Source organism: Homo sapiens, chromosome 16, assembly GCF_000001405.40.
Source record: "Homo sapiens chromosome 16, GRCh38.p14 Primary Assembly".
Lineage (NCBI taxonomy): Eukaryota > Metazoa > Chordata > Mammalia > Primates > Hominidae > Homo > Homo sapiens.
Genome location: NC_000016.10, coordinates 32,913,993 through 32,986,081, shown reverse-complemented (window position 1 = coordinate 32,986,081; position 72,089 = coordinate 32,913,993). Strand labels below are relative to the sequence as shown.

Genomic DNA, 72,089 nt, shown 5'->3' with positions numbered 1-72,089 from the left:
CAGTGTGACTGTGTTTCCCTGTAGGGAAATCAGATAACCTGCAAGTCAACTCTAATGAAACAAAGTATTTGATTAATTAGACATAGGAAGAATGTGTCTTGGATTACAAGTGAAGATTTTGGTTTCATAGACAAATATAGACATTTTAAAAAACCCAAGAGTGCAGAATACTATATTGAAATAAAACATTTTATTAAGAACTTTAATATAAAAGATTTTTAGCATCAGGCAATCATAGCAGTTAGAAGCTAACAACGTTAGAAGTTAACTCTGTTAGAGGCTAACTGCTGTAAGAAAAAAATTGTTAGATGAGCTCATGAAAAATTTGAGATCCTCTCAAGCCTTCTCAAAAGAGAATAAAACTGGCAAGACGCAGTAAGAGTTAAACTTTTGGGTTAAAAAATTAAAATATCTTATAATTTCATTGAGTAAATCAATACTTTAAGACAATTTTTCATTCTAACCAATCTTTAGTATATTTATATATTTTTATATGAAAGCCAGATCTCTACAAATCTATAAGGACTATTATAAATACTTCCCTTTTAATTATAGTCAACTTCATAATATGAAGTTATTTTAATAAATTAACTTTTACAAACCTTAGTTTGACTTACAAAAAACGCTTATGGCATACTTGAACATATAGTTTTATTCTAAACATCACTCTTTCTTAAATAAAGTCATTTTTATTTTAGGATAAAAAGTTGCCATACAAGATTCTTTCTCATATAAAATTATTTTTATTTTTTTATTTTAACCTTTCATACCAAAAGTACTCCTCTATGTCTAAAAATTTCTTTTTTTTTTTTTTTTTTTGAGACAGAATCTTGCTCTTTCACCCAGGCTGGAGTGCAGTGGCATCTCTCTTATTTACTGGTTATGTTTAGGATGTTTTATAAGTAACCTCTGAATTAAATAAAATCTTTTTGTAAGAACAAATATTTTACAAAAATATTTTCTTTTAGTATACATTTTTAAAACGATTAGCAATGACCTAAACATTTAGTCAATATCTATTATTTAATTAAACTTTAGATTTTTAAATTGTAGAACAAGTTTATTTAAAAGGTTTATTTTGTTACATTAACTTAATTTATTTTTTAAATAGCTTACCTAGATCATTTATGAAAACTATAATACTCATCCTTTAAAGCTTTTTCCCTGTTATCCATATTATAACCCATGAATTTCAGGTGTTTACCTAAGTAAAATTCTTATTAAATAAATGATTGTATTTCCAATAACTATTTACCTGTTTTTTATTAAAACAATAATATTAAACATCTTATTTGTCAAATTACAAAGATCATTCTGGTTTTAACTTGGTTAATAATTTTATAATCTTCATAGAAATGTTTCACACCATATAACATCCAGTTGCAATTTTAAATATAAAATCACTTGATCAATTGATATAAACCATAAGGTATTCTGATAATTGTTAAAATATTTCTAATTTTATTTTACCAATAATTTTGAAGCCAGCTTATTTATTACATATTTATTTAAGTTACATGTACTTCAGATGCATTAGGGCTCATTGACTTAATTTAAAATAGTTATTTATTTTAAAGTCAATTTTGTACCTTGTAGCCATAACACATAACAAAAATATATATATATATGTACATAATAGATACAAGCACACATTCACACTAATACAAAGATACTAGAGCTTTTACTTTAAAACTCTAGCTATGGAATATCAATACAAACTCAACAGATGTTCAACAAAAAAGGGTTAGATGTAAACAGTGGTTGTCATCTTAAAACCAGTAGAAAGGCCCTGTAAACTGGAAAACAAAATATTTTTAAGCCAAAAACATATCCTCATCTTTCTTTATAAACTTCACCATAAATTGATTATACTCTCTTACTATTCTAATTTTTAGTAACCCTAATTCACAGTGAGAAGCCTAGGATTACTTAATTTAACATGACATCAGTTTAAGATTTTAAATTACTGAAGACAATTATGAGTCTAAATTTACCAAATTAATATTTGTAAAGCAATGTAAAATGTAAAGGTGACTCTAAAAAATAGATGTACATTTTCTTTACAAAGCATTTCACTAAACAGACTTAACTTGATTGGAGGTCTTTGAAACACAGCTTGATTACATTACTGCCCTTAGAGTGGGACCATTTAAGAAAAAGGGCCAAGAAAACATGCAGTTTTTAATTCATAAAGTACAATTGCTTATGCAAATGTGCAAAGAAATGAGTAGCCTTCTATAGTGATGACCATTTCCTGTAAACTGCCCTCAGCCACACCTAACATAGCTTTCAAAGCCACCCCTAAAATTACCGCTTTCATTCACTATTGCACACACCATGAATGAATCCTCTCAAAGTACAATGTAATTCTGGTAGCATCCAAAGCCAAAAACATGACACAATACAAGAAAGCAGAGCTTTATACTTGCTCTGCTTTATACCGAAGAATCTGCCAATGATTGAAACCACAAAGGAAGCAGAAAAACTCCCACCATGTTAGTGGCAAGATACAAGAGGAACCCTCCTCCCTGCTCCCACTCAGGGAACTGATTTGGAGCTGCCTCCTAAGGGAGCAGTGGTGTCCTCAGTGCCCCTTGGTGTCCTCACTGCTCCCTGGTTTCCTGAGCACCCCCTGGTGTCCTGAGTGCCCCCCTGGGGTTCTGAGCACCCCTGGTGGTTCTGAGCACACCCTAGTGGTTCTGAACCACCTGGTGTCCCGATCGTCCCCGGTGGTTCTGAGTGCCTCCTCATGTCCTGAGTGCTCCCTAGTGGTTCTGAGTCCCCTGGTTTCCTGAGTACCCCCTGGTGGTTCTGAGCACCCCCTGGTGTCCTGAGCGCCCCCTGGTGTCCTCAAAACCCCCTAGTGGTTCTGAGCCCCCTGGGGTCCTAAGATCCCCCTAGTGGATCTGAGCATCCCCTGGGGTCCTGAGGGCCCCCTCGTGGTTCTGAGCACACCCTAGTGGTTCTGAGACCCCTGGTGTCCTGAGCACCTCCTGGTGGTTCTGAGATCCCCCTGGTGTCTTGATTGCCCTTTGGTGTTTCTGAGCTCCCCCTAGTGTCCTGAGGGCTCCCTGGTGTCTCCAGTGTCCCCTGGTGGTTCTGAGTGACCCCCACCAAGTGTCCTGAGTGCCCCCTGGTGGTTCTGAGCACCCCTGCTATCCTGAGCTACCCCTCACCACAGTGTCTGGAGTGCCCCCTGGTGGTTCTGAGTGACCCCCCCCCCCCCAGTGTCCTGAGCGCTCCCTGGTGGTTCTGAGCACCCCTGCTATCCTGAGCTACCCCTCACCACCGTGTCTGGAGTGCCCCCTGGTGGTTCTGAGTGACCCCCACCCCAGTGTCCTGAGTGCCCCCTGGTGGTTCTGAGCACCCGCTGTTTTCCTGAGGCTCCGCACCCCCAGGTGGTTCTGAACATCCTTTCTTGTCATCAGTGCCCCATGGTGGTTCTGAGCACCCTCTGGTGGTTTTGAGTGCCCCCTTGTGTTCTGAGCGCCCCCTGGTGGTTTTGAGTAACCCATGGTGTCCTGAGCACCCCCTGGTGTCCTGAGCATCTCCTGATGGTTCTTAGCGCCCCCTGATGTCCTGAGCACCCCCTGGTGGTTCTGAGAAGCATCTACCAGGCAGTCCCCTCCTGTCCCCCTGCAGGGAGGTTGGTGTCTGAGCTCACTCAGATGTCCCCTCACTGTGTCCCTCAAAGTAATACACGGACTTTTCCTGAGCTCTCAGGTTAATCATCTTAAAAGAGAATCTCCTGAACTGAGTGTATTTGAGGATTGTTAATCATCTTTTTACTCAAGGAGAGTCCCACTGAGAACTTCCATTTGAATTATTGTTATTACCCACACCCACCCCTGTCATGAAGCCTGCTGGATCAAGCTTATGCTGTTTTCAGTGAAAGTGAATCCAGAGGCTTTGCAGAAAAGGCAGAATTCCTGGTCTGTAGTATTTCTCTGTCTGACTCCGTTAGTTAACGTCACAGGGGACTTCTGCAAACACAGAGGCAACAGACTGAGAACAGCCCCACCTTTGAGCAGCCACAGCAGGGCCTGATCCACGGGGAACCTGGATATTGAGAGTGATGACAAGAGAAGCCCAGATCAGCACAGACCCCATGGTGTGGACACTAAGGAGGGCACAGATGTGGGGTGGCTCCTCACCAGGATCTACAGGAACAGGGGATGAGCTACTTTTCATTTGCAGAGGAGGGGCTTCATTTCCATGTCTTTCTCCCTGGGGACATGAGTGCACTGCTCAGCAGGCCTCTTCCCATCTCTGTCTCTGGATTCCAGGGAGGGCAGGGTCAAAGGATTCCTGGGACTGGATGTTCAGGGTTGATCTGCCCATTACTCTTTTTTTTCTCGTATGTGGACCCCTATAGGGTATCTTTATAGTATCAATATTTATCAACAAATAGGTACAGTAAACAAATAAAAATAAACCTTGCCCAGAGGAAATGGACTCCTGCCTGTAGGCTGTGCAATTAGAGCTGTAAAGGACTGTCTTCTACAATAAAGGAAAGTCTTCAGTTAGAATTTTAAAAATGACAATTTCTACAAACTATCAGAGCTGGAGTCCATAATTACCACTATCCTAAGCTCATCTTGCCACATAACTGTTTGTTGTCAGCTATATGTGCTTGTCTGAGGAAAAAGTCAATGTGGGGACATGTGTGCTTATCTGAGGGAAGAGTTCACATGAAGACAGGGGTGCTTGTCTGAGGGAAGAGTCAACCTGAGGATGCGTTTGTCTGAGGGAAAGGTCCACGTGGGGACAGGTGTGGGCATTGTCTGATGGTAAATGCCCATTCAGAGACGGTGTGTGCCTGGACTGAGCTGAAGTTTGAGGGAAATCTTTCTCAGTCAAAGGAAGATGCGAATCATCTGGATTAATTGCTTGTCAGCAGGGAAACTTGGTTGCACATGAACCTGATAAAAGAAAAGTCTCTTGTGAATGGAAACATCTTATGTGCAAATGGGGAAAGTTACTTCATTCTTTGTTGCCTGCATCTCATGCAATTCCCTGCCCACACGGTGTAAATGTATTTGATATTTTATTTTTGTACACTCTGCATTTTATCCTGGGGTTCATGATGTGCTACATCATTTTATAAGTTGTATATATTTAGATTCATAGTTTACATCATAGAATTATGAGAATTAACAAATTGTGTCATGCGTTCACTACTGCAGATCATAAAAAAGTTTCACTGTTTGCAAACAGTACCTTTTTCTCCTAATGCATACCCTCTCTCTAAATTTCTAGAAAATCCTCATATATTTATGACATCTACAGTTTTGTCTTTTACAGAATGTCAAATAAAATGTATACAACATATTTCAAATAACCTCACTGAAGAAGGTGACACATAAAGTTTCTCACCTATATAACTTAGAAGTCAGGGTGTTCTGTAAATCTAAAGTATAAAGAAACTGCACTTAAACACTTTTTTCTAGTCAATAAACATACTTCCAACAGGGGTACAAGTTAACAATTCTAATACCACGATGCATATATTCTAAATTGTACAACAAATTGAATGAATGGCAAATGATGGGAGGGGTTCCTCACTTTGCAGTAGGTGGTTATGGACAGGCAAGGAAGGAAAGCTTGAAACATTCATGTATCATCATAGTAGATTGTAGATACCAGTGTTCTAAAGTTTGAGGCAATAAACATACAGAAGATTGGATACATAAATAGATTAGATGGGTCCATTAACATGGGTTAATATATACATACACATTTTCTAGGCCTGTTAGCTTAGAGATTCTAGAAACACTTACAGTACGTTAACAACACACACACCCAACATCATAATTTTGTGTGTTGATATAATTCTTTAATATCAAGGACCGGCAATCCTTGGAGAAATAACTGATTCTATGTGTAGAAAAGATAATAGAGATAATGAGCTTAGTATTTCTTGTAACACCAGGAAATAGGGAAGTGATCAAAAACAAAAGGATGGGGCATGCTGTAAAAATACAGAATCCAAACTAAATGAGCTCACAGAACCTAAAAAAAAGCTGTGGTGATTTGAGCGATAAAATAAATAATGTAGCACCAGATCTTCTCCATAGTAAAAAATAAACATTCATGAGCCAACACCGACATTAACAGATTATTGAATAAAGAAAATTAGAAAAAAGGCACCTTCCATTCAGAAGAATTCTAAACATCTTAATAATCTTCTCATTAAATAGGAGAAATTCAAATAATTATGCTGTGATTGTGGCCTGAGATTAGAGACAAGAGAAAAATCCTGTTAGTGGAATTCATAATTAGTTTTTAGATATCATGCCGAAAGTATGAGCTATGAAATAATTATTTTATGTAAGTTTACACATACACACACACACACTATATATATATGCACACACACACATATGTATATAAATATTTTTCTGCCACAGACACTGATATGGGAGTAAAACAACAACTACAATTTGGAGAATACACTTGTAAAACACATATTTGTTAATCAATTTTTTGTTAACTTCGTGAGTGACTTATATAATGGGTATATAAGGAAACTTACAACTGATCAAAAAGAAACAATGCAATAAAAAATAATCCACATACCATACGAGACACTTCATCACAATTATATGAAATAATTAAATACAAAATTTTAATTAGAAATATGTGCGTTTAAACAACAATGAGATATCACTACTAATCTATTAGAATAGTTAAAATACGCAATACTCATAGTGCCAAATGGCAATGAGGATGCGGAAGAACAAGATCTATCATGCATTGCTGGCATGAACACAAAATTATAATTGCACAAAATGGAAAACATTAAAACATTTTGATATTTTATATAATGGAGATAAGTGTAGAGTTAAAATGTGATCTTAGCAGCTGTGCTCCAAAACATTTACAACACCCGTTCCAAAACTTATGCTCGCACTAATATTTTCAGAGGAATTCTATTATTGGTTTTATTAATTTGATTTGTTCTCCACTCCCTGAATTTTGCTTACAGAATAAAAGTTGTATGGAAAATTTCCCACATAATTAGAGTCCATACGCATTTCTATTTTCCTTTTTTCAGCAATGACTTAAACTCGCTTTCTAAAAAAAGTCTTTAAAGCAAATAAAATCCCTGTCATCTCTCAAGCCCAGCACTGCTGCCACCTCCCTCAGGATTGCTGACTGTCTCAGGATGTGGGTTTTCACATTGTGTGTCTCGCACAGTAGTACACATCTATGTCCTCAGATCTCTGACTGCTCAGCTCCATGTAGGCTGTGCTCGTGGACATGTCCCTGGTCATGGTGACTCTGCCCTGAAACTTCTGTGCATAGCCTGTCTTACCATTGCCAGAGTAGATCCCTCCCATCCTTTCAAACCCTTATCCAGGGGCCTGTCGCACACAGTGAATATCGTAGCTGGTGAAGGTGTATCCAGAGCTTTGCGGGACACCTTCACTGAGGCCCCAAGCTTCCTCCTTCAGCCCCAGACTGCACCAGCTGCACCTGGAATTGGGCACCTGTGGAGAGAATACAGGAGTGGATGAAATTCTTTTTGACTGAAAAGAGTCCTCTCATCCTTCGGAGTAGGTGGTCCTTTACCTGTAGCTGCTGCCACCAAAAAAATGATCCTTCAGGTCCAGTCCATGGTGAGGAGCTGTGTTCTCAGCAGCTTCTCTAGAGGAGGGATGTGGTTGTTGGGTGATGCTCTCAGGGCACAAGAATAACCATATTTAATCTCAGTGGATCTCATGATATTTGCATATTCATGATTCAGAGAATTTTATAACTCAAGACCTGATTCAGGACAAGAAAGAGAGGATAAATGGCACATCAGCCATACAAAAGTGAGATGGTGATGGTCCAAGTCCTAATCCCACTTGAGGAAATGCATGCCCTGCTCCATTTCCAAACACTTTGTGGACAGAGGTCCTTTCACTGAAGAACCAGCACCCACAGGACGCGTTCCTCACAGTGAACCCATATTTGATTAGCATGGAGACAATCTGGATCATTTCTTGGACCATCACTACGACACTGAGCAGATGCCTTTGCCTCATTCTGGTCTCATCAGCCACCCGCACAGACCACTGGTGACTCTGAGAAAGAGAATGCTGGATGTCCCATGTGAGTGTCCAGCAGGGCCTATGGACAAGCTGGGTGCTCCTGAGACAGTGTCTTCAGCATCTGCCTGAGATCCTAAGATCTTTAACAGAAGACTTTTAGTTTACTGATTTGGCCTGTGATGTGTGATTGGCGCTGATTTTCTCATAAGACTGACAATAGCAATGAAGGGTTGGCATAGCAATTAGGAGTTCTTCATGAACTCCCAGCTCTCAGAATAATTTCCAAGGAATCTGTGTTTTGAATAGGCTTGGGTTTTATTTCTCACTCTATTGAAAATAATTTTGTGATGTATTTACATCAGGAAACAAGACACTCTAACAAGAGAGCTGTTTTTAGGTGAGGTGCAAAGTAGTGGAGAGATGGAGGTGTCCTTGAATTCTCAGAATTGCTGGAACTTGAATACCAAGTTCACCTCTGAAAGGCAGTAGTCTATCTGTGAGGATATCAATCAGCTCTGCCTTCAGGAATCTTTGGATGTGGAAAAGATCAGGAGTGTGATTTATTTTTATCCATCGTGGTTAGAGGGAAACTTCCGGTCCCAGGAAGTGGGTGATTTTAACAGAAGCACCTGAGACCTTTCCTTCTGAGTCGTTTTGAATCCTGAGATCTATTGGAGATCGTAGGAGAAAGCAATGGGGCAGATCTCCATTCTCCTTAATGTGTGATCCTGAGGATGTGGCCTGACCTCTGTACACTTCCGTGTTAAAAGATGTAGATTGGGGATTGCAGTGACAATTTCATATGCAAACTCTATAATAGGTCAGCACTGGAGAATAGTCTCATCACCAAGATTACTGCAATTACCTTTCCTGGGAACCAGAGAGAACCTCCGTGACCCCTCTCATCTGAGCACACAAGGAACTCTGCTTCTGCCCTGACAGATCACACCTGTGACACGGGGCAGGACAACGACAATCAAGTCTAGTGTCCTCATTCATATATTGACCAATCTAGCTCGATCCTTCTATCTCTGAAAGGCCCTCTCCTCCACTGAATTGCATGAACATACCTTTGGGTGTGGGGCATTACAGCTTTGTTATTTGATATTAGTTTAGTGAATTACATAATAAATAATCTGCCTCCATGGACGCTGGCAACAGGAGAATCATCAGAAGCTGGGTGAGTCATATAATCAGGACAAAACTGTGCTCTCTTCTTCGGACCTGGAAAGAGTGGGCTGACCTTGTGTGGGGCAACAGAGGGGAGGAGACAGACCAAACATCCAGAACCAGGTGAGCACCTCACTTACCAGGTAGTCTCTGGGCCTTTTGTTTGAACACATGCAGAAGGACCTGTGCTCACCTTCAGGGAAATGGTGAACTTGGAGAAAAGATCACAGTGACCAATAATTTTTTACTTATCGAGAAAAAAGTGTCATAGGTCTCTATGCATCAGTATGCATGTGTACAGGTTGCTACACAAAAAAGAGGAAATTATATTAGCTGGAAAGAAAACCAAAGAGCTTCTGAATGCGTAGATGTTGTTATTCTCAAATATGCTAGCTCCCATTTTAGGATGCTGCTCCCTAGGGGCCAGGACACTGGGGCCGACAGAACATGCTGCTGAGGCTCAGTTCTGGACAAGAGCTACTGAGAACCAGAGACTCACTTCTTCCACACAGCCTCACTGATGGATGAAGGCTCTGCCCTGGGTGCAGCAGCACTGAAGACGTTGGCCCCCTGGTTCCCAACCCTGCTTCTATGGAAGAAGGTCTACCCCAGCAGGAGCTGCATGCTGATAAAGTGGAAAGTTTCTCCCCAACCCTGCACTGAGCACTCAGCTCCTACCTTGAAGAAGAAAAACACTCCTAATCTCCACCTGCAGAATCTTATCTTGGAGCTCTGTCTCAGGAGCGGGGGTGAGGCTGAAATTTGGTCATAAAATAGAGTCCCGAATCTGGTCTTGAAGGACCTGACTTCATTTACAACAGAGTGTGGAGAATTACAAAGCCCAAGAGTTGCTTCAAAAACGGTGGAGGCTGTGGTAAAATGCACTTGGACGGAGATGGGTGAATGCATGGGAGATCCAGGCTAAACTGCAGGGCTGCTGGCCTGCAGGAGAGAACCAAGAAGAAAGAGAGCTGGGAAGAGTTCTCCTGGGATCAGTACAAATGTCAGGCACTGTTTGTTCAAAGGCGCCCATGTTTGTTTGGTTCCATCTGTAGAGCAACTTAGACCTCAGTGCATTGTTGAAAATATAAACTTCCAACTGCAAGTAGTGGAGCTCAACATCTGGTCCTGGTCAGGGAAGAGACAGAGAGAGCCCAGCCCAAACCAATGACATGCGAGGGTGACAGTGAAATCCACAACTGTGTCTCTGGGGATCTTTCAGGCAGGCCTTCTGTCACTCAGAAGAAAGTCTGGAGTTCACCTGTAATGCTTTATGTCAAATTTTCAAAGACATTCATGTTGTTTTTAGTTTCTAACATACACACACCACACACACACACACACACACACACACAATGTTAAACATCTGAATACATGTGTGTGAACATATGATTTTAATCCTTTGTAGGACATACTTAGGAGTGAGAGTTCTAGGTCATGGATTAAGGACATGTTTAATTGTATAGGAAACTGTAAATGATTTTCCCAGAAACTGTTTCATTTTGCATTCCCACTAGCAATATATTAGTCTCTAGGGTGACTGACTTCTTCACCGACGCTGATATTGTCAGTATTTCTTCTTTATTTTTTGTCTTTCTAGGAAGTCTATGGTAGTGTCTCCTTTTGGTCTTGATTTGCAGTTCTCTAGTGGAAAATCACATTCATATGCTGGTGTGTCATCTGTACATCTTCGAGGTTTGCCGGTTCATATTATAATTACATTGGTAGATATATGACTTGCAAATATTTTCTCCTTTGCAGCTTGTCCTTAATTTTCTTGATAGTCACTTGAGTAGAAAATGTTTTAAAATTTGAAGTTCAACTAACGTTATTTTCATTTATTGGTCACAATTTTAATTTTCAGTATTGTTGATCAACTGTTACTAATCATGTTTTAATTATATTTGTTTTTATTTTATATGTATAAATTTGTGGGGAGTGACTGCAATTTTGTTACATATATATATTGCATAGTAGTCTTGGCTTTAATGTATCCATGATCCAAATAATGTACATTGTACCCATTAAGTAATTTCTCACCATTCTCCCACCTTCTGCTCTCCCATCTTTCTGAGTCTCCAGTGTCCATCATTCCTTTCTCTATGTCCCTGTGCACATATGAGTTAGCTCTCATTTATAAGTGAGAACATGTGGTGTGTGATGTTCTGTTTCTCAATTATTATACTTAAAATAATGATGAATTCCATCCATGTAGCTGCAAAAGATATGATTGCATTCCTTCATATGGCTGGATAGTATTTAAATGTATATATATGTAACATTTTCTTTATAAAATTATCTGTTGTTAGGCATAGGTTAATTCCTAAGTTTGATGACTGGGCTATTATGAATAGTTCTGCAAGAAAACAAAAGTCGGCTTATCATTCTGATATAATGATTTATTTTTCCTTTAGGTAGTTATTTGTGGTTATCGAATCAAAGTAGTTCTACTTTTACTTCTTTGAAAAATCTCCATACTGTTTTCCATAGAGGCTGTGCTAATCTACATCCTCACCACAAGTGTCCGAGCGTTCCTTTTGCCTTCAATCCTCACCAATACCTGTTATTTTTGGCTCTTTAATAGTAGCCATTCTGACTGGTTTAAGAAATATCATTGCAGTTTTAATTTGCATCTCCCTGATAATTAGTGCTGTTTAGCATTGTTTACTTATTTATCATCCAGCATTTTCCCATGTATATCAATACATCAACTGGTGTACCTTAAATACATACAATTTTATTTGTCAACTTTAGCTCCATAAAGCTGAAAATGTAACTCAGTCTTATAATAAAAAAATGCATACTTATATTTCTATGTATTTTATCAATATGTGAGAATATAAACAGAAAAACTTGTACGAAAATAGTTATAACAGTTTGTTTATAATATTTATGTTGGAAAGAAATTTAAATTTCATCAACAGGAAAACAAATATACATATTGTCATTATTTCACATAATAAACTGATTTATTTACTTAATAAACTGTCATTTACTGATGTTATGGATTGATTCAGATATGAAATATTCATATGTGTATTAGTACGTACATATGTATATATATGATGACAAAACCTTGAGACATGAAATTACATAAATAAACCTAAAAAATAGCAAAAATAAGTTCAAAACAGAAAAAATTAACCTATAGTGACAAAAATTAGAACATTTTTCTATTTGCATTTTTCTGATGGTTAGTGATGATGAGAATCTTTTAAAATATTGCTGGCCACCTGTAAGTCTTCTTTTCAGAAGTGTCTGTTCTTGTTATTTGCCCATTTATTAATGGGGTTATTTGTCTTTGGATTCTTGATTTGTTTAAGTTTCCTATACATTCTTGATATGGTTTGATTGTGTCCCCACACAAATCTTATCATGAATTGTTGCTCCCATAATTACCATGTGTTGTGGGAGGGACCCCGTGGGAGATAATTGAATCATGGTGGGGGGGTCTTTCCCATGCTATTCTCATGATAGTGAATTAGTCTCATGAGATCTGGTGATTTGATAAAGGGGAGTTTCCCTGCATGAGTTCTCCTCTCTTGCTGATGATTTTATAAAGGGGAGTTTCCCTGCATGTCCTCTCTTCTCTTGTATGCCACCATGTGATATGTGCCTTTCACATTCTGCCATGATTTCGAGGCTTCCCCAGCAACGTGGAAGTGTGAGTCTATTAAACCTCTTTCTCTTGTAAATGCCCAGTCTCAGGTACGTCTTTATCAGCAGCATGAAAAGCAACTAATACAGTAAATTGGTATCAGTTGAGTGAAGTGCTACTGATAAGATACTCAAAAACATAAAAGCGAATTTGGAACTGGAAAACACGCTGAGGATGAAACAGTTTGGAGGGCTCAGAAGAAGACAGAAAAAAATGTGTGAAAGTTTGAAACTCTCTAGAGATTTGTTGAATGGCTTTGGCCAAAATGCTGATAATGATGTGAACAATAAAATCCAGGCTGAGGTGGCCTCAGATGGAGACGAGGAACTTGTTGGGAACTGGAGCAAAGTTGACTCTAGTTAGGCTTTAGCAAAGATACTGGTGGCATTTTGCCTCTGCCTTAGAGATTTGTGGAACTTTGAGCTTGAGAGAGATGATACCAGGTATCTGGCAGTAAAAAATTCTAAGCAACAAAGTATTCAAGGTGTGACTTGGGTGCTGTTAAACACACTCAGTTTTAAAGGAGGTAGAACATAAAAGTTCAGAAAATTTGCAGCCCGACAATGCAATAGAAAATAAAATCCCATTTTCTTAGGATAAATTCAAGCCAGCTGCGTAAATTTACATAAGTAATGAGGACCCAAATGTTGGTCACCAAGACAATGCAGAAAATGTTCCAGGGCATGTCAGAGACTTTTGTGGAAGGTTCTCCCATCGTAAGCCAGAGACCTAGGAGGAAAAAATGGTTTCATGGGCTGGGCTCAGGGTCCCTCTGCTATGTGCAGTCTAGGGACCCGGTTCCTTGCATCGGAGCTGCTCCAGCCATGATTAAAAGGGGCCAAGGTACATACAACTCAGGCTGTGGCTTCAAGGGGTGAAAGCCCCAAGCCTTAGCATCTTCCATTTGGTGTTGAGCCTGCAGGTGCACACAAGTCAAGAATTGAGGTTTAATAACCTCTGCCCAGATTTCGGAGGATGTATGTAAATGCCTGGATGTCCAGACAGAAGGTGGCTGCAGGGAGGGGCCCACATGGGAAACTCTGTTAGGGGCAGCGAGGAAAGAAAATGTGGGGTGTGTGCTTTCACACAGAGTCCCCACTGGTGCATTGCCTAGTGAAGCTATGATTAGAAGGCCACAGTTATTCAGACCCCAGAATAGTAGATCCACCAACAGCTTGCACCATGCACCTAGAAAAGCCATGGACACTCAGAGCAAGCCAGTGAAAGCAGCTGGGTGAAAGACTGTACCCTGCAAAGCCAGAGGCATATAGCTGCCCAAGACCATGGGAACCCAACACTTACATCAGCATGACCTGGATGTGAGACATGGAGTCAAAATAGATCTTTTTTGAGCTTTAAGATTTGACTGTCCCACTGGATTTTGGACTTGTACAGGGCCTTTAGCCCCTTTGCTTTGGCCAATTTCTGCCATTTGGAATTGCTCTATTTACCCAATACCTGTACTCCCATTGTGTCTAGGAAGTAACTAACTTACTTTTGATTTTACAGGCTCATAGGCAGAAGGGACTTGCCTTGTCTCAGATGAGGCCTTGGAATGTGGACATTTCAGTTAATGCTGAAATAAGTTAAGAATTTGGGACTGTTGGGAAGGCATGATCCATTTTGAAATGTGTGTACATGAGATTTAGGAGGAGCCAGGGGCAGAATGATATGATTTGACTGTGTCCCCACCCAATTCTCATCTTAATTGGAGCTTCAGTAATTTCCTAATATTGTGGAATAAACCCCCTGTGAGATAATTAAATCGTGGGGGCGGGTCTTTCCCATGCTATTCTCTTGAGAGTGAATGTCTCATAATATCTGATAGTTTTATAAAGGGGGATTTTCCTGCACAAGTTCTCTTTTCTTGTCTGCTGCCATATGGGACGTGCCTTTCACATTCCACCATGACTGTGAGGCCTCTCTAGCCTTGTGGAACTGTGGATCAAACCTCTTCTTCTTCTTTTATGATAAATTGCCTAATATCGGGTATGTCTTTATTAGCAGCATGAAAACCAACTAATACAATTCTGGATATTAGGGCATTGTTGGATGCAACATTTGTGAATAACTTCCCACAATCTGTAGGTTGTCTGCTCACTATGCTGATAGTTTTGTTTGTTTGTTTGTTTGGTTGGTTGGTTAGCTGGTTGGTTTGCTGCATAGTAACTCTTTAGCAAATTAGTCTCTCCTTATCTATTTTTGTTTTTGTTGCAATTGCTTTTGGATACTTAGCCAAAAAGTATTTGTCAAAGCTGGTGTTGAGAAGAGTATTTTCATGTTGTCTTCAAGGATTTTTATAGTTTGATGTCTTACATTTAAATCTTTTATCAATTTTGAGTTAATTTTTATATATGTTGAAAGCAGACATCCAGTTTGAATCTTTGTCATATGGCTAGCTAGTTGTCCCAGTACCATTTATGGAACAGGGAATTCCTTTCTCATTTCTTGCTTTTTTGTCAGCCTTATCAAATATCATATGGTTGTAGGTGTGCAGCCTCACACCACTCAAATTTTTATCACTAAAAAGTCAAAAACCAGTGGATACTGATGGGGCTGTGGTGAAAAGAAAACACTTACACGCTGTTAATGGGAATATAAATTAGTCCACCCACTTTGGAAAGCAGACTGGAGATTTCTCAAAGAACTTAAAACAGAGATATTATATGAACCAGCTATCCTTCTACATGGTATACACTACAAGGTAAACAAATAATTCTACCAAAGAGACACATGTGTGTGTATGTTTATTGCTGTGTTATTCACAGTGGCAAAGACAAAGATCAGCCCAGATGCACATCGATGGTAGAGTGGATATATAAAATGTGGTATATGTAAAATGTATAATACTACACAGCCATAAAAAAGAATGAAATCATGTCCTTTGCAGCAAAACAAATGGAGCTGGAGTTCTTAATCCTAAACAAATTAATTCAGGAAAAGAAAACTGAACACCACATATTCTCCTAAGTGGCACCTCAGCATTGAGCACACATGGATAAATATGGGAGCAACAGACACTGTGGACTGCTAGACAGTGGAGGGAGAGGGTGATGAAATCTGTATTCCAAACCTCAGCATCACCCAATAATCCCATGTAACAAATCCACACATGAACCCTCTGTTTCTAAATTATAAAGTTGAAATAAAAAAAATCCTTATGGGAGAACTAACTTGAAGCACTGAAGAGGACACTTTGTGGGGAGATGGACCTGTTCCTCACCCTCACTTAGCTGCTGTAGACAAGTATGTGCACATTTGCCTGGAACCCTCTAACTGTACCTGGAAAATCTGTGCATTTTGTATATGCTAATTTTATCTCACAAAAATGGAAAATAGACAATTGTAGAAAAATATTTTATATTAAAATTAAAATCTTAAAATAAATATGAAAATTCAAATACAAAATGAGAATGTGATTGTTACAATAATTATTAATGTGCATTCAGCTATATCTACTAGAATAAAATCACAGAAATAAGAAAGATAAATGTAACATCTGAAAATAAAAAAATTAATGAACACACCAAAGACACCTGGGACCCACAGGTGGGGTGACTTGACCTTCAGTCATCCTCTTGGTGATTTGAGGGTTTTCCCAGGAAACGATGAGACATAGTTTTTCAATGGGGCTCTGGTGACCCTGGTGAGATGTCTGAAGGTCCCCGAGGCCTGACCATCCAGCCAGCGCCCCTGGCCTCTGGACGCCCTGCCTGCCCTGCAGAGGCGGTTGGCAGTGCCACCTGGCTTTTGGCCGGGTCCTGGGGAGGCAGAGAGAGGCCAATTTTGGTTCTCACTCCTGGCCCCCCAGAGGGCACAGTGAGGAGCCAGTAGGGAGAGGATAGGAGAAGAGGAGGAGGAGCGGTGTCCCCGGCAGCAGGATTCCCACTTGGAGCACAAAGTGAAGCAAGCACAGGGGAGGGGGACTAGAATCAGTCCCCCACAGCAAGCACAGAAAGGAGGAGCTGCGCAGAAGGCAGAGCCCCCCAGCCCCTGGGGCCTGGCTGGGGAAGGTCCGCACTTAGGGAGAGCTGGGAGCTGTTGAAGGTTTGGGGGGAGGGGAAACGGGTTGTGTTTCTTCATTTCTTTTTTTGTTTTTGACTTTGTTGGTTCATCCTTATTTTCTAGCTTTGGATCATTTTTGTACCAAGGCGAGCAAGCCTTTTTGAAAAATAACAAAAGAGGAAAAAAAAAATCCCTCCTGGAAAAAAAAAAAAACCCTGGAAAATAGAAAAAAAAAAAGGACCTCATAAATGATGCAATTACTTTTAATTGCAGGCAACTCTTTACATTTAAGTGAAGTGTCTTAACATTTTATACGGTTTTAAAAATATATTTACATATTCTATATATAATATACGTAATATAAATATATATAAATATTTAAAAAAGAAAAAAGTAAACCACGGCACTCTTCCTGGCCACTGTTTTGGTGGGGGAGGGGGGCTGGGGGGGGCGGGCACGTCTGCCTGGCTTCTGTGGTCCCAGTGAAATGGTCTGGTTTGATTTGGCTGTACAGAGATCCCCTGACTTGGGAGGGGAGGGGGGAGTGGTGCCCCCTCCTCCCTCCACTCCATTACTCTCTGCTTGCTACTTCGCTTGCCCCCAGCTCCCACCCTCAGCCCTGTGACTGGAATGTGTGCCCCACCGTCATTGTCCTGAGTTGAATGTCCCTTTGTGGGGGAGGTGGGGGGGTAGTGTCCATCCACGAAGGAGCAGAAGGAGGGAGCCACGGGCCCTGCCCCAACCGCTCGGGGGAAGCCCAGTGGGATTTGCATCTTTCTTTCCCTTTGGTTCCTGCACATTTATGGGCTGGGAGGCATCCGTGTGGAATTGCGTGCAGCCTGTGTGTGTGCTGGCACAAGCCCATGCACTGTGTGTGCAGACGCATGGCGCCTGCACCCACAGGCATGGCCGAGCACATGTGTGGGGGAAGGTGTGGGCACATAGGTGCATGTAACCTGTTTGCGCATTGGCACGTGCCTACCTGCATGTGAGCGTGAGAGGAGCTTTGTGTGTGAGAACATGTGTAATGTGTGTGCAGACATGCCGAGCGCCAGAGACTTGTGTGTGGGCCACGTACATGTGGACAGAGACGCATACATGGAGGTGCATGTAATCTGTGTCTCCGTGTGTGTGCACGTATGTGTGCTGGTGCAGACCCAGGTGTGTGGGTGTGCCTCTGTGTGCGTGTGTTCCATCATCCCTGCACCACTGGCTCCAGATCTCTTCCTGAGCCCCCGTCCCCACTGGCCCTCTCACAGCCTGCAACACATCAGTGCCCCCAGCTGCATGCGCCTCGCTGCTCTGTCCATCAGTGTGTGCTTGACCAAGAGAAAACTAAGACGTCTCGGGGGGCCCCTGTACCTGGTCCTCTCAGCCCCCGCCCACTGTGCTGTGTTACTTGCATGGGGGATTTCCTGCCCCTTCCACAATATGCTGTTTCCCCCAGGAGCCTCAGGCCTGAGGCTCGGAGTGGGGTCCCCAGAGGGCCCCCTGGGGTGAGCCCCGGCTCCACACCCTGCCCCATCCACCCTGTAGGGCCCATGTTGGTGTAGCGGTGATGGCTTCTGTGGATATTCTATGACCTCTGTCGGTGTAACTTGACAATTTCTAAATGGAAAAGGGTTGCTGCGTTTTCTCTGTCTCTTTTTTTAATGTCCTTTTTTCTTCTCCCCACCTCCCTGCTCTCTTTCCTTTTCAGTTTTTCTAGCCAAGTGTTTGGGGCTTTAATAAAACTTGTTTCTTTTTCCTCTCCTGGATCTCCTTCCTATAGGCTGATGTCTCATTATTTCTCTGCTTCACTCTGGAGGATCTGGAAGGTGCTGGGATGGGTGGGGTGGCAGGTGGGGAATCCCTGGCAGCCACTGGCCTTCAGCTGGCAGAGCATGAAGGGAAGGACAGAACAGGGCCCCTGGGATTAGCCAGGTGGGCTGGTGTAACACCAGTAATCCCAGCTACTCGGGTGGCTGAGGCATGAGAATCGCTTGAACCCAGGAGGTGGAGGTTGCAGTGAGCCGAGATTGCACCACTGAGCTCCAGCCTGGGTGACAGAGCGAGACCCTGTCTCAAAAAACAAAAACAAACAAACAAACAAAAAACAGTTCTCAGCTTGGCATTCCAGGAGGTGTCCTACCTAACCCTCACAACCATCGGTGAGGTAGCTACCGGTACTACCTACTCAGGCAAGTGACAAAGCTCAGAGATGTTGGGCATCTTACCCAGAGTCATACAATTGGTAGGTTGTAGACAAACCAGTAAGTTTGAATCCAGCTCTGCCTGACACCAAAGCCCATGGTTACCCTAAAACCAAGCAGGGCTGATGACCTCCAGCAGTCCCCTGAATTGGGTCTCAGCCTCCTGCCCTTTGAGTGAGATGACCCTTGGTGGGGGTCCACCAATCTTTTCTTTCTTTTCTTTTTTTTCTTTTTTTTAGACGGGGTCTCCCTCTGTCACCCAGGCTGGAGTGCATGAGTACAGCTCACTATAGCCTCAACTTCCCTGGGCTCAGGTAATCGTCCCATCTCAGCCTCCCAAGTAGCTGGGACTACAGGTGCCTGCCACCACACCTGGCTACATTTTTTTGTATTTTTTGTAGAGACGAGGTTTCGCCATGTTACCCAGGCTGGTCTCGAACTCCTGAGCTCAAGTGATCTGCCCACCTCGGCCTTCCAAAGTGCTGGGATTACAGGCGTGAACCACCGAGCCCGGCCACACCCATCTTTTCTAGATGCAGCAGCTTTCAAACCCGTAAAGTGGTAACAATACAAAATGCATTTGACACCTCTGTGCTTTAGGTATGTACAGACATGTGCACAAACAGCCACAGCAAAGCAGCACCTGCTACACAGAGCACCATGGTGTATGCCACGGGTCCTGATTGGGTTTTACAGGCTTTCCCGGAATTCTGAAGGCTGTGCCACTGTTCCAGCCTGTTCTAAGAGTCCCCGAGTCTGCCTTCCAGCTGTTCTGCATGACTGAGGGCTGGCATGTTACCGAATCTCTTCTCCCCCCTCAGCATCACTTCACTTCCATCCCTGAAGGTAGTGACCGTGTCCTGGAGCCACAATCTTCCAGTCATCACAGGGGCCCCAGTTGCAGTTTCTTCTCCTAAAGACCTCTTTGGAGACAGAGGGCAGCAACCTGCCTACTGTCTGCAGGGAATGCCCCTCCATGAGTCACCCACCCACCAAAGCCCAGCAACCCTTGAGACTCACAGAAAGCCAGTCCCCAGCCTGCCCGTAGCCCATCCCTATGTCCTTTTTAGAATGTCAGCAGATCTTGCCTTCTCTCTGCCATCCTATTCCCCAAAAACTGGGAGAGGAGCCAAAAAAAACCCTCTCCCAGAATCACTGCACTCATGACAGTTCAAGATCAAGTAACAAACGGAACCATCCGCTGCACACCTGGAAGGAGGCCAGCACTCATTCAGCCGCCAGATGCCTATCCAGGATGCACTCCCTGTGAGGCACTGCTCATCCACTCCTTGGGGCTGGGGCTCTGTCTGGCAGGGGAGCTGCCAGGACAGCCAGCAGACAGAACACAGACACCCGAGCTCAACCAAGGCAGGTGCTGGGAGCACACAGGGAAAAGGCCAGTGACAGGTGTGGTGGGGAGTAGCAGGGTTGGTCACATTTGAGAGGAGACCTTGTGGGTGGGTGAGGAGTGGGCTTTGGGGGTGCTGGTGGCTGAGGGTCCCAGGCACAAGGCCCTGGGTGGGACGTAACCAGTGGGTTCTGGAAAATGAAGGAAATCCAAGAAGAGTGAGGAGGGGAAAGTGCAGTGTGGTGGGCAGAAGACACCTCATGTGAGGCCTTATGGGCTGTGGTAAGGAAGGTGCCATGGAAAACAATAGGAGGGTTTAAAGTAAGAAAGTGTCATGAACTGACATGTTGTTTCAGAAGTTGTCTCAGAGTGGGCTGGGCGTGGTGGCTCACGCCTGTAATCCCAGCACTTAGGGAGGCCGAGGTGGGCAGATCACAAGGTCAGGAGTTCGAGACCAGCCTGGCCAACATGGTGAAACCCGGTCTCTACTAAAAATACAAAGATTAGCTGGGCGTGGTGGCAGGCACCTGTAATCCCAGCTACTGGGGAGGCTGAGGCAGGAGAATCACTTGAACCTGGGAGGCAGAGGTTGCAGTGAGCCAAGATCATGGCATTTCACTCCAGCCTGGGTGACAAGAATGAGACTCCGTCTCAAAAAAAAAAAAAAAAGAAGTTAATCAGAGTGGCATGCACCTGCAGTTCCAGCTACTGGGGAGGCTGAGGTGGGAGGATTGCTTGAGGCCAGGAGTTCGAAGTTTCAGTGAGCTATGATGGCATCACTGCACTCCAGTGTGGGTGACCGAGGGACACCCTGTCTCAAATACAATACTGCCTACTGTCTGCAGGGAAGGCCCCTCCATGAGTCACCCACCCACCAAAGCCTAGCAAACCTTGAGACTTTCAGAAAGCCAGTCCCCAGCCCTGTCTCAAAAATGAAAAATAGGCCTGGCGCGGTGGCTCACACCTGTAATCCCAGCACTTTGGGAGGCAGAGGCGGGCGGATCACGAGGTCAGGAGATCGAGACCATCCTGGCTATCACAGTGAAACCCCGTCTCTACTGAAAATACAAAAAAAATTATCTGGGCATGGTGGCGGGCGCCTGTAGTCCCAGCTACTCGGGAGGCTGAGGCAGGAGAATGGCGTGAACCCGGGAGGCGGAGCTTGCAGTGAGCCGAGATCGCGCCACTGCACTCCAGCCTGGGTGACAGAGTGAGACTCCGTCTCAAAAAAAAAAAAAAAAGAAAAAAAGAAAAACCGGAACTTATCCCTCCCAATAGCCATGCTTTATTAATGTTTTATGATACTAATTGCTACAATTTATGAAGAGTCCGTTAATCTTCTAACAACCCAGACAATAGATATTATTACCTCTGTGCTATCAGTGGGGAAGGCTGACTCTGGCCAAGATTTGAGTGCGATCTGACTGCCTTCAGAGCTCAGGTTCCTGATGGAGAGGAGGCAGGCGCTACTTGACGTGTAGTGGTCGGGGAAGCCCTCAGCTTCTCTCCTTCACTGTATGCACATCCTCTCTGGGCCCCCCTGGGCATTTTCAGACTGTTTGATCATTGAGTGGCTTAAGTGGTCCCTGAGCTCAGAGTGACAGAGCACCATCCACAGGATGGGGACCTGGGGCTAGTGGCATCTGTGCCCCTTAACTGAGAACAGGCTTCCTCGAAGCTCACTGGTGCTGACTGGCTGATACCACTCATAATGGCACACCTGGCAGGGGGATCCCTCCATCCCCTCCCCTTTGTCATTGTTCCAGAAATCTTCACTCAAAATCTCAGCCTCTGCTTTAGTTCAGGGTGACAATCATGCTGCCTCTCTGTGTCCATACTAGAAGGGCAGGAAAAAATCTCTATTCCTTTCACCTAAGCCCTCATAGATTTGGAGTTTTCCCAAAGAAATGTTTCCTGCCGGGCGTGGTGGCTCACGCCTGTAATCCCAGCACTTTGGGAGGCCGAGGCAGGTGGATCACGAGGTCAGGGGTTCGAGACCAGCCTGACCAACATGGTGAAACCCCGTCTCTACTAATAATACAAAAATTAGCCGGGCGTGGTGGCAGTCATCTGTAATCCCAGCTACTCAGGAGGCTGAGGCAGGAGAATTGCTTGAACCCGGGAGGCGGTGGTTGCAGTGAGCCGAGATTGCACCACTGCACTCCAGCCTGGGTGACAGAGCAAGACTCTGTCTAAAAAAAAGAAATGTTTCCTATGAAATATATCAAACCCCACTGGAGGCCGGGCGCAGTGCCTCATGCCTGTAATCCCAGCACTTTGGGAGGCCAAGGCGGGTGGATCACGAGGTCAAGAGATCGAGACTATCCTGGCCGACATGGTGAAACCCTGTCTCTACTACAAATACAAAAAATTAGCTGGGTGTGGTGGCAAATGCCTGTAGTACCAGCTACTCGGGAGGCTGAGGCAGGAGAATCGCTTGAAACTGGAAGGCGGAGGTTGCAGTGAGCTGAGATCGCGCAACTGCACTCCAATCTGGGCAACAAAAGTGAAACTCCATCTCAAAAAAAAAAAAAACCCACTGGATAGGCAGAGCAAGTTTTACTGTATTTTATTTACCCTATTTTATTTGTTTGAGACAAGGTCTTGCTTTGTCACCCACACTGGAGTGCAGTGGCGCCATCATAACTCACTGCAACCTCAAACTCCTGGGCACAAGCGATCCTCTGGCCTCAGCCTTTTGAGTAGCTGGGACTACAGCTGCAAGTCACAACCCCTGGCTAATTTTTCAATTTTTGCAGAGACAGAGTTACCAAGGCTTATTTTGAACTCCTAGACTCAAGTGATCCTCCTGCCTTGGTCTCCCAGAGTGTTGGGATTACAGGCGTGAGCCAGCAAGCCTGGCCTAGAGCAAGTTTTAGAGTACAGTTTGTTATTGTTTGTATGGCTGCTTTTTTTTTCTTTCTTTCTTTCTTTTTTTTTTTTTTTTCACAGAGTCTCACTCTGTTGCCCAGGCTGGAGTGCAATGGCACAATCTCAGCTCACTGCAACCTCCACCTCCTGGATTCAAGCAATTTTCCCACCTTAGACTCCTGAGTAGCTGGCACTAGAGGCACGTACCACCATGCCCAGCTAATTTTTGTATTTTTAGTAGAGACGAGGTTTCACTATGTCGGCCAGGCTGGTCTTGAACTCCTGACCTCAAGTGATCTGCCCACCTCAGCCTCCCAAAGTGCTGGGATTACAGGCATGAGCTACCACGACCGACCTGTTATGGCTTTTTTAAATTATTTATTTATTTATTTATTTATTTATTTATTTTATTTTATTTTATTTTTTCAAGACAGGGTCTTGTTCTGTCACCACGGTTAGAATGCAGTGGTACTATCTTGGCTCACTGCAGCCTCGACCTCCTGGATTCAAGCAGACTTCCCACTTCAGCCTCCAGAGTAGCTAGGACTACAGGTATGTGCAACCATGCCTGGTCAATTTTAGTTTTTTGTACAGCCAAGGTCTCAGTATATTGCCCAGGCTGGTCTCAAACTACTGGGCTCAAGTGATCCTTCCACTTCCACCTTCCAAAGTGCTGGGATTACAGACGTGAGTCACCATGCTTGGCCTGTTACGACTTTATTGAGATTTATTTCACGTACCACAAAATGCACCCTTTTAAAGGCTACAGTTCAGTGATTTTTAGCATATTCACAGATATGTGTGACCATCACCACAATCTAACTTTAGATTATTTCAACTCCCTGAACCCTGACCACTTGACAGTCATTCCCCATTCCTGCACCCTCCTCCCTGCCACCTACCTCCTCACCCCGACCCACAGCCCTAGGGAATTAGTAATTTACTTTCTATCTGTATGGATTTCCCATTGCAGACACTTCCCACAAATGGAATTATGCAACATGTCATCTTTTGTGATAATCTTCTTTCTACATGTTTCCAAAATTCATCTATGTTGTAGCATGTATCAGTACTGATGCAGGGCAGGCAAGCCCCCAAATTGGGGTTTAGCAGAGGAGGATTCTTGGTTTTGTCTGGGAAATAATTCAAGGGTGAGCCGGTGGTGTTAGACAGCAGCTTTTATTGAAGCGACAGTGCACAGCAGCAGAGGTGCTGTTCCTTGTGGAGCGGGGCTACCCCGCAGGCCGTGTGCTCAGAGTAGCAGCTCAGAGGTGGGTCTGCACTCATAGTTACACCCACTTTTAATTGTATGCAAATTAAGGGGTAGATTATGCAGAAATTTGTAGGAAAATTTTGGTAACTTTTGGGTCATTGGGTCGTTGCCATGGAAAGGGGTGGTAATTTCTGGCTATTGCCGTGGCAATGGTAAACTGAAATGCTGCACTGGTAGGCATGTCTTATGGAGAACTGCTTCCACTCCATCTTTGTTTTAGCTAGTTCTCAATTTGGTCCAGTGTCCAAGAGCTGACTCTGGAGTCAAGTCCCACCTCCTACCTCAGTATTTCATTCTTTTTTTTTTCTTTTTTTATTTATTTATTTATTTATTTTTTTGAGACAAGAGTCTCTCTCTGTTGCCTAGGCTGGAGTGCAATGGCGTGATCTCGGCTCACTGCAACCTCTGCCTCCCAGGCTCAAGCGAGTCTCCTATCTCACCCTCCCGAGTAGCTGGGACTACAAGTGTGTGCCAGCATGCCCGGCTAAGTTTTGTATTTTTAGTGGAGAAGGGGTTTCACCATGTTGGTCAGGCTGGTCTTGAACTTTTGACCTCAAGTGATCCACCCACTTTGGCCTTCCAAAGTGCTGGGATTACAGACATGAGTCACTGCGCCCAGACTGAATAATTTTTTCTTGTACGGATATATCATATTTTACTTATCCATTCATCGGTTGATGGATATTTAGGTTGTCAGTACATGAACATTTGTGTACAAGTTTTTTTTGTGTGTTGACATATGTTTCAGCTCTCTTGAGTATATCCTAAGGAATAGAATTGCTGGATTTTACAATAACTCTAGGTTTAACATTTTGAGGAACTGCCAAACTGTTTTCCAAAGTGGCTGCCCCACCAGCCATGTAATAAGCATTCTAATTTCTCCACATTCTTGTCAACACTTGTTATTGTCTGTCTTTTTACTGCAGCCACCCTAATATGTATGAAGACGTAGCTCATGGTTTTGATTTGTATTCCCCTGATGACTACTGATGTTGAAAATCTTGGCCAGGAGCGGTGGCTTATGTCTGTAATCCTAGCACTTTGGGAGGCTGAGGCGGGCGGATCACAAGGTCAGGAGATCGAGACCATCCTGGCTAATGGTGAAACCCCATTTCTACCAAAAATACAAAAAAATTAGCCGGGCATGTTGGTGGGCACCTGTAGTCCCAGCTACTCGGGAGGCTGAGGCAGGAGAATGGCATGAACCCGGGAGGCAGAGCTTGCAGTGAACCGAGATCGCACCACTGCACTCCAGCCTGGGTGACAGAGCGAGACTCCATCTCAAAAAAAAAAAAAAAAAAGAAAATATTTTCATGTATATAATAGCTATTGGCATATCTTCTTTGGATAAATGTCTTCAGATCCTTTGCTTATTTTTATTTAAATTGGGTTGTCTTTTTATTGTTGAAGTTTTATTGTTCTTTATATATTCTAGATATGAGTCCCTTGTCAAATATGTGATTTGAAAATGTTTTTTCCCGCCAGGTGTGGTGGTGCATGCCTATAATCCCAGCTCAGGAGGATCACTTGAGCCCAGGAGGTCAAGGTTACAGTGAGCCATGATCATATCACTGCATTCCAACTGGAGCCACAGAGTGAGTCCCTGTCTCAGAAAAAAAAAAAACCACACACACACACACACACACACACACACACACAAGCACACACACACTTTTTCTTCCATCCAATGATTGGTTGTCTTTTCACTTTCCTAATAGTATCCTTTGACACACACAGTTTTTAATTTTTATGAAGTCCAATCTATCAATTTTTTTTCTTTTATAGGTTGTGCTTTTGGTGTCGCAGCTAGAAGATCCTCACACCTCAGCCTCCCAAGTAGCTGGGACTACAGGCATACACCACCATACCTCACTAATTAAAATTTTTTTTTTGCCTGTGCATGGTGGCTCATGCCTATAATCCTAGCACTTTGGGAGGCTGAGGTGGGCAGACCACTTGAGGTCAGGAGTTTGAGACCAGCCTGGCCAACATGGTGAAACCCCGTCTCTACTAAAAATACAAAAATTAGCAAGGCGTGGTGGTGGGAGCCTGTAATTCCAGCTACTCGGGAGGCTGGGGCAGGAGAATCACTCTAGCCCAAGAGGTGAAGGTTTCAAGGAACTGAGATTGTGCCACTGCACTCCAGCCTAGGCAACAGGGTGAGACTCCATCTCAAAAAAGAAAAAAAAAAAAGAGGAAAAAAATTTTTTTGGTAGAGAGGGGGTCCTGCTATATTGCCCAGGGTGGTCTTGAACTCGGTGTCCAAAAGTGCTGGGATTACAGGACCTGCCACCACACCAGGCTAATTTTTGTATTTTTAGTAGAGATGGGGTTTCACCACGTTGGCCAGGCTGGTCTCGAACCCCCCGGGCTCAAGGGATCCGCCTAACTCAGCCTCCCAAAGTGCTGGGATTACAGGCGTGAGCCACCGGCCTGGCCTCTTCTCACATTCTTGATGATGTCTCATGACGTACAGAAGTTTTAAATTTTTCTGTTTTTTCTTCCATTGTTCAAGCTTTTGGTGCCAAATCTAAGAATCCATTGTCATATTCAAGGACATGAAGATTTACCTTATGTTTTTTTTCTAAGAGTTTTAGATTTTATTTTAGAGTCTATGATCTATTTTGAGTTAATTTTTGTAGACAGAGTGAAATAGTGGTCCAATTTCATTCCTGTGCATGTGGTTATCCAGTTGTCCCAGCACCATTTTTTTTTTTTTTGAGATGGAGTCTTGCTCTATCGCCCAGGCTGGAGTGCAGTGGTGCAATCTCGGCTCACTAACCTCCGTCTCCCGGGTTCACACCATTCTCCTGCCTCAGCCTCCCGAGTATCTGGGACTACAGGCACCCGCCACCACGCCCGGCTAAGTTTTTATATTTTTAGTAGAGACGGGGTTTCACCATGTTAGCCAGGATGGTCTCGATCTCCTGACCTTGTGATCCGCCCACCTCGGCCTCCCAGCGTGTTGGGATTACAGGTGTGAGCCACTGCACCCGGCCTCCAGCACCATTGTTTTAGAAAAGATTATCATTTGCCCCATCGAATGGTCTTGGTAACATTGTCAAATATCAAATTGACATCCAGTGTGTATCATGGATGTAAAAAATATATGTATCAGTTGACCATAAATATTTGGGTTTATTTCTGGATTCTTAATTCTTTTCCATAGGTCTATTTATCTAGCCTTATGCCAGTACCACACTGTTTAGACTACTGCAGCTTTGTAGTAAGTTTTGATATTGGGAAATGTAAGTACTGCTACTTTGTTTTAAATTTTGTTTTCACTATTTGAGGCCCCTTGGAGTTTCCTATTTAGTGGATTCCTTAGAATTTTCTACATACAATCTCATGTCATCTGCAAATAGAGACAGTTTTACATCTCTATTTGTGGATGGCTTTTATTTCTTTTTCTTGCCTAATTGCCTGGGCTAAAACTCCCAGTAGAATGTTGACTAGAAGTGGTAAGAGTGGACATCTTTTCTGTTTCCTGATCTTAGAGGGAAAGCTCTCAGTCTATTAATTTAATAGCATGAAATACGATATTAGCTGTAGTTTTTTTTTTTTTTTTTTTTAAGACAGTGTCTCCCTCTGTCACCCTGGCTGGAGTGCAGTAGCTCAATCATGGCTCACTGCAGCCTCGATCTCCTGTGCTCAAGCAATCCTCCTACTTCAGCCTCCCAAGTAGCTGGGACTACAGGTATGAACCACCATGCCTGGCTAGTTTTTGTATTTTTTGTAGAGACGGGCTTTCACCATGTTGCCCAGGCTGGTCTTAAACTCCTGGGCTCAAGCAAGCCACACACTTCAACCTCCCAAAGTGCCAGGATTATAGGCATGAGCCACCCTGCCTGGCCTAGCTACAGATTTTTCATAGGTATGTTTATCAGGTTGAAGAAGGTTCCTTCTATTCCTAGTTTATTGAATTTTATAATCATAAAAGAGTGTTGAATTTTGTCTTGCTTTTTCAGCATCTATTGAGATGATCATGTAATTTTTATTCTTTATTCTCTCAATTTTGTGCGTTTCATTGATTGATTTTCAAATATTAAACCAACCTTGTATTCCTGGGTAAATCCCACTTGGTCATGGTGTATAATCCTTTGTATACGTTTCTTGATTTGTTTTGCTGGTGTCTTTTTGTTGTTGTTGTTTTGAGACAGAGTCTCGCTCTCTCTTCCATGCTGGAGTGCAGTGGCGTGATCTCAGCTCACTGCAACCTCCACCTCCTGGGTTCAGGCAATTCTTGTGCCTTAGCCACCAGAGTAGCTGGGATTACAGGTGTGTGCCACCACACCCAGCTAATTTTTGTATTTTTATTAATAGTAGAGATAGGGTTTTGCTATGTTGGCCAGGCTGGTCTCCAACTCCTGGCCACAAGTGATCCGCCTGCCTCGGCCTCCCAAAGTGCTGGGATTACAGGTGTGAGTCATCACACCCAACCGGTTTGCTTGTAGCTTGTGGAGGACTTTTGTTTCTATAGTCACAAGGGATATTAGTCTGAAGTTTTCTTGTGATATCTTTTTCTAGCTTTGGTATCAGGGTAATACTGGCCTCACGGTTCCTTCCTCTTCTTTTTTTGAAAGAGTTTGTGAGGGATTTGTATTAATTTTTCTTTAAATATTCGATAGAAATCACCAGTGAAGCCATCTGGGTCTGGAATTTTCTTTGTTGAAAGTTTTTAAATGACTAATTAAATCTTTTTCCATGTTGTAAGTCTGTTCAGATTATTTATGGGTTCTCCTTCTTATGTCAGTTTTGGTAATTTATGTCTTTCTAGGAATTTTTTCATTTCTTCTATTTATCTAACTTGCTGGCATGCAGTTGTTCACAGTGTTCCCTTATTATCCCTTTACTTTTGTGTGTGTGTGTGTGTGTGTGTGTGTGTGTGGAGATGGACTCTTGTTCTGTCTTCTAGGCAGAGTGCAGTTACACGATCCCAGCTCACTGCAACCCCTGCCTCCCAAGTTCAAGTGATTCTCCTGCCTCAGCCTCCTGAGTAGGTGAGATTACAGGCGCCCGCCACCACACCTGGCTAATTTTTGTATTTTTAGTAGAGACAGGGTTTCACATGTTGGCCAGGCTGGTCTTGAACTCTTGACCTCAAATGATCCACCTGCCTCGGCCTCCCACAGTGCTGGAATTACAGGCGAGAACCACTGCACCCAGCCCCCCTTTACTTTTTATAAGTATTGATAGCTCCCTTTTCATGCCTGAGGTATTAATCTGAGTCTTCTCTTTTTTTTTTTTTTTTTTTCTTGGTCAGTCTAGCTAAACAGTTGTCATTTTGTTGCTCTTTTCTAAGAAAAAACTTTTGGTTTTACTGACTTTCTCTATTTTTTCTATTTTCTATTTCATTTATTTTTACTCATACCTTTATTATTTCCTTCCTTTGGCTTTCTTTTGGTTGAGTTTGCTCTTCTTTTTCTAGTTTCTTAAGGCAGAAGTTTAGGTTATTAATTAGAAATCTTTCTTCTTTTCTAATACTCACATAGTTACAAATGTCTCTCTAAGCACTGCTTTAGCTGCATCCAGTAAGTTATGTTATGTTGTGTGTTAGTTTCCATTCATCTCAAGATATTTTCTAATTTCCCTGTGATTTCATCTTTCACTCATTGATTATTTAGGAGTGTTTTAAAATTTCTACATATTTCTAGCCGGGCATGGTGCCTCACGCCTGTAATCCCAGCACTTTAGGAGGCCAAGGCAGGCAGATCACTGGAGGTCAGGAGTTCGAGACCAGCCTGGCCAACATGGTGAAACCCCGTCTCTATTAAAAATACACAAATTAGCCGGGTGTGGTGATACACTCCTGTGGTCCCAACTACTTGAGAGGCTGAGGCAGGAGAATCACTTGAACCCAGGAGGCGGAGGCTGCAGTGAGCCGAGATAGCGCCACTGCACTCCAGCCTGGAGGACAGAGCAAGACCCACCTCGAAAAAAAAATAAATTCTACATATTTGTTAATTTCCTCGGTTGTCATTTTCTAATTTAATTCCATTGCAGCTGGGGAACAGACTTTATATAATTTCAATCATTTTCCATTTATTGAGGCTTCTTTTAAGGCCTAGTATAAGTCTATCCTGAAGAGTGTGTCATGCGTAGCTGAGAACAATGTGTGTTCTGCTGCTGTGTGGAGTGTTTCGATGTCTTTCAGGTCTTGGCTTACAGTGTTGTTCAAGGCTTCTATTCCTTGTTGATCTTCAGCCTTGTTGTTTTATCCGTTATTGAAAGTGGGGGCCGGGAGCAGTGGCTCACGCTTGTAGTCCCAGCAGTTTGGGAGGACGAGGTGGGTGGATCACCAGGTCAGGAGATCGAGACCATCCTGGCTAACACGGTGAAACCTCGTCTCTACTAAAAATACAAAAAATTAACCGGGCATGGTGGCGGGCACCTGTAGTCCCAGCTACTCGGGAGGCTGAGGCAGCAGAATGGCGTGAACCCGGGAGGCGGAGCTTGCAGTGAGCAGAGATCGTGCCACTGCACTCCAGACTGGGCAACAGAGTGAGACTCTGCCTCAAAAAAAAAAAAAAAAAAAAGGAAAAGAAAGCGGGGTATTGAAGTCTCCAACTACTATATTGAATGGTCTAATTCAGTTCAGTTCCCTCCAGTTTTATTAGTTTTTGCTTCATGTATTTTGGGCTCTGTTGTTAGGAGTATATATGTTTACAATCATTTTATCTTCCTCATAAACTGCCTCTTTTATCATTATAAAAGATATTGTATCTTTAGTAACAATTTTTTTTTTTTTTGGAGACAGAGTCTTGTTCTGTCGCCTAGGCTGGAGTGCAGTGGTGCTATCTCGGCTCACTGCAACCTCCGCCTCCCAGGTTCAAGCAATTAGGATCTCCTGTCTCAGCCTCCGGAGTAGCTGGGACTATAGTGCATGCCACCACGCCCAGCTAATTTTTGTAGTTTTAGTAGAGATGGGGGTTTCACCATGTTGGTCAGGCTAGTCTTGAACTCCTGACGTCAGGTGATCCACACATCTTAGCCTCCCAAAGTGCTGGGATTACAGGCGTGAGCCACCTCGCCCAGGCTTCAGTAAGAATTTTTGTCTTAAAGTCTAATTTGTCTCATGCTTATGTAGCCACCCTCTCTTTTAATAACTCCTCACATGGTTTCTTTTTGCATCTTTCTACTTTCAACTCTTGTGTCTTTGACTCTAAAGTAAATCTCTCACAGATCATTTTATTTTATTTTATCCATTCTGGGCTGGGCCCGGTGGCTCACACCTGTAATCCCAGCCCTTTGGGAGGCCCAGGTGGGAGCATCACTTGAGCCCAGGAGGTTGAGACCAACCTGGTTAAGATAGCATGACCTCGTCTCTACAAAAATTTTGTTTTTAAAATTAGCCAAGCGTGGTGGCATGGCCCTGTAGTCCCAGCTATTTGGGAGGCTGAGGTGGGAGGATTGCTTGAGCCCAGGATGTCAAGGCTGCAGTGATCTAGGATCACACCCCTGCATTCCAGCCTGGGCAATTGAGCAAGTCCCAGTCTTATAAAAAGAAAAAAATAATAATCCATTCTGCCAATTTCTGCCTTTTGATTGGGGTGTTAAATTCATTTACATTCAATGTATCACTAATAAGCTAGGATTTATGTCTGCCATTTTGCTAATTGTTTTCATATGTCTTGCCTTTTTTGTTCCTCTACTCCTTGATTCTGCCTTCTTTCTTTCCTCCTTCCTTCCTTCCTTCCTTCCTTCCTTCCTTCCTTCCTTCCTCCCTCCCTCCCTCCCTCCCTCTCTCCCTCTCTCTCTCTTTCTTTCTTTTTTTTTTGGAGACACAGTTTCACTCTGTTGCCCAGGCTGGAGTGCAGTGGTGCCATCTTGGCTCACTGCAACCTCCGCCTCCCCAGTTCAAGCAATTCTCCTGCCTCAGCCACCCGAGTAGCTGGGATTACAGGCATGCACCACCACCCCCAGCTAATTTTGTATATTTAGTAGAGACGGGGTTTCACCATATTGGCCAGGCTGGTCTCAAATTCCTGGCCTCAAGTGATCTCCCCACCCTGGCCTCCCAAAGTGCTGGGATTACAGGCATGAGCCACCATGCTTGGCCTTCTCTGATTCTTGAAGGGGCCTGAAGTAGATAGGGAAACCCTGCATTCCAATATCTGTTGTCAATGCAAAAATTTTCACGGCCAGTTCTCTGTCAGGGTCAGGGTCATGGGGAGGTTTCTTATGGGGCAAGGGTTGGGGTCAAGGAATTTGAGGAACTTGAATAGGGCAGGGCCGAGGAAATCAGAGCCTGGTCAGGAGCTAGACTTCTCCCTGTACCAGTGGGGGTGCTCGGGGATTATTGCAGGCCGTAAAGAAAGCTAAGCATTAGGCGAGGGACCACCAGAGAAGACAAAAGTGGTCCCCTTCCTCAAGAACTTAGAATTAAGATGATAAGGAGAGTGGGTGCCGTGGCTCATGCCTGTAATCTCAGCACTTTGGGAGGCTGAGGCAGCAGGATCCATTGAAGCCAGGAGTTCAAGAACATCCTGCACAAAGAAGCAAGACCCCATTTCTACAAAAAGATACAAAAACATTAGGCAGGAGTGGTGGTGTGTGCCTGTAGTCCAGCTAACTCAGGAGGCTGAAGCAGGAGGATCACTTGAGCACAGCAGTTAGAGGCTGCAGTGAGCTGTGTTCAGGCCACTGCACTCCAGCTTGGGTGACAGAGCGAGACCTGTCTCAAAAAAAAAAAAAAAAAGATGATAAGGGAGGCTTCTGAGCAAAGAACAGCTCTACTCCACCTGCCGTGGAGCTGAGAGACCGCCATGTGTGCCTGCCCACACTCCTACCCAGGACAGCCTAAACCATCCACACAGGGAGGCAGGATCAGAATGTGGCTGTAACTTGGGGCACCGACGCCGCCTGGGTGTCCTGGACACAGCCTGGAGAAAGTCTAGAGACAGGGCTGTCACATCTAGAACAATGGTTTCTGATGAGCTTGGGAGCACCCTGTCCAAATTGAATCCTCCCGAGAAACCCAGCAATGTGAGACAGAACCAAGAGTGGCTCAGATGGAGGCCGTGGGAGCTTGGATGCCTGCACACTTGGTCCTCTCATATACCTGTTGGTGGTCACAACCCCATGGTGGCTCCAGGGAACACAGTTTGACCATCACGGACCTGGGTTTTAGAGTCAGGCAAGAGAGACAGAGGCTGGCAGTCGTGAGTGTCCGGCACTTGCAGGATTTGTGCCCACCCTCAGCACTCACAGCCTGGTGGGAGGCCAGGCCCTGGTGCCCAAGGCAGCCCCTTCCCTACAGCTGGGACAGGAGGCCACAGGTTCTCAGACACCTGGTGCCTCCTGCTTCCCTGACTCTGATTCCTGGTCTCCCCAGTAGATGAGACTGAGACCACTGCGGCAAACACAACTCAACGTCCCTGTCCCTGCAACAGTTATTCCTATCGCTGTACTTAATAGACTGGCAGTCTCATCCATGCCTCCGTTTCTTAGAGGCTTGGCCAGCTGGTTTCAGCTCAGGCTCAGGACAGAGCCAGTCCGTGTGCCAGAAAATCAAGAAACACTCAGAGCCTGAGAACAGAGGATCAGAACTCAGATACCAGAGCACCACCAAGGAAGGAGGCCACCTAACCAGCTCCCCTGCCTGAGGCCCAAGAATATGCCCAACCTTCTAGTTACTTAAGTTCTCTGAGCCTTGGTTCCCCCATCTGTAAAATGGGGATGGTACAAAATTCAAGGTTTTCCGTAAAAATGAAATGAAACCGATGTTTGTGAAAAGTTATCTGCATACTGGCTGGCACCTAGTAGGTGCTCAGTAAATGTGCATTCCCTCCTCTTTCATCTCATGCTAGTGATTGTGATGAACTCACTGGGTCACAGTGAGGTCTCTGAGTCAGTTTACAGTAAAGACGTACTCTCTGAAAAGCACGTTCTATTGTTCAAGCCCCTATAATTGAGAAGGCCTCCTGCAGGAGTCAGGCAGGCCCAGACTGGGAAGCGGTAACTGCTAGGGTCTCAGGAGGAAGGAATTTCAAGCCAGGAGGCTTCAGGGAGGCAGTGGCCTGTGAGCTCTGGGGAGGTCAGTTTTGAGTCCACTGGAGACACGGTGGGGTCACAGGAAGCAAATGAGGACATCTTCTGGCCAGAAGGGACTCAGAAGGGGCTCTCCGGGGAGTGTGGAGAAGCCAGGCCCAAAGGGGCAGGGCACGGCTGCTGGGCAAAGTGCTGGCTCTCGAGAAGGGGCCGCAGCCTTCAGAGGCCTCAGCCTGCCCATGATGCTCCTCGGCCCCTTCAGGAAATCTGCCTTGCTTTATGGGACCTATTTCAGACTTCCTTCACTCTGCTCAGACGTTCCCTGCCACCTTCATGCCCAGCAGAGGTCCTCACCTTCCACTTCGCTGAGGAAAGAGCCATCAGCTGGGAGCAACCCCAATGACCTGCTGCCAACACTGCCTGCTAGTGTGCCCCTGCCACCTCCCTCTCTTCCTACTACACCTGGGGATGCATCTGCTAGGAGCACAGGCTACTGCTGCTTCATGGGCTCTGGGCCCAGCTCTTCCTCTCTCTCTGTCTCTCACCTGGATCATTCCCATTGGCAAGTAAATATGTGCTTTCATCTTTTTTTGTTTGTTTGTTTGTTTTTGAGACAGGGTCTTGCTCTGTTGCCCAGGCTGGACTGCAGTGGCATGATCATGGCTCATCACTGCAGCCTCAACCTCCCAGGCTCAAATGATCTTCCTGCCTCAGCCTCCCAAGTAGCTGGGACTACAGGCATGCCCCACCATGCCTGGTTATTTTTGCATTTTTTGTAGAGTTGAGGTCTCACTATGTTGTCCAGGCTGGTCTCGGACTCCTGGGCTCAAGGGATCCTCCTGCCTCGGCCTCCAAATGTGTTGGGATTACAGGCATGAGCCACCATGCCTGGCTGCTTTCATCTTTTAATGAAAGTTTCCCTCAAGCCACATATTTTCCCATTTTTGTTCTGTAAATATCTCTTCACAATCGGACTTCTCACAAGAGTGGTCTATGTATGCGCTCTTCCCTCCCTCACTTTATTAGCTCATTCCATCTGGTTTCTGCCTCCACTGTGCCTCCAAACCTGCCAGACAGATAGTCTATTTCTTCATTAGCTTAGTGTCTGTCTCTCAGTAGAAGATAAGCTTTGTGAGGGCAGGAACCTATCTGTTTGGCTCATTATTTATATTTTCAGTACCCAGCACAGTACTGATATAAAGTAGACATTCAACAAGTATTTGTGGTATTATCATATGAATTAGCCCTATCTTTTTCAAAAGCATTGTTAGGTTTTGGTATCAGGGTAATGCTGGCCTCATAAATGAGTTGGAAAGTGTTTCTTCCTCTTCTATTTTCCTTTCTTTCTTTTGAGATGGAGTCTCGCTCTGTTGCCCAGGCTGGAGTACAGTGGCACGACCTCAGCTCACTGCAACCTCCTCTTCCCAGGCTCAAGCAATTATCCTGCCTCAGCCTCCTGAGTAGCTGGGATTACAGGTGCATGCCACCACACCCAGCTAATTTTTTTGTATTTTTAGTAGAGATGGGGTTTCACCACGTTGGCCAGGCTGGTCTTTAACTCTTGATCTCAAGATCCGACCTCAGCCTCCCAAAGTGCTAGGATTACAGGTGTGAGCCATGGTGCCCAGCCATCCTCTTTTATCTTCCAAAAGAGATAGTGGAGAATTGGTATTATTTCTTAAATAACTATTTAAATAACATTTAAATAATTCAAATATTTAAATAACTATTTAAATATATCAATATTTAAAATTATACTATTTTCTATTTAGAATATTTTAAAATTATTAAAGTAAATTGTTTAAACATTTAAAAAATTCCTTAAATATTTGGTAGAATTTAACAGTGAAACCATCTGATCCTGAAGTTTTCATTGTTGGGGGGTTTTAAATTACATATTCAATTTCTTTAGGAGGTATAGGACTATTCAGGTTATCTATTTTTTCTTAAGTGAGTTTTGGCAGTCTGAATCTTTCAAAGAATTGGTCTATTTCATCTAAGTTATTGAATTTATGGGCAACTTTATGCCCATAAATTCAATAACTTAGGGGTCTATAGCCAGGCGTGGTGACTCACGCCTGTAATCCCAGCACTTTGGGAGGCCAAGAGGGGCGGATCACGAGGTCAGGAGATCAAGACCATCCTGGCTAACCTGGTGAAACCCCGTCTCCACTAAAAATACAAAAAATTAGCTGGACGTGATGGTGGGCACCTGTAGTCCCAGCTACTCGGGAGGCTGAGGCAGGAGAATGGTGTGAACCCAGGAGGCGGAGCTTGCAGTGAGCCGAGATGGTGCCACTGCACTCCAGCCTGGGTGACACAGCAAGACTCCGTCTCAAAAAAATAAATAAATAAAAAATAAAAAATAACTTAGGGGTCTGTAGTGATGTCCCTCTTTCATCCCTGATACTGATAATCTGTGCCATCTTTCTTTTTATTCTGTTAGTCTGGCTAGAGGTTTATCAATTTCATTGATTTTTTTTCAAAGAACCAGCTTTTGGTTTCATTGCTTTTCTTCAACTGTTTTCAATTTCATGGATTTCTGCTCCTCTCTTTATTTCCTTCTGCTTGCTTTAGGCTCTCCAAAGACCTTAAAGGATATCTGTTTTATTTATTATAGCACCCCACAGATTTACTGATATTCCCATTTTATAGATGAGGAAGCTAAGGATCAGAAAGTGGTTAAGTAACTTGCCCAATATCCCAAACTACTAAATGGTGGAGCCAGAACTCAAACCCAGGACTGTCTGACTCCAGAGTCTGTGCTTCTAACTACTGAGTGACATTGCCTCCTAGCCACATAACTCCCAGGCCAGGTCCTTCTACTACAGCAGATGCCTCACCAAACACTGCCAAGGTAAGCAACTTCTCAGCTTACCTTGGGCACTCGGTACCTCCTGACTTCCCTCCCAGGGACCATCAACTTTCCCCACAGTCCAATTGCCATTCCCTCAATTCTCTTGAACAAAAACCAAAGTGGGCTGGCTTGTACAGGGATCAAGCCTTCAGAATTGCCTTCATACGTACCTTGGACTTGACTGAACTACAGGTGGTAGAATCTGTTGGTGAAAGACAGAAAAAAAAATGAAAGTTGCATCAGGGAAAAAGAAAGTTGAGTCTTATGCACACAATTCCTCTCCTCAAAGGCTTCAGAAACCAGGGAATTCTGAAACATGAGATCTCCCCAGGCCCTAGGAGTATGATGGACCTCTGATGTCCATCTATGGGAAAGGGATGGAGCAGAAAATGATGTTAATTGCCACTTCCTCTAGAGGCAGGAAGTGACATCAGGCTGCCAGCCACTGGCCCCTCATTTACCGATGGCTAAGGGCAAGGGGGCATTGTCTTTGAGCCTAGTTCCTCTCCCCTTCCCCGCCTGTCCCTGTTACTCTGAAGCACTGGAGAGAAAATGCCAAATATCAGGTGCAGTCCATGGAAACCACCACAGTGAAACACAGCAAATCACAGATGCTCTGGAGAAATGGAGACCACACAGTGCACAGAGAGGTGGGTGCCCTACATCCACCCCCGAGCACACAACAAAGAAGAGGGACCACATGAATAATGGATAAAAGGGAGAAATGAAATGGGTGGGATGCAGGAGGTGGAGTGGGCTGGTGATTAGAGCCTTGATAGGTTCCACCTCCAGACCTGGGGTCACCCTGCCTCATGGGCAGTGTCCCCAGTTATCACCCAGTTGTGAAGGAGACTAAAAGCATGATTTCTATGGGACTTGGGTCCCACTCCCTTAATATCACTGGGGTGGAGAAGGAACCAGAAACACGTCCTGGTGGGTCCTCTCCAAGGCTAGAGAGGGAGCAGGTTGGTCCAAGGGCCTCCTGGGGTCCCACAGGGTAGTGGGCAGGTGTGGTTAATCCACACTCTCTGGCAGGCAAGTTAGATGCCCCCCTCTCCGGACCCCTCCCCCTGCACAAGGTGAGAAAAGCAAGATGGGCGATCACACATGACACACGGGGCGTGGGGGGCGGCAGGTGATTAGAAGAGACATGGGGTCACTCTCTGCCGTCCCACCCCCATGTCTTCTGGCCCCTCCTGAGCCTGCCTCTGGTGACTAGGGAGCTCCTGTGTGCCTCTGTCAGAGACAAACAGAAATGCTAAAACTAAAGGGAGGGACAACAATGGCGGGGGGAGGAGTCAGTGGCTGCAGCCACAAAGGGAGTGGCCCTCATCTGTCTCTGAGCATGTAAATCATCTGTCCTCTGCCATGAGAGGGCCACAGGCCCTGCAAACAGGACTTAGGGCCCAGGTTTCTTAAGCAGGAGGAGGCGGCCCATTGGGGTGACTGAGGCAGGAGTTAGAGATAAAGAGAAGCTTCTGGGCGTGGCATCGCTGGTCTCCAGAGAGTGTCAGTCCCCAGCCCGGATGACTAGCAGTGGTGAGACTCGGCAAAGAGAGGCCACAAGGTCTGTGGCACTGCAGAAGGGCAGCAATTCGATGCCCCGGTGTCCAGGCAACGGGGAGGGCCCTGGGCCCAGTGAGTGCCTCCTTCCTCCTGAGAAGGGGCTCTAGGATGGGAGGGGCATGGACTGCTGGGGTAAGTGGATAACAAGCAGGGGTAACTGGCATGTCAGTGTGGGGTCCTCACAGTCCGGGACATTCTGCCTGCCTCTGTGCCCACCCAGCCTTCTTATAATCACCCGCCACTGTTAGTGACCGAGGCCACGACACTGCACTGTACCCTTTAAATCTCCAACAGGTCCGCTGGAGGAGGGGAGGGGGAGGAGAAGAGAAAGGGGTGGGAGGAGAGCACGGGGAGAGGAGGAGGGAGAGGTGGGGGTGCAAGGAGAAAAGGAAGAAAAATTAAAAAGAGGAACATGCCCAGAGGGACACAGCCACCCCATGAGAAATTAAAGGCTGAGGAAAGAAACCAGTGAGAGAGGGGGAACAAAGCTCCAACCCTGCCTGGGGCGGGGCAGCTGCACAGACAGGAGGTGGGCACAGGGCAAGCTGGACTTCCCCAGGGAGGGAGAAGGCCCCCAACAGCCCCATCTCCATGGTGGCTGGCAGGGGAGGGCCCCGCTGGGGTGGCACAGGGAAGCTGGGCATCTGGCCAGGTATCTGGGACCATCAGGAATGCAGTGTCCACTCTCCTGCCTCCCCACTCCCAGGCCCCTGTGCTCACCTGACCCCGGGTCACCAGGGGGCACTGTCCTGCCAATGTTGGGCAGGAGGTACTCAATGTTGGGCACTGCCTGAGGCTCCTTGCTGCCCACAGGGGCCTGCGAACAGGAGGAGGGGTCAGCTGGCATGCCCTCGGATGCTGGGCTGCCGACCCCCCAGAGGGGGGTGCCCTGATGACAGAGCCGGTGTCTCCTCCATCAGACCGGGCTCACTGGGGCAGGGACCGTCTCCCTCATCAGCCAGGTGCTCTTGAGGATGATTCCTACATGTCCCCTGTTAGACAGCTTTGTGCCTTCCTCAACATCTCAGAACCACGAAGGCCAGAGCGGCCCCTTCAGCTAGGGGCAGGAGCTGTGTCTCCCGCACTAGACTGGAACTCCTCCAACCTAAGTCCTTCTCAGTAGCCTGGAGGGCAGGAGCTGCCTTTACTTCTGAATTGGGTTCCCTCTGAGCAAGGCCTGTATCTCCCCCATTTAGACTGGGGATTCCTGAAGGCAAGCTTTGTGCTTCTCTATCAGACTAGGGGCTCCTGAGGAGAGGGTCTGTGTTTCCTCCATCAGACTTGAGGGAAGCCTCAAGGACAGACACCTTCCCCAGCTTAAGTCTCGCTGCCTGCCCCACCCCCAAGGACTGGGGCTCACCCCAGACCAGCCCCCATGCCAGCCCAGCCCACGGCATCACTTACTCTCTCTCTCCCTTGTCCTCTTCGTCACTGAAGAACCAGTCTGACTGCAGAGAAGACAAAAGGAAGGGATGAAATCAGCATGGGAAAGAAGAGTCTCTTCCACCTGCTCATTCCAGAGGACCCACTCAGGCGGCAAGGGGTGCCTCTCTCTCAACAAACCCCAGGCTGGCGGGGCTGCAAAAGAGGGCTCAGAGGGAGCTTGATGGACGCTAAAACCTGACTCCACAGACTATGAAAAACCCTGGGGGAGAGAAAAGGTGGGACCCCAGTGTGGGAGGAGACAGGGCAGTGAGTGGGAGCGGCCACCTCAGACGGGAGATAGGCTTAGGGAGAGCTTCGCTTTTACTTGCTTTTCTCTAAACACTGTCCTGGGCACACCCCTATGGTATACTCCCCACAGCGAGCCGGGGGGCAGGGAGGCACCAGTGCCGTTAGTGTTGGCCAGGTCCATGGCTGTGACAGCCGAGCATGCCCCAGGCCACCTGCCACCCATGGGTGCCACACTGACAACAGGGGTGTCACATACTCAGCCCAGAAAAGGAAAATGACAGGAGAAAGGTGTTGGAGGTTTCCTGATGGGCAGGAGGCGAGAGCTTTCTCATAAAGGCCAAACAAGAGACAAAATAAAGACCCCCACAGTTTAATATATTTTGTAAAATTTGAGAATCTTGAAGATAAAATTCTAAGTTTTCTGAAAAAAAAATCCAGATTGCTTATAAATGAACACGTATCACAGGTACTTGGAACTTTCAGCAGCAAGACACAAGAAGACAAGACAAGAAAGTAAGTTTTGATGTGTTGAAGGAACCTAGAATTTTATACCCTGCTAAACTCTCATTTAAAAAAATGAGAATGTAAAATAAAGCTATTCTTTTTTTTTTTTTTTTTCCAACAGAATCTCACTCTGTCACCCAGGCTGGAGTGCAGTGGTGCAATCTTGGCTCACTGCAACCTCTGCCTCTTGTGTGCAAGTGATTCTCTGGCTTCAGCCTCCCAAGTAGCTGGGATTACAGGTGCATGCCCTCACGCCTGGAAAATTTTTGTATTTTTAGTAGAGATGGGGTTTCATCATGTTGGCCAGACTGGTCTCAACTCCTGACCTCAAGTGATCCACCCACCTCCACCTCCCAAAGTGCTGGGATTACAGGCATACCACAGATTGTTTTAATCACCCCTTAAGTGAACCTCCTGCTCTCTGGAGCCACCACACCTGGCCTTGAAATAAAGCTATCCTGAGACAGCAGAAAATTTATTACACAAAGACTCTCTTAATTGAATACTTGAGCAAGTAAAGAGATGGACTTCGGCAAGCTCCAAGAAATAACTAAGGCACTTTTGGCTTTTATTGTATTTATTAATTTATTTTTGAGATAGGGTCTCTTGCTGTTATCCAGGTTGGAATGCTGTGGCATGATCCTAGCTCACTGTACCCTTGAACTCCTGGGCTCAAGAGATTATCCCACCTCAGCCTCCTGAATAGCTGGGACTACAGGCATGTGCCACCTTGCACAGCTAATTAAAAAAAAAATTGTAGATTTTGGGATTACAAGCATGAGCCACCGCACCCACCACTTTTGGCTTTTAGATGTGGTGGAAGGAAGACACAGAAACTGATAAGCATTAGAAATTGACAGTGACAGGCTGGGTTCAGTGACTCACACCTGTAATCCCAGCACTTTGGGAGGCTGAGTTGGGTGGATCACCTGAGGTCAGGAGTTTGAGACCAACCTGGCCAACATGGTGAAACACGATCTCTACTAAAAATATAGAAATTAGCTGGGCATGGTTGTGCACACCTGTAATCCCAGCTACTCGGGAGGGTGAGGTGGGGGAATCACTTGAACCCGGGAGGCAGAGGTTGCAGTGAGCTGAGGTCGCACCACTGTACTCCAGCCTGGACAACAAGAGTGAAACTCCATTTCAAAAAAAAATAAATGAATAAAAATTAAGGCAATTACCCTTTACCCCCCTCAACACCTATGAAAGAACAGGAACAGGCAATTTATAATCTCATTATGTAGACTTAAAACACACAAAGAATATTATATATATTTAAGGATAGCCATGCATTTACAATAAGTGGAAGGTGTCCTGGAAGGACACATATTAGCCTATTAAGAGTGGGCACCTAGGGGAATGAAGAGGGGAAACAAGGGGACTTGCCTGAGCATGCGCCATGAGCCTCAGTTATTATTGCTCATGATCTGACATGTGATTAAATCAAACAGCACAGGAAGGCCAGAAGGGAAACAAGAAAGGGATAGAAGAGAAGAGAGCAAAGGAAGATAAGAAAAATGCAAGCTCTGGCTGGGCACAGTGGCTCACACCTGTAGTCCCAGCACTTTGGGAGGCTGAGGCAGGTGCATCAGCTGAGGTCAGGAGTTCAATACCAGCCTGGCCAACAGGGTGAAACCCCAGCTCTACTAAAAATACAAAAATTAGCCCGGCATGGTGGCGTGCGCCCATAATCCCAGCTACTTGGGGGTGCTGAGGTGGATCACGTGAACCCAGGAGCTGGAGGCTGCAGTGAGTGGAGACTGCGCCATTGCACTCCAGCCTGGGCGACAGAGTGAGACTCTGTCTCAAAAAAAAAAAAAAAAAGAAAAGAAAAAGAAAAATGGAAGCTCTGGAGTCAGTTATCTTGGTTCGAGTTCACCTTAGCCAAGTTACTTTCCCTCTGTAAGTCTATTTACTTATCTCTAAAACGGGCATGATGTGAGTACCTCCTTCTAGGCCTGAGGAGGATTGAGATGAAATACTGTATGGAAAACGTTTAGTGAAGCACGTTGTTAATGTATAATAGATGTCAGCTACCGTTATTCAAAAGTGCGGCTTCCAGAGACAGGCTGACCAGGGGGAGCCTGAGGATCGGCCCAAAGAAGCCAGCTGTTAACTCGGGTTGGAAGGTGCCCAGAAGTACTCTGCAAGCCACAGCGTCTACAGGAAGTGCCCGGGTGGCCACGGCTCTCAAGAGGAATCCACACTAGTTCCTGCCACCCTGTTTCTGCACATGCTGTTCTTTCCGCCTGGGATGCCCTTTCTCCCTGCTCTGCCTGGCTAAGTTCTCATCATGGTCCTCTAAGGCAGTTCAAGAACTCCATGACTACGACCCTAGCCCTGCACCCAGGGCCAGGGTGGGTCCTTCTGTGGGGCTTCCTTGGACATAGCCCAGAGCAAAAAGAGATGCAGCTCTTACTCTGATAAACATTATTAAATGAATAAATGAATGAGAAACATCACTTTATGGATTTTTTTTTTGTGTGTGGCAGGGTCTCACTCTGTCACCCAGGCTGGAGTGCAGTGTCACAATCTCGGCTCACTGCAGCCTCCCACCTCAGCCCCCCCAAGTAGTTGAGACCACAGACACGCACCACCACACCCGCTGGCAATATTCCTTCTGAGCAGGCTCCCATGCACCTCCGTGTTCCCAGCATGGGGATCTGTCTCTGGCGTGGAATAATGACCATGAGGAAGAGGTTGACAGTCAGTTCTCACACAACACTTAGGACCTGCCAGGCACCGCCGTGAGTGCTTTAGCAGACATTCACAACAATGTGAGGTAAACAGTATTGTCATCTCTACTTTATAGGTGTGGATACTGAGGCACAGCAGGTAAGGAACTTGTCCAAGGCCACATAGCACATAGGAGCAGGCTGGCCCTAGAGCCACTGCCATCAATCTCCCACCCCAGGGGGCACTTGGCAATGTCTGGAGACATTTTTGATTGTGACAACTAGAGTGATATTCCCAGCATCCAGCAGGTAGAAGCCAGCGATTCTGCTAAATGTCCTATAACACACAGAACAGCCTCCCACAATAAAGACTTATCTGGACCTCAGTGGTCACTAGTGCTGAAGCTGAGAAACATTAGGTATCACTGCCTTTGCTGAGTGAGTCCCTGAGCAAATGCCCTGGGTGATCTTTGTTTGGGTTCCACTTGACTTCGTAAACATAGGTAGAGGCTCCTGGCAACTTGCCCGCTGCAAGATCAGACATCCAGGTTTGCTCTCCTCTCTGCTATGCCATTATCTTGCTGCGTGGCCCTGGGCAAGTCGCTGTTCCTCTTTACCCCTCAGTTGCCACCCTCTTTCCAACCTGAAGACTGGTCTGGGTGCCCCAAGTGACAGCAGCACTGCCCTGGCTATGGAGTCTCTGGGCTAGACAGAGCTGGCACGCTTGGGTGGGCAGGCTTTCAGGGCTTGCAGAGTGGGTGGCTCATTCCCTTGACAATCATCCAGGGCTGGTTACGTTCAAATGCCAAGGAGGCAGAGAAGGGAAGGACACTAGCTCAGTTAGCCAGTTAGCTCTCGGGAATGAATCTCTGAGTAGAAAAGCCCAGCCTGGCCGGGCGTGATGGCTCAAACCTGTAATCCCAGCACTTTGGAAGGCCGAGATGGGAGGATCGCTTGAGTCCAGGAGTTCAAGACTAGCCCTGGCAACATAGTAAGACCTCATCTCTACAAAAGAATACAAAAATTAGCCAGTTGGTGTGGTGGTGGCATCTCTAGTCCCAGCTACTCAGGAGGCTGAGATGGCAGGATCGCCTGAGCCTGGAAGTGGGCCATATTTGCCCACTGCACTCCAGTGTGGGTGACAGACTGACTCTATCAAAAAAAAAAAAAAAAAAAAAAAACCCAGAAAGCGAAAAGAAAGAGAGAGAGAGAAAGAAAGAGAAAGAAAAGCCCAGCCTGATATAACCTCAATTAGCAATTTACTCATTCATTTATACTCCACAAACACTGAGTATCCACTGTGTGCCAGGCGCTAGTGTCAGTGCTAAATGAGACAAACTCCACCTTCTCCACCCTGCCCAGAGCAGGGACTCCCCCTTGGGGCTTTGGCCTCCTTCCTCCCTGAAGGCTGCAGTTCCTGACACCTCAGCTGACCTCAGACCTTGGGCTTCCAGGGGCTTCTCCAGGAGCACAGGGCCAGACACCCACTCTTCCCTGCTGCTGCCCCCAAAACACAACCTCCTGGGAGGTTCCGGGGCTCCCTGGTGCCCTGGAGAGCTAAGCTTTCCCAAGGCCTCACCAGGATCCCAGACGCTGCAGGGCAGCCCTGGCCTCCCAGACAGCTCTGGAGTGGTGTTCCCAGTGTCCGGATGCAGCAGGCTGTGATGCTCCCTCCTGTGGCTCGGAGCCCTGAGCATGCAGTGAAGGAGGAGATGGGCAAGCAAGGCTGTTAACATGGCTCAGCTGCCCACAACCTCGCATCCTTACCCTGGCCCCCTCCCTCCGTCCCAAGCCAGCTCAAGGAGGGACCTAGGAGTCTGGCCTTTGGGTTGATAGCAGGAGGAAAACACAGGCTTTGGTCAGTCAGATCTGGCTTGAAATCTTGGGCTGCCACTTATTAGCTGTGTGACCATGAGCAAGTTGCTTTGCCTCTCTGAGCCTGTTTCCTCCTCTGTAAAATGGGGGTGATAGGGCCCAGCTTTCCTTCCCTAAAGTGTCTAGGGGGCTTGGGACTGAGGCTTCCCTTCCTCTGACCAGCTGCCAGTCTTATTTCCCCTGGCAGGAGGGGCTCTGTTCTCATCCTCTGTGGGCTGTAACAAGAATTGGAAATGGAAAATCTATGATTCATAATGACATCTGTGTGTGCCCCAGAAGGCGGCAGTGCTGCCTTAGGGTTGGGCTCTGGAAGACCAAGGCCTCCTGAGCCCTCTGCTGGCCACTCTGGGCTCTCCTCCGCCCATGCACGGTAACAAGAACCTACAGGACCACGGCTGTTGGCATCCAGGAAGCCATGAGAAGGGAGGTGGCCAGCCCAGTACATGCCAAGCACTGGTGCAGGATCCTGCCTCAGGCCAAGGCCCTGTGCCTTGCCCCATCCACCCCTTGTTACCATGGACATCACCTCTACCTCCCCAAAACCTCAGTGGGGCCAGCAGGGAAAGTCACTAGAGCCGGGGCCTCCTGATGTCAGGCCAGACCTTGGCCCCCGTCTGCTCGTGTCTGCCAGGACACCTCTCCAGGGGCCACCTTCTGAAGCTGCCCCTTCTGCCCTCCACCTGTAGCACCTTCCCTGCCCTTCCTCCTCTTCTGCCTTTCCCAGGCATCTTGGACGCTCGGGGGCCTCTTGACTCTCCTGCTGGGGACACAACATCCCAGGGCAGCAAGGATTCCAGGATCCATTCCTGCCTTGCCTTGAAATGCAGCCCATGGCTTTGGAGGAATATATACCACCCTAGCAGCATGCTCTAAAGCTGCCGAGCCCTTCCTGGGGCACACCCCGCCAGGCTGAGCAAGAGTGAGGGGCTCAGAGGAACATGGCCTGGGCCCCAGGGGCTGCCGGGTGACCCCCGGAACAGGGGCTTACGTGCTGGATCAGTGTCTCCACGATCTTGTAGAGGTCAGGCATGTGGGTCACCATGTCTGTCATGTTGTCCTCAGACGTCCTCACCAGTGTCCGCCCAAAGACCAGGGCCAGGTTCCGGGGTTCCATCTGGGCAGCAGGGAAAGCAGGTCACTGTCAACATCCTGAACTCAGTCCTCCCTCACTCTGGCCCCTAAGGCCTCTATCCCCAACTACATCCTCACCAGTCCCCAGCTTAGAGGGTGGACACCCCCTTGTAGGGGCATGGAGATGCTTGATGAGTAGAGCACAGGCCAGATTTCAGCCCCTTTCATCCCCAGGCCCAGCAGCCATGAGCAGTGCCCAACCTGCACACCTATACAGGGCAGCCCTGAGTGGTCAGTGCCAGCAGTGGGAGACCCTTCAGTAGAAAACATGTTGGAGGTCCCAGGGGTTATTTTAGGCCTGGGAAAAAATCTGATCACTTCCAGGTGCCTGTAATCCCAGCTACTTGGGAGGCTGAGGCAGGAGAATTGCTTGAACCTGGGAGGTGAAGGTTGCAGTGAGCCGAGATCGTGCCAAGGCACTGCAGACTGAGTGGCAGAGTGAGACTTCGTCTCAAAAAAACAAACAAAAAACACAAAAAATCCTATCACTCCCCTCATTTTCCCCACTGCAGAACCAGAAGGCATAAGGGGTTTGATGAGGAAAATGCAATACGAGGGACTTGAGCTAAGTCGGAGGATGGCAATGCATCGGATACGGGGAGCCGGGGTTCCCTGCCTCTGGAAAGCCCTCAGAAACTCAGGAGATGGCTCTCTGGGGGAAAGCACTGACCAGCATGTAGGAGCGGGATGGGGACGGAGCAGTCATAGGAGGAGGGCGTGCCTAGAGGGGCCTGAGTTATTGGACCTGCAGGAGCTCAGTGCGTGCTGAGGGCCCCCACACAGTAAGTCCGTGCTTGCCTCCCCCAGACTCCATGCGGGACTCCTACCCACCTTGTTTTTCTCAGAGTGGTCAGCGATGGTCTTGAGATGGCCCACAAGGAATTTGAGTGTTTCATAGTAGTGTCCTGGGAGATCCCGGATCTGAGCAGGAGAGAGGAGGGGCATGGGGACAGGCTGTAAGGGCCTGCCCCTGTCCCCTGTCACCACCATGCCCCAAAGATCTCCCACTACCATGCCTCAGGGAGTCTGGAACCTATCCTCTAACCCCCGTTCTCTTGTGTGGATGGGGAAACTGATGCCCTGAGTGGAGCAGGGCAAGGCCACAGGTGTCGTGGGCAACACCGGACTCCCTGCCTCCTGGGACAGAGGTGCTCAGGCAGCTGCCCCACCTCGTGCCTGGCAGCACCTCTCTCTCCTTACCAGCTTCCGCAGCGTCCTCATCCACTCCCGCGCGTCCTCAATGCAGTTGGCCTCAATGAAGTCGTTGTATTTGTCTAGAACACAGCAGAGACTCTTTAGAGAGGTAGGGGCAGCACCTTACCCTGTTCTCCAGGCCGAGGGCCCTGCTGGGAGGGCTGTGTTTTGAACTCCTCCAGTTCGGGGGCTCCAGCATGGGCGACAGCCTCTTGTGTATGTGAACACACCCACCACAGCTGCACTTACCACAGCTGCACTCACCACAGCTGCACTCACCACAGCTACACTCGGGTGTGCACCTGACCTGGGGTAGCCCAGCTGTGTTCATTTGGGAGGCAATATGACCTGAGGTGCATGCTGATCGCAGAAAAGGGGTCCATGCCCCCGTCTCCAGGACATGGACACCAAGGTTCAGCAGGTCAGAAGAGAAGGGCACCTGGAGAGGAGGAGGGGCTTCAGACAGCCTCGACCAAGGATTCCCCCAACTCCCTTCAGAACAATTCCATGGGGACCTTTAAAGAATGGAACATGATAAGCCTATTCTGAAATTCATCTGGATGAGCTAATGCACAAAGACAGCCAGGAATAGTTTTTAAAGAAAGAGTAACGCGGGAGGATCTGCCCTACCAGGGACTGAAACATCCTGAATGGATGGCACAGCTGAAGCCGGCTGGCATGGCAGAAAAGGCAGAGCAATGTTAAGGCTAGAAAGGGGGGAAGCGGTCCATGTGGATATTTATTATATGATAAAGGCAGCACTTCCAATCGGGGGGAGGGATGGGGGCCTCAACAGATGTCCCCGGGACAAATGGCTACCATCGGGGGCGGGGGGGATCATTTCTAGCTCACAATACACAAATGCAATCACACGGCAGAGCCAATTGTGAAAATTATAAAAGCACTGGGGAAAAAATAAGAAAATATTTTTATAATCCTAAGGCCATCCTAAACATGAGATGCAGAATCCATGAAGAAAAGATGAACAGCTTTGGTCACATTTTAAACAATTGTTTTCGGCCAGGCACGGTGGCTCACGTCTGTCATCCCAGCACGTTGGAAGGCTGAGGTGCATCAGCTGATCAATTGAGGTCAGGAGTTCAAGACCAGCCTGGCCAATGTGGCAAAACCTCATCTTTACTAAAAATATAAAAATTAACTGGGCATGGTGGCAGGTGCCTGTAATCCCAGCTACTTGGGAGTCTGAGACAGGAGAATGGCTTGAACCCGGGAGGCCGAGGTTGCAATGAGCCGAGATCGTACCACTGCACTCCAGCCTGGGTGACAGAGTGAGACTCAGTCTCAAAAAAATAAATAAAATTAAATAAAAATAAAATTAAAAATTGTTAGGCAGGGCGCGGTGGCTCACGCCTGTAATCCCAGCACTTTGGGAGGCCAAGGAGGGTGGATCATCTGAGGTCAGGAATTTGAGACCAGCCTGGCCAACATGGTGAAACCCCGTCTCTACCAAAAATACAAAAATTAGCTGGGCATGATGGTGGGCACCTGTAATCCCAGCTGTTCGGGAGACTGAGGCAGAAGAATCGCTTGAACCCAGGAGGCAGAAGTTGCAGTGAGCCGAGATCGCACCATTGCACTCCAGCCTGGGCGACAAGAGTGAAACTCTGTCTCAAAAAACAAAACAAAACAACAACAACAAAAAATTTGTTTTCAGTTTCTATACTGCAAAGTGAAAAGGCAAATGGCAGGCCAAAGCAAATATTTGCAAAAACTAACAAAGGGTTAATATGTGTAAAACACAAAGAGCTTTTCTCCCACAAATCAACATAAGAAAAAGATAAACAACCCAACGGAAAAATGGGCACATGGTCTGATCAAGTAATTACAGAGAAAATAGAAACAGCCAATATGCTAATGAAAAAAGATTTAATCTCCCTAGTAATGAGGGCAATGAAAATAAAAACAATAATGAGATGCCATTTCTCTTATCTGATTAGCAAAAGTTTAAAATATTAATAATATTTAATGCTGTCTGGGTGAGGTGGCTCAAGCCTAAAATCCCAGCACTTTGAAAGGCCGAGGAGCGATGATCACTTTAGACCAGGAGTTGAAGACCAGCCTGAGCAACGTAGTGAGACCCTGCCTCTACCAAAAAAAAATTTTTTTTTTAATTAGATGGGTATAGTGGCACAAACCTGTAGTCCCAGCTACTCAGGAGGCTGAGATGGGAGGATCACTTGAGCCCAGGAGGTTGAGGCTGCAGTGAGCCATGATTGTACCACTGCATTCCAGTCTGGGCAACAGAGCAAGATCCTGTGTCAAATAATAGTATTTTTATTTTTATTTTATTGTATTATTTATTTATTTATTTATTTTGAGATGGAGTCTTGCTCTGTCACCCAGGCTGAAGTGCAGTGGTGCGATCTCGGCTCACTGCAACCTCTGCCTCCTGGGATCAAGCAATTCTCCTGTCTCAGCCTCCCTAGCAGCTGGGACTACAGGCACCTGCCACCACACCCAGCTACTTTTTGTATTTTTAGTAGAGATGGGGTTTCACCACAGTCAGGCTGGTCTTGAACTCCTGACCTCAGGTGATCCACCCGCCTCAGTCTTCCAAAGTGCTGAGATCACAGGCATAAGCCACCATGCCTGGCCTTCAAATAACAATAATAGTTGTAATATCCAATGCTGTTGGGTATGTGGAGAGACAGACTCCTACATTGTTAGTGGGAGTCTAAATCAGGGCCTCTTTCTCAGAGTGCAATTGACACTGGTCTCAGAAAGGTTCACCAGGACTTTGACCCAGCAATTCTACATCTAAGAATCCCCTTAGAGAGCACAGATCCAGGCGTGCAAGGACTTATTCAAGGAAAGCCATTGCAACAGGTTGTGTGATAGCAAACATTTGAAGACAAGCTAAATATCCATCAATAGAGGAGTACTTAAAGAAATTATAGTCTATTCAAACCATGAAATTCTATGTGGCTGATTTAAAAGAAGAATGAGGTAGAGCTCTCTGCACTGACATGAATGAATCTCAGAATTACAACTCTGCTTTTGTTAAAAACAACTCAACCAGCGGTGTGCTGGAGTCCACTCACACCAGCTCCTGAGAGCGACTGTGTGCCTCTCTTCCCAATTCCATGTTGGTGACATCATGTTGGTGGCTTGAAATAAACCATGGTAGGAGTATTTACACCATGGAAGCTGGAAAACGCTAGGCATTAGGGCTTTTTTCTCCCAGAAACAGATGTTAAACATCTGCCAGCACACCCCTGAACCCACCCAACTCCAAACCCCACGCAGGCACGTGTGTATCTCTGCCATGCATATAAGAGGGCCAGGAGAGAAACACAACAGATTGTGAATAAGCAGTTCAGCAAACGGCCAAAGCCCATCGGAGCCCGACGCCTGGGGTGGAATCCTGGCTCTGCCATTTACAACCTGTGTGACCTTGGGCAAGGCATTAAACCTCTCTGAGCCTTGGTTTCCTCATCTGTAGAGGGAAGACAATAGCACCTTCCTCATGGAGTTGCTGTAGGGAGTTGTGCTTGGCACACACTAATGCTCAGAAAGTGTTAGCCACAACCTCCCGTGAAAGGGAGGAGGAGATTCACAGGGTCCTGTGCTGTTTTTATTCACATCTGCACAATCTATGTTTTTTTTAATAAGCTTTTGTGTTAAAAAAAAAAAAAAAGCCAGCATGGTGGCTCATGCCTGTAATCCTAGCATTTTGTGGGGCTGGGGCAGGCAGGAGGATTGCTTGAGCCCAAGAGTGCAACACCAGTCTGAGCAACATAGTGAGAAACTCCCCCCATCTCTGAAAAAAACTTTTAAATTAGCTGGGTGTGGTGGTGTTCACCTGCTGTCTCAGCTACTCAGGAGGCTGAGGTGGGAGGATCGCTTGAGCCCAGTAGCTTGAGGCTGCAATGAGCCGTGATTGCGCCACTGCACTCCAGCCTGGGCGACAGAGCAAGACTGTCTCCAAAAAAAAAAAAAAAAAAAAAAAAAAAATAGTAAAACCAAATGCAAAAGTAGTGGTCAGGGGTGCGGCACAGACTGGTGTCCCCTCCCCACCCCCACTTCCACCTCCTACTCACCATCAGTGAAAAGAGGCTCGGGCAGCTTTTGGAAGAAGGACTTGAGCAGGCTGTTGATCACATTGAGGTCTTGCCAGCGCTGGGGGAGGAGTCAGATGTCAGGCCACAGGCAGGCCTAGCCCAATGCCCATGCCTCCATGATCATTCACCCCAGAGCCCAATCAAGCCCACCAGGCCCTCCCTGGGACCCACTTAGACTAAGCTCTCTACTCATCAGGATGGTGGCAGCAGAACTGAGTCCCCAGAGAGGTCCTGTGCCCACACTCACACTTGGCCCCAGCCCCTCCCTGCTCCTGCCAGCACGTGGGCTCCAACACCTCCCCATTCACACAAAGTCCCAGGCACTGTGGGGACACAGTGAGTGGCAGCTGCTGCCTCCACTGGGCACAGTTTAAGCATCCGTGACACAGCAGTCATTCATGCCAGCTCCTTCCTGTCTCAGGTCCTCTGCATGTGCTGGTTCCCTCAACCAGAACTTTCCTCCCCGCCTCCACACAACTGGCTCCTCATCCCCGCCTAAAAGTCGCTCTTCAAAGAGGCCTTCTCTGACCCTCATAGCTAAAGCAGCCACCTTCACCACTGCCCTGTCACCTGCACCCCAGCCCTGACTTTGTTTCCTTCATGGCGCTTAACCCAATTTGTCATTATTTTCTGCTTTTGTTTCTATGTTCATGCCTGTCTCCCTGCAGGACTGTAAGCTCCAGGAGGAGCCAGGATCCCGTCTGTCTCATTTCCCACTGTGCTCCTATCACCTAGCTAGGACAGTTAGCCTGATACTTACATGGCCCTAAATCAGTAGTTCTAACAGAAGGAGGCAATTTTGTCACCCAAACTCCCACTCCACCCCCAGAGGACATTTGACAATGTCTGGAGCCATTTTGATTTTCCCAACTGGGAGGTGACACTTGCATCTAGTGGATCGAGGCCAGGGATGATTCCAAATTTCCTCCAGTGCACAGGGCAACCCCACACAACAAATAATTGTTCTTCCCAAAATGTCCACTGAGGTTGAGAAACCCTACTCTAAAATAAATGGTTGTTGAGTACAAGAACTAACGGCCGGGTCGTTGTCCCTTCTGTCCTCCAGGGGGCACCATCACCCCACATTGCAACCAAGTCGGGCACAGCCGCCTCGCTGGGAATGGCTCACAATAACTCAGGCCCAGAAAGCGACCTAATACCCCCAACAAAGAGACACAGCACAGCAGTACACACACTCATTACAATGGATCCACAGCTTAATGCCAGACAATCCCATAAACAATACACTCCCCACAGGCTCACCAGGGGTTAGATTCATCCCCCACTACACTTACTCCCAGCACGACCCACAACAAATGACACAATGATATCCAAGACAAAACAACACACTCAATATACCTTGTATGCCCCCAGCTGGCCCTGGCTTGGACCAGTTGCCTGCCAGCATGGCCCCCTCATCTCACACACACCCAGTGCGGCTCCTGCCCACCCGACTCCGTTACCTCCTGGCCCTCAGGTGTGAGCTCCTCTCAACTCCCAGCTGCCTAACCCAATGCCCTGGCCAGTGCTTCCTGGCTCCTCCAGAGTGAAGTGTCTGCCCTCACTCCAGCCTCACCGGCGGTCCTCTCCTTCTGTCCCACTCAGCACATGGCCCCTGCTGTTCTGTGGCCCACCCTTGGTCATCCCATGCCCCAGCTGCAGCAGGACCCATGCCACTCTCTAGTCCACGCTCAATCTAGCGCCTGTTTATGCCCTCGCCCCATGCAAGGGACTTTCCATACCCCAAATCCAATGGAGCCACTCCCTGAGACGGCCCTTCCCTTCTACCTCTCCTCACGCTGCCCTACTCCCTGGTTTCTGCCAGGGGAAGATACCACCAGCCCCAGCTCAAACATGCGGCTCTTCCTCGCCCCTCCTTCCTCCCTCTCATGCAGCCAACTCTTAGGGTTGCTCCCATCCTCCCCCTTCCCCCGGGACCACCAAGTCCTCCCGACACTTAGCGCTTCCATAGATCAGTGACTTCTCCCCAGACCCCTGCCCTCCGCATTCCTATCCAATGGACATGAGCAGGAGCATTACTCTTTCTTGAACTTTATACTCACGATGCCTCCCCAGCTTAAGAACCATCAAAAGCTCCCTACTGTCCATCAGATCAAGGTCGAAGTCTTCAGTGAAGCCATCAAATGCCCTCTCTGTCCCCCTGGGGCCTCACCCTCTCCACCTTCATGCCCAGGAGGTAGATCCACTCTCTGTCCTAACCCTCAAGCCCTCCCTGGCCCTTGCTGGGGTTTTGGAAAATGCCATCGTCTCACACCCCGAAAGGCTTCCTGTCCACCTACCCCCTCCTATTCATTCCTCCAATACTCAAATCCTCCAGCCACCACCTGCTCCAGCCTGAGCACCCTGTCCTTCCTCATCACAGTGTGGTCCCTGATGAGAGATCATCTTTTTCTCCTGTCCACAATTTCACACACACTTGTCTCAGCTCCTCATTCTCCAAGGACAGGAAGACTTGTGTATTCCATGAGCCTTCACGTGTGTGACTCATGGGACATCACTGCCCATGTTCATGGTTTTCCAAAATATCTTTTTTATCAGAGCCCCTTTGGGCAAATAAAATTGTACGTGAAAACCCAGTACAACAGACAGGGCAAAGGAGGGTTGCTCTAGCAAGGACACGGGGTCCTGACCTGACCCTGGCCTCCCAAGGCCCCTCTGGGGAACCCTAGGACTCTGGAGAACACCCTTTGAGAATCGCCGGCCCTACTGGAAACACTTAAGTGTGATTGCAGATTCCTTCACAGGCTGGTCTCATCTCGCCTGATCAGCCACTTCTCTTTCCATGTTGCAGCCACCCAAATGGCTGGCCATTCTAGAAAACATCATATATTCCCCTTTTTCTAAGACGGCAGTTTGTAAAACATGATCTGTAGGCAATATCTAGCCACAGCCTTCTTTTGGATGGCCCTTGAGCTAAGTATGGTTTTTACGTTGTTAAAGGATTAGGAAGAGAAGGAGGAGGAAGAGAAGGGGGGAATGCAACAGAGCAAACTACAGCAGAAAATATTTACTCTCTGCCTTCTACAGAGAAAGCTGGTTGACTCCTGGCACACTTTCGCGTCTACACCATCGCGCAGGCCATTCTGCTGCCTGGAATGCCCTCACCTAGCTTTCACCGGCCTTTGGTGAACTCTACTCATCCTAAACACTTGGACAAAACTGCTGTTTGTGAGCCTCTGCCTCAGAGCTCCCCAGGCCATGACTGCATTTACTTGGTCAGCTTCAGCCTGGGGTGATGCCCATCCCCAGGCTGGCCAGCAGAGGCAGTTCCCATCTTGCCCATCTTGGTGTTCTGGACCAATGCCGGGCATGTCATAGGGCACAATGCATGCAACACAATAGAACACAGAACTCTCCAAGCAGAGCACCACCCACACACCATCTCAGCCCCCCTTCCACAGACCCCCCAGCTTCACCCACCTCATCCTGCTGGTTGATGTCACCAGGCCCACGGTTGAGCTGCTCCTGTAGGCTGGACACCACTGCATTGTTGCCAGGCACTCGGTAAAAGCCTGTGGACTCCAGCCCTCGTGCCTCCACAATGTGACAGCATGCAGCCACGATTAAGGGGACATGCTGGGGACACAGGGGAGGGGTGTTAGGGGGGACAGGGGCCAGAGGAGCTGGGGAGGCCAAGAAGGGGACAATGCAAGGCCCAGAGCTGCTGCCAGGAACCCTTGGGGGGAACAAAAGGCCCTTGCTGCCTCCAGTCTGGGAGCTACAAATGACACCAAAGCCTCGCCATGGTCTGAGAAGGAGCCGGGCTCAGCCTCAGCCCTGCTGCTCCCTCCCTGGGAGGCCCAGGGCAGGCCTCCCCTCTCTGGGCTGTTTTCCCAGCTGTGTTTGTACAATGAGGTGGAGAGCTTGTTCCATGTCCCTTGCTGCTCTGACCCTCTGTGCCTTGGTCTCCCCCTGCCGGGCCTGCTCTGGCGTGTGGCAGAGACCCACCTGGTTCTCCGTGGCTGGCTGGCAGTCCTCCAGCCTGACCCCAAATGCCCTTGGGACAGCCTTCTTATTTTTCTTGATGATGTTGATGCCCCAGGGGGTTTTGGGGGCTGCAGCACTGTCATCTGAAGTGGGGGAGACAGAGCCAGAGTGAGCTGGAGTATCCAGGAGGGTCGCACACATTCACTGCCACATTCACACATTTGGATGTATGGGGATTCCATCAGAGAAGAAACCAGATGCCCAGGGCTGATGGGACATTGTATGGCAAGAGAGAAGGCCTGAAGGGGAGGATGCTTACCCCAAAGGAGAGGCCCAGAGCAATGCAAGGACTTCTGTGTGGCTCGTGGGCCAAAACTACAAGGCGGAAGCCATAGAACTTTGTTTCTTTAGAAACAGGGTCTCTGTCACTCAGGCTGTAGTGCAGTGGTATGATCATAGCTCAATGCATCCTCAAATTCCTGGGCTCAAGCAATCTTCCCTCCCCAGCCTCCCGAGTGGCTGGGACTATAAGCTCATACCACCACACCTGGCTAATTAAAAAAAATTTTTCTGCCAGGCACAGTGGCTTATGCTTGTAATCCCAGCACTTTGGGAAGCTGAGGCTGGCAGGACCACATGAGGCCAGGAGTTCGAGACCAGCTGGCCAACATGGCAAAACCCTGTCTCTACTGAACATACAAAAATTAGCTGGGCGTGGGCCGGGTGCAGTGGCTTACGCCTGTAATCCCAGCACTATGGGAGGCCGAGGCGGGCGGATCACAAGGTCAGGAGATCGAGACCATCCTGGCTAACACGGTGAAACCCCGTCTCTGCTAAAAATACAAAAAAATTAGCCAGATGTGGTGTCGGGCACCTGTAGTCCCAGCTACTCAGGAGGCTGAGACAGGAGAACGGCGTGAACCCAGGAGGCAGAGCTTTCAGTGAGCCGAGATCACACCACTGCACTCCAGCCTGGGCAACAGAGCAAGACTCCGTCTCAAAAAAAAAAAAAAATTAGCCGGGCGGGGTGGCGCATGCCTGTAATCCCAGTTACTAAGGGGGCTGAGGCACAAGAATCGCTTTAACCCAAGAGGTGGAGGTTGCGATGAGTTGAGATCATGCCATTGCACTCCAGCCTGAGTGACAGAACAAGACTCTGTCTCTAAATAAATAAATAATATATAAAAAAATATTTTGTAGGGATAGGACTTTGCTATGTTACCCAGGCTGGTCTCAAACTCCTGGCCTCAAGCAATCCTCCAGCCTCAGCCTCCCAAAATGATGCTGGGATTATAGGTGTCAGCCACCATGCCTGCTGGCCCAAGGGAACAACTTTCTTTTATTTATTTATTTAATTTATTTTTTTTGAGACAGGGTCTTGCTCTGTCACCCAGGCTGAAGTGCAGTGGTGTGGTCTCGGCTCACTGCAACCTCCACCTCCCAGGCTCAAGTGATTCTCGTGTCTCAACCTCCCAAGTAGTTGGGATTACAGGTGCACACCACCACGCCCGGGTACTTTTATTGTATTTTTTTTTTGAGACGGAGTCTTGCTCCGTCACCCAGGCTAGAGTGCAGTGGCGCAATCTTGGCTCAATGCAAGCTCTGCCTCCCAGGTTCATGCCATTCTCCTGCCTCAGCCTCCTGAGTAGCTGGGACTACAGGTGCCTGCCACCACGCCCAGCTAATTTTTTGTGTTTTTTAGTAGAGATGGGGTTTCACCGTGTTAGCCAGGATGGTCTCGATCTCCTGACCTTGTGATCCACCCGCCTCGGCCTCCCAAAGTGCTGGGATTACTGGCGTGAGCCACCGTGCCCGGCCTTTTGTATTTTTAGTAGAGTTGGGGTTTCGCCATGTTGGTCAGGCTGGTCTTGAACTCCTGACCTCAGGTGATCTGCCTGTCTTGGCCTCCCAAAGTGCTGGGATTACAGGTGTGAGCCACCTTGCCCAGCCAGGTAAGAACTTTCTAATAGCCAAAGGTGAGGGAAATGGGAAAGGTTGCTCTTGGAAAGGGTGGGCCTCTCATCCCTGCGGAGACACCAGCAAAGATTAGAGGACCACCCAGCAGGGATGTCAGGGAGGGGAATCAGGCTCCAGGCCCTTCCACCCCAAGACCCTGAGAGCCCCCAGACCCTCACAGGCATGCACATGCAGACAGACATACCGGTAACCCTGGCACACAGTCAGGCACACACGAGCAGACACAGCCCAACACACACACACATGCTCTCCCCTCTCCATGCCCTCTTCCCCAACACACCACCCTGTCTCAGTGGCCACCTTCCTACCTTTGCTCCCTGCGGGCAGGTCCTGAGTCCTGAGGCCACGTGCCGCACTCTGCTTGAGGAACTCAGACTTGAGGCCCCCCAGGCCGCGAGAGCCTTTGGGGGAGGAATCAGCTTTGGGCCCAGAGCTATGGCTGTGTAGGAAAAAGGGGGAGAGGAGAGGTCTTCACTTGGGGTGGCCAAGCAGGCCACCCACCCTGGCCTCCTGCCCCTCGGGACATCCCCTCCACCCTGAGGCAATGCCTCCATGCCAAACTGCAGCCTGGAGACCCTGGATACCCTGGATACCCCTTTCCCCAGCAGAGGGCAGCCCTGGAGGTGGTCCAGGAAGACATCCTCTGCCTTCAGCCCCCTACCACCCCCACAGAGGAGACTGCTCCATGAGGGCTAGGCCTCACCTCACTTTGCGATAATCATTAAGCTTCTTGCTGATCAGAGCTTGGTTGGCACAGCCGGGGTCCTGAAGCAGGAGAGGAGAGAGCGGATCATGTCAGTGCCCACAGCCAGCCCACCCCTGGGTTCATCCCTAGCCCTGCTTCCCCTCTTGTCCACCTGCCAGGTGGACAGCCCAGACCCTGGAGTGAGAAAGACCAGGCCTGGACTCCCCAGCACCCTCTCACCAGCTGAGGCCTTGGGGAAGCCTCTTAGGCTCTCTGAGCCTCAGTCTCCTCGGTAATAAACATGGGGGGCTAAAAGGGAAGGCTCGGGGCTGGGTGCAGAATCATGCAGCACTCGCCACTTTCCTGGCAGATGCTGAGCAGGCATGGAGGAGGTGCCCCAGGAGGGACTGCTACTGCCATAGTGATGTGACTTGGAACCCCCCTGACTAAGCCTTGTTGGAGACAGCCAAGCCAGGCCCCCAGAGGAGGAGGCCCAAATTCCAGGTGCCTTCCTCCCTGCAGTGGGGAAAGCTGTTCCCGGGAGAGCAGAGCCTGGTCAGCGAGAGGATGTGTCCTCAGCAAGAGGCCATGCACTAGCGCCCCCTCCCACGGCCAGAGCAGGCCCAGGCCCACTGCCCTCTTGGCAGAGACCCCAGGCCCGGGATGCCCACATGACTTTGTGTGGGTGTCTCAAGGCACTTCTGTGCAGGCTCCTGGCCAAAGAAGTAAACAGGGAGGAATCCCTACCTAGGCCCCTGGAGTGTAGCTACGGCTGACCGCAATGGGCGCCATTAAAAAAAATTCTTCGGCTGGGCGCAGTGGCTCACACCTGTAATCCCAGCACTTTGGGAGGCTGAGGTGGGAGGATCATGAGGTCAGGAGATCAAGACCATCCTGGCTAACACAGTGAAACCCCGTCTCTATTAAAAAAAAATTAGCCAGGCATGGTGGCATGTGCCTATAGTCTCAGCTACTCAGGAGGCTAAGGCAGGAGAATCACTTGAACCTGGGAGGCGGAGGTTGCAGTGAGCTGAGATTGCGCCACTGCACTCCAGCCTGGGCAGCAGAGCGAGACTCTGTCTCAAAAAAAAAAAAAAATTCTCCCAAAGTCCCTGCCGAGGCCCTTGGCTCCAACCCTGCCCACCTGTGGCCAAAGGCCAAGCCTCTCAGCCTCCTCACAAGGTCAATGTGTTCATCCTCCTGCAGTCAGGCCAGCCCAGTGCAGTTCTGGTGTGGGGACACTCATGCCCTAACACACTCCATAGGAGGCCCCTGCCTTCCTCGCCTGCTGAGAAAAGCTGAGACTGGCCTGGAGCTGACCACTCCACATCAGAGCCTGCTCATGGCGATCCTAACACAGTCACAATAATCCCTGTCATCATTAGGGTCAGGATGGTGACTGCTGGTCCCCGCACCCGAGGACGCCAGGTCCTCCATGAGCCCTGCCCTTGCACCCTTGTCACACCGAAACCTAGGGGGACACAATCACGAGGTGCACTCCTGTCAGCCCCCCTTTCTAGCAGAGGGAAGTGAGGCTCAGAGCGGACATCCCAGGTCCACAGCCGGTGAGAGGCCACCCCGCCCGCCCTCTGTGGCCGCCGGGCTGGCCGGGCCCTCACCTCGCCCTCGGCCCTGCTGTTCTCCCGGATCGCTCTGATCCCCCCAGCATGTCATCCCGGTCCTCAGCCTGAAAGAGATATTCACAGAAGTCAGCGGTGGTCAGCCGGAACACGTGCCTCCTCTTGGTCTCGCTGTAGATGTCCACGAGGCAGGAGCCGACGCAGACGGGCGCCGCCTTGTCCTCACCTGCGCCGGCCCCCACAGCCCCCGCCGCCGCCGGCCCGGGCTCCCGCTGCTCCTTGCTCAGCGAGAGCGAGCGCGCCAGCAGCGCGGCATACACCCGCTTCCACTGGCGCAGGCCGCTGCCCGCTTTCTGCAGGGAGACACGGGGTTGGGGGAAACAGGAGTGGTGAGAGGTCAGTTCTGCCCACTGCTCTCACAGTAGCAGACAGCGGACAGCCGGGGGATGGACCCCACGCTGCCTACCAGGAGCCGCCTGCTCCACCCGGCTAGACCTGGGCAGCCTCCTGCCCACAGCCCACCAATGCTTTCTCAGTCCCTCGCCTGCCTAGACACCCCTACCCATCACCCTAAAGCCCGCCAGCAGACCCCAACCCTCTCCCCCTCTAAACACCAGCATCAACACTCACCGAGCGGTGGCAATGCTCAGACACCCAGCATGGCCCTCCGTACATGAAATCCTCGGGAAGCCATTCCCAGCCCACGCCCCTCCCCAGGCTGCCCCTCACCCCAGCAAACCTGCTCAGAAGCTGTCCGCACTCTTAGAGGGTCGTTCTCCCCACTTTCCTGCCGCCCACCCAAGACTCCACTTGCCCAGAAGCTCCTCTCAGGGACACCCAGAACCGCCATGTGGCCAAAGCCAATGGCTGCTTCTCCCCAACTTGCCTTAACCCCTTGGCGGCATCTGACACAGCCAGCCCCTCCTTCCCTCTCCAGACCCCATCTCGGCACCTGAGACCCCACGTTCCCGGCTTTCTTCCTAATGCCACTGGCTCCTTCCTAGTCTTCTCTACTTCCCCTCCCCCACCCTCTACACCTGTAGTTAAACAGCCAGGAGACTCGTCACCACGGGACATTTGTGTGGAGGGAGCTGGAGGGTGTGCTATGGCATCTGAGGGATGCGGCTAAACATTGCGCAATGCACAGGACAGCCTCCCCCAACAAGGAATTATCTGGCTCAAAATGTCAGCAGAGCAGAGGGTAACAGACCCCGCCCTAAAGGAGGCGGAGCTCCAGAACTTCGCCCTGACTCTCCCCTCCTCTCCTCTCCCTGCACACCTCCCTCAAGGATGTCACCTGTGCCATGCCTTTAAACCAGGTCCACCTGCTGATGGCCATTCCCGAGCCCAGCATCTCCCCCAGCCACAGCCCGGCACCCCCACCCTGCTCAGTGTCTTCATTTGCAGGTCCCATGGGCACTTTGCACAATACTTGCCAGGCCATGTGATTTCTTACCATCAAACCTCTTCTCCACTCTCTACCCCCATCTTTTCCAGCTCAGTCAATCCATCCAGTTGTCCAGAAACCTGGGAGCTGCCCTTGACTCCTCCCTTTTCCTCGCCCTTGACATCCCATCCATCAGGAAGTCACAACTGTTCTGCCTCCAAAACATCCCCTGTCTCTGTCTTTCCTGCCAGAGGAAAGACATCTTTCCATGCCATCAACGCCTCTTGCTTGGAGGATGCACAGACCTTCCCAGTCTCTACTCTTGCTCCTGCATCCATTCTCCAGCAGCAGCTGCAGCAATCATGTTAGAATGAAAAGGAGATCACATCTCTCCCATGCTCAGCATCCTCTCAAGAGATCCCATCGCCCTCAGAATCAAATCTAAAGTCTCCTGTGGTCTGTACCTGCCTTTCTCCAAATTCATCTTCACACCTTTCTCACTATGTCAAGCCAGGGGGCCCTTGCAGGTGAGCGAGCCAAGCCTTTCTTTTCTCAGGGCCTCTCTGCTTGCTGTTCCTTCTGCCTAAGCCCCCCTCCCTCACTTCTATATGTGGCTGCTTCCTTCTTCCCCTTCAGATCTGAACTCCAGCATCACCAATGTCACCTCCTCAGCGAGGCCTTCTCTGGCCATATTTTTCCCTCAATGCAGCTCCCGCTTCTGATCAGCTTGATCCTTTCCAAGAACTTACTGCAGCCTCAGGCTGTCCTGGGGACAGGGAGCTTGTCCGTCCTCTCATTTCCATATCCCAGGGCCTACAGCAGCATGCAAGCGCTCATCAATATTTGTTGAATAAATGAATTAATGATCCTTGGAGCACCCTGAGGGCAGGAGCTCCATCTCCCATCAGACCAAGAGCTCCTCTCTGCTGGCTGGTGGCTCCACATCCAGCACAGGTCTCAGCTCTCAGAACAAACCAGACAAAGAGGTCCCGTGGCTGGCAGATGGGCACAGCCCACATCTGGCCTCCCATCATGTGGATCCTGAGCTGTGAGCCCTGCTCATCACAGAACTGCTGGAGGGGGACAGGGACATTCAGAGTAGGAGACAGCAGAGCCCTCCAGGGAGAATTTTAATGTGACAGTGAGGTGGTGACAAGGGCACCTCTCTGAGGCTAAACCAGCGGCATGACCTAGGACAAGTCAACCGCACTCCCAGGCCTCAGTGTCTCCGGCTGGTAAATGAGTGAGGGAGTTGGTCACCAAGGCTGCATGCAGCTCCCATGCTGGGGCTGAGGCTGCGGGGACAAGTCACTGTCCCTTTCCCTCCTCTGCCTGACAGTCCGTGTCTCTGAAAGAGGCTGGGGCTGGGAGGGAGCACAGAGAGGGTGCCCATGGCCTGGGTGGACCAAGGGCCTGAGGCTGACTTGAAGACTCTCCTCTAACGTCCAGGCCACAGCACCAAAGGAACAAGTGACATCGGGTTTTGGCCAGCAAGGGAGTGGAGGCCTGGTCCTCCAGAACTGGCCAGTGAGCAGGAAGGGGACAGCTCCTGTCCCTGAACTGGGCTCAGGGTCCCCAGGAGCTGAGGGTCAGGCTTCCCAGCAGGGGGAGCCAGCCACCCTCACAAGGACCCTTCATGTGGCTCACACGTTAGACTGGAAGGGCTGGCTCACTTGCGGCTCTCCTCGCACAGTGCACGTGGCTGGTCCCTCCTTGCCTCATGGCTCCCACCCCACGGGTCGCTGCCAACTTGCTGGCTCTTTTTGGTCTCTGTTGGCCTCCCCGGCCCCCCCACTTCTCTCAAGGCTCAGCCAGGTCTCTTGCCTTCTTCCTTCAAGCCCCTGCACAGAGGCATATGTAACTCGTGGGTGCTGACAGACAAAGGCCGTCCCCAGGTGGGCCTCCCTCTAGTAATACGCCCTCAGAGCCTCTGTCCCCAGGACATCTCCACTGGGGTCTGTCCCAGGGCCCTCAGACTCACATAGCCCAAGTGGAGCCACTTGGCTTCCTCTCCCCAAACCTGCTCCTCCAGTGTGCCATGGCCCAGGGAGGGTCTCACCACCCACCACCCTCCCTCAGCCCAAGCCAGGAATCCAGGAACCTTATCGCCTCCTCCTCCTTCCATACCTCCCAGCAGCCTGCAAGCCCTGGCCGTCCTTCCCATGGAATCTCTCTCTAAAGTGTCCGCTCCACCCAGCCCCACACCACTGCCTTGGGTTGGGGCCCCCAGCCTCACTCACCTGGACAAGGGCAATGGGATTGGCTCCTCCTGTCACAGACATAACCCCAGTCTCCTGCCAGCCCCAGCCCACATTTAAAACCCTGGACAGAGCCGGGCACGGTGGCTCATGCCTGTAATCCAAGCGCTTTGGGAGGCCGAGGCAGGCAGATCACTTGAGGTCAGGAGTTCGAGACCAGCCTGGCCAACATAGTGAAACCCAGTCTCTACTAAAACTACAAAAATTAGCTGGGTGTGGTAGCAGGTGCCTGTAGTCCTAGCTACCCAGGAGGCTGAGGCTCCAGAATTGCTTGAACCCGGGGGGCGGAGGTTGCAGTGAGCTGAGATCGTACCACTGCACTCCAGCCTGGGCAACAGAGTGAAACTCCGTCTCAAAAATAGATAAAATAAAATAAAATAAAATAAAATAAAATAAAATAAAATAAAATAATAAAACCCTGGACAGGCTCTTTCTGGGTATGAAGGCCCCACACTCTGGGCAGGCGCCCAATTCCCCAGCTCATCTTCCACCTCTCGCCCTGGCTCCCAGCACACCTCTCCCCACCTCTCCCCAGGACCCTCTAAGGAGACATCCTCCCTGTCAGGCCCCTCCACTGTCTCCCAGTTTTGTGGCTTCTCATCCTTTCATGTCTCAGCCTCTGGATACCTCCCTACCCATGCCCACCTGCCCCTGCACCCGGGCATCACGGCAGTCTGTGCACTTGGAACCATGATGCCACATGCGTTCTCTCCGCTCAACAGGAGCAACAGGAGCCCCAGGAGGGCAGGGCTGCCCTGGCTCCCTCACCACTAACTCCCCAGAACCTCCACAGAGGCTCCCGAGCAGGGAGGCCTTAGTCATTCTCCACGGAGGCGCATCAGTCCCGCCTCGACTTCACCCTCACTTAATCCACAGCAGCCCTTGGGGTAGGATAACATTGTTCCCATCGTACAGATCAGAAAGTGAGGCTCGGGGAAGGTAAGTGGGGTGCCCAAAGCCATGTGCTTGATATGTGGCTGGATAGGAACTCGAAGTCTGTCTGCTTCAAAGCTTATGTTCTTTCCAGGGACCCTCAAGACCCCAGAAGGCAGGGCAAAAAATTCAAATAGCAGTAAGTGGGCTGGGCACAGTGGCTCACGCCTGTAATCCCAGCACTTTGGGAGGCCAAGGCAGACAGATCATTTGAGGTCAGGAGTTCGAGACCAGCCTGACCAACATGGTGAAACTCCGTCTCTACTAAAAAAATACAAAAAAAAAATTTAATTGGGTTTGGTGGTGAGTGCCTGTAGTCCCATCTACCCAGGAGGCTGAGGCTGGAGAATTGCTTGAACCCAGGAGGTAGAGGTTGTAGTGAGCCGAGATCGCGCCACTGCCCTCCAGCCTGGGCAACAGAGCGAGACTCCATCTCAAAAAAAGAAAACAAATAGCAGTAAGCAGAAGTACAGCAGCTTCAAGTGCCGGGCACTGGGTAAACCCTTTACTTAGATCATCTCATTTAATCCTTAGCAATAGGCTTATGAGCTAGGGATTACTGTTAGCTCCATTTACAGACGAGGACACTGAGTCACGGCCAGGTGAGTCACCCAGGCTCTCAGAGCAATGGGCGATGTAGTCAAGAGTCAAACCCGGGTTCATCCTAATTGCCGGGAGGGAAGGCAGTGGTCTCTCCTCCCACTTCTCCAGCCCACAGCACAGCCTGGGGCCAGGATTTGCACCCCATGGATCCAGGGGCTCTGCCCTTCTCCTCTCAGAGTCCTGCTGGTTCCCTCCCAGGCCCTCCCCAAGTACTCCCCAAAGCCCCCTTTGCCTCTCACCTGGATCTCCACGGTGGCTCTAACTGGTCTTCTTGCCTCCAGCGTGGCCCCTCCCTAACTCACTCCCAGGGAGCCAAATGAATATTTTAAAGCTGTAACTCCCTTGGCAAGAGCCCCCGAGAGCTTTTGGTTGCCCTTAGGATGAACACTAAGCCCTTTGCTGGCTTGCCTGCATCTTCTTGGGCCTTAACTCTCCTACGGAAATCACCCCAGCCTTGCTCCTTATTTTCCATGAGCCCCAGCGGCCATCTTCAGGATGGCCTGTCAAGCCAGGGCCACTGTGGGATGGTTTTGCCAGAATTCCAAGCACGACTCGATCAGATCCATCCCACAGCAAAATCCACCTCTCTTGTTAACTTCTTTTACATAAGTTCTTTAAATCCCCCTGCCAGGAAGTTCTTCCTAACATCTATCCTCCATCCTTCATGCAACAACCTACACTGGTTCTCTCTGGCTCCAGAGGCTGTCAGGGTAGGCCTAGGAGAGGCTGGAGGGTTCTGCTGGAGCCAGCTTTCACCTCATTCCTCCACCCATCTTACCTTCCCCTTCTTGGTGAGAATCTGCTTATAATACAACCAGCCTTCTCTCCTGATATTGCTGAAGGTCGCATCTGAGAGGTCAGAGGTTGAGTGTCGCTTAGAAGGAGCGTCAGCGTCTTCAGAGGTGCCCCAGCTATCCAAGGACTGCAGGGAGACAACAGAGGACAATTTAGGGTGGCTCCCACAATGCCAGCATCTCAGGAACCCCATGGACCACTTGTGGCCGCACAGTCCTGATATATGTCTGTGCTACACCCCGATGTGCCGTGCGACCTCATGGGCATTGCTTGTCCTCTCTGGACCACTTGTGTTGAGGTCATGAGACATACGTAAAGGAGAAGCCAGAAAGGAGGAAAGGCTATGACCTGTCAGCAGACCACACGCCTCACCATGCTAGAGGAGCCAATTCGGAGCCTCCTGTAACTTTATAGACTTAGAAGAATTAAGGAAATGGAGGAAGTGATCGTGTCAACGAGGAGTTAAATAAACAGGGGAAGTGGGAACATCAACAAAGGCTGAGTGAGTGGAGCAGGTAGTCATGTCCACGAGGCGTTAAACAGAGGAAGTGACAGTGTCAACAGGACTCCAGCCAGAGGGCGCAAGTCAAGGGAGAGTTAAGTAAGCAGAAGAAGTGATAAGAAATAAGCTAGGTGCCAATATCACCGGGGTGTTCAACCAACCAATGAGACAGAGCGCTTGACATCAAGATGGCTTTTCCAGTCCATCTAGAATCAAAAACAGCCAGGGAAAGATGGGGCGGGCACGGTGGCTCATGCCTGTAATCCCAGCACTTTGGGAGGCTGAGACAGGCAGATCACTTGAGGTCAGGAGTTCAAGATCAGCCTGGCCAACATGGTGAAACCCCATCTCTACTAAAAACACAAAAATTAGTCAGGTGTGGTGGCGCATGCCTATAATCCCAGCTACTCGGGAGGCTGAGGCACGAGAATTGGTTGAACCCAGGAGATGGAGGTTGCAGTGAGCTGAGATCGTGCCACTGCACTCCAGCCTGGGCAATAGAGTGAGACTCCATCTCAAAAAAAAAAGAAAAATCGTGCATGAAAAATATATATGTGATTTTAAAAACAACAATATGTCCAGGTGTGGTGGCTTATGCCTGTAATCCCAGTATTTTGGGGGGCCGAAGCAAGAAGATCACTTGAGGCCAGGTGCGGTGGCTCAGGCCTGTAATCCCAGCACTTTGGGAGGCCGAGGTGGGTGGATCACCTGAGGTCAGGAGTTCAAGACCAGTCTGGCCAACATGGTGAAACCCAGTCTCTATTAAAAATACAAAAATTACCCAGGTGTGGTGGCACACGCCTGTAATCCCAGCTGCTCGGGAGGCTGAGGCAGGACAATAGCTTGAACCCAGGAGGTGGATGTTGCAGTGAGCCAAGATCATGCCACTGCACTCCAGACTGGGCAATAGAGTGAGACTCTGTCTCAAAACAAACAAACAGCCAGGGCTATCACAGGCCTGATCCTGCCTCCCCAGGTCCTGAGGCTGGGAACTCCACCTGTCCACCAATCTCAACCCTGTGTCCAGGCCACACCTTTCCAGTGTCCACCCCGACCCCATCCCATGAAGACAAGACGCGATGCAAATACTGACTCAGGGTAGTGAAGGAAACAAATGAAGCACCAAATATAAGCTCGGGGAGCTTCTATTCTAGCTGGGGAGCCAGGCAGGGAGGAAGGGAAACACCAATTGTGCATGAGGCGTGCTGAGGAGGAAAACAGAGTAGCGAAGGGAGGCATGAAATGTCAGGAGTGGAGACTGGAATTTCAGGGAAGACCTAAAAAGCTGCAAAGACAGTGGAGAAGTGAGTCGTGTGGCTATGGGGGATGGGTCTGGAAAGAGGCAGTCCAGACGGGGGCCCCTGGGTGGGGCTGCATGGTGTCATTCAGGGAAGTCGGGGCCCACAGCAGAGGGCCGGTCCCGCGGTGGACACAAGGGTGAGGGGTGCAGGGAGGAGGGGGAAGGCAGGAGCTGGAGCAGGAACCCCCATGCCGAGGCTGTGGCCCCACCTCCCTGACACCCTCTCTCCCCACACCCTCACTCCTGCGCACACACACAGACCTGCAACTCACCCCGTCTGTGAAGAAGCTCCGGAGCAACGGCAGGCTGGGTATGCGGTTTGGCAGGTGCCTGGGAAGCAAGGGTGGAGGGTGAGGGATGTGGGCAGCAAAGCTGGGACCTCACTATCTCGTCACCCACCAAACCCCAAGCCCAGAAGCCTTCCAGCGGGGGAGACACACTGTCCCATGCATAGAGGACCCCCAGGGCCAAAAGCCCTGCCCCAGAGCAGCTGGCCAGGGTGGCTGTGGCCACCCCACCCCATGTCCAGACAGGGCCTCACCGCAGAACCTGGCCCTCATCGCGGAAGGTGTTGAGTCCATCATCGCAGGACTTGGAGCGCTCCGTGGTGATGGCCAGCAGGTAGGAGGAGCGGCGGCCAGCCTTGATGCTGCCTGCAAAGCCGCCCGCATCGGGCCTCAGGGTCAGCGGGGCAGCAGGTCAGGGGCTTCCCAGAGCCCTCCCTTCTAGGCAGGGGCCGGAGGTGACTCTCCCAAGGTGCCCCAGGAGAAGCGGAAACCAGAGGAAGAGGCCAGACATCAAGCAGCAGACCCAACAGAGACCCCTGGGAGTGGGCAGTGAGGGAAAGGGTGGGGCTGGGGGTGTGGGGAGAGCTCACTGCAGTCCCGCGAGTAATGCCGTCCGAGGGTGAAGGTGAAGGTCGGGGAAGATGGGCTGGTGCCCAGGACAGCGGCTGAGTTCATGGCACTGGAGACCACAGCAAAGGCAGGGACATGCTTGGCTTGGAGGTCAGTGCTGGGGCTGGTGGGCTCATCTATGCATGTGGAAGGAGAAAGGTGTGAAGGCGGCAGACAGCAGAACCTGCTTGCCTCCACCCTAGCCTTGCCAGCCCCCGTGCCACTCACCTCCAGGCTCAGACACATCCCAAAGGGTCCTGCTGGCAACATGCCCACTGTCAAGCGTGACTGGCCCACTGTCCAGACTGTGGCCATGGAATCCTTACCCTCAGGAGTGGGGCTGAGACACCCTCCTTAGACCGGACTCCTGAGGACAGAGCCAATATTCCCCCATCAGACTGGGAGCCTCCTGAGGGCAGGGACGGTGTCTCCCCCATCAGACTGAGGGCACTCAGAGAGAATGAATTATGTCTCCCCTCTCAGACCAAGAGCCTCCTGAGGGCAGGGACAGCGTCTTCCCCATCAGACTGAGAGCTTCCTAAGGGCAAAAGCTCCCCCATCAGCTGGGGCTCCTCAAGGGCAGAGATGACATCTCCCCCTCAAACAGGGTGTGCTCTGGAAGAAGAGACTGCCTCTCCTGGCCACAGCCTAGAGCCTTTCATCAGGGGTCAGTGGTGTGGATGGGGCCCTTGAGACAATCCAGTGAGATCTGGAAGTGAAGAAAAAGATTATAATCTGGGATAAATATAAAAAGTTACAATAAAAATTTTATTGCAAATTTACAAATTATGGTTGTTTATATGTACATGGTAAAGGGCAATGTTATGATTTGTGAATACAATATGAAATAACTAAGATAATTAAGAAATAACTGATATAATTATCATTCATTGTTTCAAATTTTTATCTTTTATTGTGACAACATTTAACATTTACTCTTAGCTCTTTAAAATGACCAATGTACTATTTTAAATGAACCATAGAAACCAATTTATGTAAACAATTGAAAATCTGGGAAATCAATTATGAATTACTGTAATAATTTAATAATTAAAAGTTAATAATGTAGTTAATTAAGTTTGATTTTTTTCAAACTTTTTTTATCATTTCATTGTAATGTTTAATACAAATGCCTACATATATATGCATTGGTCTGTGTATTTATACATCTTTCTATGGGTATAAATTTTTGTCCCTATAGCTATGTAGTTGCTGATGTCAACAAATGTTAATAAAACTCTGGAAGAATCAGTGCAAACAATTAGGAATGTTTATTTCTTGAAAGTATATACTTAAAAATATAATAATATGTAGAATGTTAATAATTACTAAAATTTAAACATTAATGATAAAATTCATAATAAATATAAGTAACAAAATATCACAGCCTAGAAGACTCCAGAGTCCTGCGAAGATAAACGTGACTTTTCCAGCTGAGGAGAAAGGAAACCTCTCCCGGCACCAGCTCCTGGGACCTGTCCCGTCCTCAGTGGGTCCCGAGCGCCCCCTGGTTGCCCCGCGCGCCCCTGCAGGGAGGTTTGTGTCTGGGCTCACACTGACCTCCCCTCACTGTGCCTGTGGTACAGTAATACACGGCCGTGTCCTCGGTTTTCAGGCTGATCATTTGCAGATACAGCGTGTTTTTTGAATCATCTCTTGAGATGGTGAATCTGCCTTTCACAGGTGCAGCGTAGTCTGTTGTCCCACCATTAGCTTTGCTTTTAATACAGCCAACCCACTCCAGCCCCTTCCCTGGAGCCTGGCGGACCCAGCTCATCCAGGCGTTACTGCAAGTGAATCCAGAGGCTGCACAGGAGAGTCTAAGGGACCCCCCAGGCTGTACCAAGGCCTCCCGCAGACTCCACCAGCTGCACCTCACACTGGACACCTGCAAACACAGAGACACTAAGGTCAGAAACTGCCACACATATCCACTGTTTCTCTCACTCATGTCCACTCACACTCAATCTCTCTAGCTCTCCATAAATCACCTTTTAAAATAGCAGCAAGGAAAACCCAACTCAGCACAAACTCCATGGTGATTCCGGTGTGTTCAGTCCTGATCACTGAATGAAAATACTTGGGAATCCCAAGGCTGGGGCTCCTCTCCCAGAGCTGCAGGGTCAGGACTGGGCTGGTTTTCATCAGGAGAGGGAGGGCCCTATTTGCATGTCACCTACTATATAGCAAGCTCTGGGGTGGGACGCCTGAGCAGAGGGCAGTGCCCAGATAAGGTAATGATGCCCTGCAAGAATCTGATGACAATGATGGTGTTTGGAAAACTTGCTGTCTTATTAGGAAATTGTGCTGTGATAAACACTTTGCACTAATCACTCTCTTACATTTTTACATATTTGTGTAAATCATATTTTTAGGGGTCAATGGTTTCTCCATTTACAGATGGCGAAGTAAACCCATACGTGGAGGGGCTTTGTATGTATCTAAGAGCTCATACCTGAGGTTAGTGAGCCCCAGTATCTGGGCCTGTGCTCCTCATCCACTGGCCCTATATTACTCCCTAACCCAACTCCAGGACAGAGCTGGGCATGCCTAGTGTGGTTTGTGAAACCCACTTTCTGTATTGAGAACATGTGTAATTTTGCTGCATTCTAGCATTCACCTAAAAATATGGTGAGAACTAGGGTTCACGAAGATAAATTATTAGGTGTTTCTGAAATTTAGTATTTTTTCTATCTTTATATCACTTACTTCTTGTGCAAGTTTTCATTTGTTTGCTGGTAATAAATTTTATAAATTTCAGTTTACTGATAATAAACTTCACATATTTAAAGTGTACAATTGATAAACCTGATGTAACCATCCTAGTTATCAAGGTGAACCAGAAAATTCTCAAAATTTCCCTCTCATTCTTCCATATTCCTCCTCCTTTCCTCTTCCCTTCTTCTACTATTTCCCCAAATGGTAAATTCTGATCTTCTTTATATTGCTGTAGATTCAATTTAATTTATCAGAATTTATTAAAATGGAATAACATAGTACATATTCCTGTTTGCTTTATTTTCCTGAACATCAATACTTAGATATTTTACCTTGTTGTTATATTGCTTAAGTTCAGTTTTTATTTTCCAGAATTTATATAAATGAAATTATATGGTAA

At 48.2% G+C, this 72,089-nt stretch overlaps 3 pseudogenes; 1 reads left to right on the top strand and 2 right to left on the bottom strand.

The window, feature by feature from the left end:
• Window positions 1-37,548: 37,548 nt before the first annotated feature.
• LOC124903682 (rho GTPase-activating protein 23-like) lies at window positions 37,549-66,477 on the bottom strand (annotated as a pseudogene).
• LOC100419016 (proline rich 21 pseudogene) lies at window positions 53,513-54,314 on the top strand (annotated as a pseudogene).
• On the bottom strand, window positions 70,486-71,166 carry IGHV3OR16-6 (immunoglobulin heavy variable 3/OR16-6 (pseudogene); annotated as a pseudogene).